The sequence below is a fragment of the Triturus cristatus genome, chromosome 10 (genome assembly GCF_964204655.1).
Source record: "Triturus cristatus chromosome 10, aTriCri1.1, whole genome shotgun sequence".
NCBI classification, from domain to species: Eukaryota; Metazoa; Chordata; class Amphibia; order Caudata; family Salamandridae; genus Triturus; species Triturus cristatus.
Window position 1 is genome coordinate 341,834,644 of NC_140593.1, and position 72,089 is coordinate 341,906,732.

At 43.0% G+C, this 72,089-nt stretch overlaps 1 protein-coding gene across 2 annotated transcripts; it reads right to left on the reverse strand.

Moving 5' to 3' along the window:
* Positions 1-26,244: 26,244 nt before the first annotated feature.
* Positions 26,245-45,487, reverse strand: SEC61G (SEC61 translocon subunit gamma). 2 transcript variants are annotated; one of them, XM_085631550.1, is made up of 4 exons: positions 45,331-45,487; positions 37,653-37,752; positions 35,238-35,340; positions 26,245-26,382 (listed from the first exon to the last, which is right to left on the reverse strand). In XM_085631550.1, exons 2-4 carry the CDS (start codon positions 37,744-37,746, stop codon positions 26,373-26,375), a joined length of 207 nt encoding a protein of 68 aa, XP_085487676.1. In that variant the 5' UTR covers positions 37,747-37,752; positions 45,331-45,487; the 3' UTR covers positions 26,245-26,372. The 2 variants fall into 2 exon arrangements, with proteins under 2 accessions (XP_085487676.1, XP_085487678.1); XM_085631552.1 differs by lacking the exon at positions 26,245-26,382 and having other exon boundaries at positions 35,234-35,340.
* Positions 45,488-72,089: the final 26,602 nt, after the last annotated feature.

A 72,089-nucleotide genomic window follows, 5' to 3' on the forward strand; every position in this document is an offset into this window, starting at 1 on the left:
ATCTGGCATACCTAGGGCAGGTGCTTCACACTAGCAATTTCGTAATCTCTGAAAAGATGCCATGCTCTCATCATCCCATTCTAGCTATTATTTTGCTCGTTTCTTTGTCATCTGTATCAAGAGTTTTGCCAGTAAGGAAAATCCAATAATCCACTGCCTACAATACCCGACTACACCAAGGAACATTCTTATTTCCTTCTGGGTTTGCGGTAATTTCATTTGTTTTATTATTTTTATTCTTTCTGTGGTCACTCTCCTTTCTCCTTGTTCTATCTGGTGTCCCAGATATTTTACTTCTTTCCTGCAAAACTGTAGTTTCTCAGGGGTCACTTTATGTCCACCTTTGCTAAATGGTTTAGTAAGGCTATGGAATCAGCCACACAGTCACTTTTTGTTTTGGAAGCGATTAAAAGATCAGCGATATACTGTACTAAGACAGACTCTTTAGGCAATACTAAGGTCTCAAGAAATTTTTTCAAAATCTGGTTAAAGATTGAAGGACTCTCTGTGTACCCTTGAGGAACACGATTCCAAACATAAACACGATCCTCAAATTTGAAAAAAAATAAAAACTGACTATCTGTATGCAATGGGATGGAGATAAAAGCATGGCATAAATCAATCACGGTAAACTACCTCGCATTCCATGGTATTTGGTACAGAATTACCGCAGGGTTGGGCACTACCGGACAACAGGGCACAACAATTTTATTAATCTATCTTAAATCTTTTTCCATTTGGTTTCTTAATGCCAATCATAGGTCTACTCAATTTCAAAAACTTTATTTCGACAATTAAGTCATAAAAGTATCATACATCAGCCATTTACATCACATATATTAAAACAAAACAAAGTATAGTTGCCAACATGGCTAGTTTGCTTAAACACCATAAGTAGCACTAATCTTCATTTATAATGAACAGTATTACTATCTGTACACTCAAGTGATTAAAAACATTTCATATATAAACAACAATGTTTAGTCCTCCACAGCACTGGTAACCAAGGCTACAAAATATCCTAGGCTGTGGATAAATGAATAAGAAAATAGTTAAGTACATGGCTACATTTAGGTGCCTACTTATTAGGTACATTCATAACGGACTGCCTGGACCGTATTATCCAGGCCCACTTAATATATTTAGCCATTGCAATAGCAATCGTCGGGCTCGAATCAGTGCACAGGATTCTTAGTGCCACCTCGTGCTTTCTGGTACCTATAAGCCGACAGACAGGTAATACCCATTTTTTACGTGGGAGCACATAAAGGGGACAGAAGAACACGAAATGGCTCAAGGACTCAGTCGTGTCCCTACAATTCGGACATTTGTCCGCAGGCCCTTTGGCCCATTTAGAAGTAAACGTACAGATAGGGAGGGTACCTTTCCTAAACTGAAAATAGAGTTTACGATCAGTTGGTGTTTCGATCAGACTCCAAAACAATTCATACCTGGGATAGGCCTTTATTTCTAGAAATCTGGCTGTTAATTGGGATGAGCTCCCCTTGGAGGCTGCTTCCCTGGCGATCAATTCCCAGTATTTAGCTTTCACAATTTCTCTTGAAGGGAATGTCGCATTTTGGGGGTCATCCCATAAGTTACACCACCCTAGTCTATAAAGTAATGATTTAATAGACCCCAGCCAATCAATTTTACAGGAGGTGTCTTTCTCCATTATTTCTTTCAGGCCCAAAGCATAGTGTTTAAGCTCCTCGGTAGACCAAACCCTACGCCAATACAGCAATGGCCGCAAATTAGCAGTGTCTAGTAGGGTTTTCAAGCCAAGGTCCCAGTAAAGAGGTAACAGAGGGGTACTCTAGGGCACACCAACAATTTTCCTTATGAACTCACTTTCCATAGTGTTTAAACGTTTTGGATTATTACCGTACCCCCATAACTCTGATCCATACAAAGATGAACTACGGATCTTCATTGAGTTAATTTCGAGGAGTGGGCCTATTGGTTGTGTTTGCGATGTTTTAAATCTTTTTAAAAGGGCACCTGTCTGTTGTTGAAACTTCAAAGTAGACACGTCTAACTGGCTTTTCCAATGCAAGTTCTTCTGCAGCGTGACTCCTAGATAAGTGAATGCATCGACCTGCTCCAAGGGCGATCCATTCATTGTAATTACACCATTAAAAGGTTTATAAGATCTGCAGGGGTTAGGGCCATTAAGAACCATAAACTTGGTCTTAGAAACATTTATTTCCAAACCACGCAGCAAGCAGAACTCTTCGAAGCGACGGAGGGTGAGCTGCAGGCCACTCGGAGTCTTAGAGATCAACATCGTGTTGTCCGCGAACATGAGAACTGGGATACGAGTGCCGGCCATAGCCGGGGCATCCGAGGGGGCCCGGGAGAGGAACTCGGCCACCCCGTTCACGAAGAGTGAGAACAGGGTCGGTGCCAAGACACAACCCTGCCGAACTTCCCGCTCTACAGGGAAGCACTCCGTTACCTCTCCCTGCCGACCCCACCGGACCCGGGCAAAGTTGTCCTCATGCAAGCGGACGACCAGCGTCGTCAACTCCGGCGCCATCCCCAATCCCTCCAAGACTTGCCAGAGCTTGCTGCGTGGGACCAGATCAAATGCTGCCCGCAGGTCAATGAACACAGCATACAGAACCCCCTTTTCTAGGACCACCGTCCTCCAATAGAGGACAATGAACCTAAAGACCTGATCTATTGTGCTGGTTTTTGGGCGAAACCCCGCCTGTAGGGGACTTAAGATGTTTCTAGCCTCTATCTATGTCTGAATCTTGCCCAAAACCAGCCGGCCCAGGATTTTTTGCATTGCATCGATCAAGCGAATAGGCCTGTAATTACTGGCCAGTGACTTGTCCCCTTTTTTATAGATTGGGACGATTTCAGCACCTTTCCAAGAATGGGGGATTACCATTCCCTGTGCTATGGCATTTGCTAGATGGGTAATATAAAGACGCCATCTTTGCCTATCATGCAGGAATACATCGGCCGGGATGCTATCCATACCCGGTGCGCGTCCCTGAGTAACCGTATCAAGCGCGCTGTCAACCTCCTCGACACTAAACACAGGGCTATTGTAATACATCCTCTCCTGATGGTGAGTGCTGACATCCTCGGCACCTTTTGAATATTGTGGTTTAAAAAAATCGACCCAGGCACTCTGAGGAACATGATTATGTGGACTATCTGTAATTTCACCCTTCTTCCACTTAAAAATATTCCAGAACTTTTTCTGGTTTTTGTCTGTGCATGCTGCTTTTAGGTCCTGCCACTCGCACTCATCCCATTCCTTTTTTGCTTTCCATTGGGCCTTTCTATATATATTGCGAGCTATTTTTATCTTGCTTGAGTCTTTTAGTTTGAGTGCAAGTTCCAAAGCTCTACGAGCTTGCTTACAGGAGGCGTTATACCAATCCTCCTGCTTGCTTCTAGGTGCTTGTTTTGCTGAAAAAGGCCTACTAAAACAGGATTTGAGTTTAGCAAATAGATTTCCATGTATTTCCTCACATTCAATTAGAGGTTGGCGTTTAGTGCCAGCTGCCAGTATTAAAATCAACGCCTCTTCGATGTAGGTCTCGATGCTATGTATAAGATCAGGGTGTTCTACTACTTTATGCCACTTAAGGTGGCGTTCGTCATTTGTTAGAGCGACAGCTGGGCCTACCAATTCAGAGGCTCGGTCCCCACTGTCGCCCGTCCCCCAATTAAAAATAGCCACAATTGGGTTGTGGTCGCTTTCAACCCGTTTCTTCACCTCCATATCCACAAGGGTATGCCACATCCTCAAGTGGACCAGGAGGTAGTCTATATTACTTGCCCTGATACCATTATCAAACGTTTTGTTACATGTCCTATCTGAAATGGTTCTGCCGTTGGCCACCATCAATTGGTTGCCCAGGCAGAACCCTTTTAGGTACAGGGCCGCCTCTGTCCACTTACTAATTGTCTTTATCTCGAGCTGTGGGACACCCCATCTTAGGTCCTCTTCCTCTGTTACAAACAAGTCTTGTGGCCCTAGTGGCTCAAAAGTCGTATTAAAGTCTCCAGCAATCAATGGAAGCACATCGTCAGGGCTGGACTCGACCAAGGTATTTAGTGCTGATACCACCTCAGATTTTTTTCCACCTGGTACGCCCCTAGCGTATACATTATATATGTTGGTTTTAAAGTTTGGGGAGCAAGTCAGCCTAATTCCCAAAATATCGTTACTCTTGATCGGAATGGGCTTGATATTACACTCCAAACTCTGTTTGATCCAAATGACCAAACCTCCAACTGACCGACCCTTAGGCCTTTTTTCCGCTGGAACAAAAAAATTCAAATAACCCAACATAAATACAGGCTCAGATGACCATGTCTCCTGAAAAAGACAGATGTCATACTTGCTAATGAAGTCTGCCCAAGCGGGTAAAAATAGTTTAGATCCTATGCCCGCCACATTCCATGATAAGAACGACACATGTCCTGAAAGGGTAGTTTCCCCTACAGTTCTCCCAAAATTGGGTAAGATAGAAAGAGCTACGTCCGGTGAATGACATAGGGAGCCCTCAGTGTTTAAAGTGTCATTCTGATACACAGCTTGTTGGTCTTGGTCCCTGGCCCCTATGATATTTGTTTGGGGAAGAGGTATATTAACGTCTCTTTCATCATTTGCGCTAAGCTGTCCTCCTTGCCTTGTGCCCTCGTCTATCACTAAGGCTGCATAAGACTTTTCATGGTTATCCACTACAACTGGGGCTACATATGGCATATCATGATTGGGATATCCTCTGCCATCAATCAGTCAGTCACAATCCGCTAACCCAGACAGCACATCAAATCTATTAATTGATCTGATGTCCTCAAAAATACTGTCATTTCTCAAGAGACCTCCATGTGTGATCCCACCTAAGGGCAAAAATACAGGTGCATAGAAGTAGGTCAGTGGCATTGTGCTTATTTGGGATGAAGGATCATTCTGGGGCCAAGAACAGATATATTCTACACATCGCCTGTCTCTGAAATTAATTACAACACAATCTCCCTTTGGCGTTTTGGGCCTCCTGCCCACCCAGTTTACTCTTCTGGCATACAAGATTTCAGCAGACATGTGGGCCGGGAGTGGTCGCTTAACATTTAGCCAATGTGTGCATTTGTTCTTTAGGTCCCAATAAGATTCCCTTGCACCATTCGCTAGAGACGGAACCCCTGTTAAAATCACCACATAAGGGACTGCTTCAGGGGGTAGATGTAGATCAATTAATCCTGGTGGAACCTGAGCTAAGGGTTGAACAGGTGGGCGCTGCTTATCAGTTCTAGCCCTGTCTGACCCAAGACCGTTTATTCCTGCACACGGGGGAAGATCTTCAGCTCTTACCCTATTATTATCAGCTGGGATGGATTGGGGTACCTGGGGAATGGGGAAATTATCTTCTTTCGCCACACCAGTTGTTAAGTTATTAGTAGTTGAGTTGGTCTTAGTACAGTGACCTAGTACATTAGGACGTTCTTTTTGCGGACCCAGTCCCTGTCTACCCCCCCGAGATTGGCCCGAGGCAAGTGATAATTCCATACATACAAGCCTACTTTCAATAGAGCCCAACCTTTCATAAATCGGGTCACATACATTTTTTACAATTCTTTCCAGTTTACTCCAGAATGATGGTATATCGGAGTCTTCTGTAAGTATTGGCCCTAAAGATGATGTTTGATTTGTCCTTGTTTCAGTAATTGTGGCTTTTGGGCATTGGGCTATGTTCTTCCTTGACGCAGGGGTAGGAGCAGGGCCAGACTTAGCTTTAGTAGCGGCAATCTTTTGATTTCCCCTGCGAGTTTTTTTCAAAGTAGGGGCTGGTTGTTGATGGACAGAAGCCGCTTTAACATTACTGGCTGAACGAGTCTTAATATTTGACAGAGACTTAGTCGTTAAGGCCACATTATCAATGCCCGTAATATCGACAATTTCATCCGGTGATCCAGTCAAAAGTGGGGAACATGTCATTGTTTCACCAAGTTGCTCCTCTACCAAAGAAGATATGATGCCCAGAGAATCTGACTTATCAGGCTGGCGACACGGTGGTGATCTTATATTGGCCATATTTCCCAGAGAGGACCTCTTGTCACATAGGATATCTAAAGATAGTCTCTTTTCAGTTAGTTCAATATCTTTAGCAAGCGCTGACTGTACTCGCACCAAAAAGTTATCTAAGGTACCCATTAGAGCGCCCCCAGTTGATTGTGTAATGGGTCCATCCCTTTTGGCCATATTATCCTTGGTTTAGTGCACACTAGCGGCCTCTACCGATATGTAACACACCAAATTACAGTCTAACGACTAGTAGCTATTGCTTACCCTCAACGACCAACAGACAATCTTGATCGGTGTAAGTTAGTGGAGGGTCCCGTTCCGTTCTCGGGCGATCTCGGACGGGCTCAGACGGGCCCGCCCTTGGCCCGGGCTTCGCCCCGGACTACGCCCCGCATGCGTACCGCTAGCGCGTACGCTGGTATCAATTATATAGCGGTGAGAGGTGTGGCCAGGAAGAGGATCAGGTGCATTAGAGGATTGAGTAACAGGGCACCCTGGGCCTCGCAGTCCCAGCACCACAGCAACCTCCCGAGGCGTCCACGCTATTCAAAGTTCCCCCACAATACCAGGGCAGCTCCTGAGGGTTGTTGGCAGGTAAAATGATTTTTAAAAATAAAGTCCGCGCCTACGAGCGGCTCCCGCGTAGCGGGGGCCGCAAGGCGTTTTATAGCAAGGCAGTGGGAGGTGTGGCCGGGAAGAGGATCAGGTGCGTTAGATGATTGAGTAACAGGGAACCCTGGGCCTCGCAGTCCCAGCACCACAGCAACCTCCCGAGGCGTCCACGCTGTTCAAAGTTCCCCCACAATACCAGGGCAGCTCCTGAGGGTTGTTGGCAGGTAAAATGATTTTTAAAAATAAAGTCCGCGCCTACGAGTAGGTCTACTCATGATTTCCTTTAAAATGCCCTGTTCGACCATTCGATTTATTTCTGCCGCAACACCAGCCTTAACTTCAGGACTCATCTTGTATTGTCCAGTGTTTGGGTAGACTGCACCTTCCTTCACTGTCACTTTGACAGGGTCTACATCGGTCATTAACCCTATTTCTTTTCCAGTAAAATCCCACACTTCCGGATTCACTGTCAATTTCACCACTTTGGGTAAATCATCTTGGGTTATCATTGAAAACAATTCATTTACTTCTGCTCCTTGTTTAGCTAGCATGATTTTATATATTCCGTCTTCATCCGGGGTTTGAATAGCAACACCGTCCGGTGTGCAGAAAATGGTGCAATTAATTTTGCACAACAAATCCCTCCCTAATAAATTCACGGGACTGGAGTCGCATATGACAAACTTGTGCATTTCTTTGAAGTTTCCAATGCATACCTCCATTGGTTTTGTAATAGGGGTCCTAATTTGCTTATTAGAAACGCCCACTACTTGGATCGCTTCTCCCAAGACGGGTAGGTTTGGAATGTCTGCTGTTCCCAAAGTAGAACAGGTAGCACCAGTGTCCAACAAGAAGGTAATGTCATTTCCCTCTACTTTTCTGCCAATATATGGACCTGACTGATCTACCGGTAAGGATGTGCCAAGTACGCAATCCTCATCCGCCCCTCTCAGGCACCGTCATTGATCTTGATCATCAAAGGATGGATCCTGCAAAAGAAACTGTGATGTTAGGTAATTTTTCTTACCACTTCCTTCTTGAAATCCGGTGTCCGTACTGTACTTGGCCTGAGTCACAAATTTTGGCAAAGGGGCAGGTGGTAATTGACTCTGGGGGTTTACAACCTGTTGTGGTTGACTCATTATTACCTCATTCTGCGTCTGTGGATTTAAATTTGGGCTATTATTATTTTGTATATTCTTACACTTGTTTTTACAATGCCCCAATTTTCCGCACCCATGACAAGAGAACTTTTTCTTTGCCTCTTCTCTGCTTAATCACCCTTTTGTTTTACCCCCATTATTTTCACCATTTCCTTGCCCTTTTCCTGACTTTCCTGCCATTTTAGTTAACTGGATTTCTTGTTGTTCTGCCAGTTTAACTTGAGCCCACATCACTTTCTCTTCTAAACTTTTTCGTCTATTGTCAATTTCATCTCCACAGTACTTTGCATATTTTAAAATCTCATCTATTGGCTTTGCTTGCCAACACAAATTATGCTGTTTAATCATCTCAGAAATTTTCTTTTTTAATCCGTTCACAAATCGATACACAAAATGAGTCATATCTTTATTCCCAATACTTTCAACCCCACTACACTGTTTGAACACCTGTAGAAGGCGTTAATAGTATGCATCCTTTTCCTGTGTTGTTCTGTCTATCTTTATCCAATCTGTCTTCTTTGGGGGAATTTTTCCTTTCAAGAAAGTAATAACCTGGTTATATTTTCTCATAACTTCTTCAGATGGGGCTCCCGTTTTCTTGTCTCTCGGGTACTCATCATTTGGCCAATCGACCATGATTTTACACTCAGCCCACAAATCAGCTGGTACCACTATGTCAAAAAGACCATCCAGATCTTTTAGCAAAACTTTCGAAACCTTCACAAACCTCTTGACTTCTCTATACTGCAGGCTTTTCTCTCAGCTTCAGGAAATCATTTGTAAATGACAAAATATCCTGTCTGGTCCATGGGACATGTACATAACCTCCTCCTGGAACTTCTCTCATTGGGTAAAACCCTTCTGCTTTTTCTATTTCTTTCATTAAATGCTCTGATGTTACTCGACTTGTCTGTCCTTTTTCTTTGTCCACCTTGCTTTCCATCTGTCTAAATCTCCCCATTTCTGCAATATCGTTATTAATTCTTTAACCTGCAATTTTCTCCTGGACATGTTCATATTTTCCAAATCTTTATCAGAAAATTCTGCTCTATAAGGCTTTTGCAGGACTTTGGATCGCCCTACATCTATTCCCATTTAGGAGGCCAGATTCATTAATTTTTCATGAAATGCTTTTGTATTTCGTGTTATGCTTCTGCGAATGAACAGTAATTCTTCCTCATTAAAGGTATTTATCCTATCCACCCCTACATTTCCCGCTATCATTTCTTACAATTCGACTCATAGTTTAAAAATATCTATTATTTGTGGTGGTGGATCAGGTTTCTCTAGGTCTCGAGTCCATCTCTCTAATTCTCCTGATGTTATTATGGTGGCATTCTTTGTTCCGGTGGATGTCTCAATTTGTACCTCTTTTGAACAACTTGGCGTGACTCTTCTGGGTGTGTCATTTATTTGCCCTCTTATCGGCAGGTCCATTAATGAAATGACGGACTCTCAATCATTGACTTGGTCATCAACTATTATCTTCTCTTTTCTAGGCTCAATGACGGGTGTGGTCATGACAGGTGGTTTAGGAAAATTTGATTTTCCTACACTGGGACAACAGGACCTATAGTTACTGGTATAGTCAAAGCTTCAGGATATGTGTTTAATTGGGAAATCTTCCGTATTAATTCACTTCCATTTTGTTTAATCGCTTCCCTTTTGCTTTCTTGAAATACCCTTTCCATTGTTTCCATGTATATCGTCTAAATAATCTTCGTCAGATTCTCCGGCACCTGTCATTATGTGGTTTTTCTTTTCTGTGCATGTGCTTCCTGCATGTTCATCAGCCATTAATACAGGATAAAATCCTTCAGTTAACATGGCTTGTCTCGTGTCTCACGTGGAAATTTTGGGTAAAAACTACTCAAATTCCTGTTACACCTTGGTCCATCTCGTTCAAATACCTCAGCCTCCCACGGAGTTAATCTTGGTCTGGGTTCTAACTCATTCATTCTTGTTCGTAAATTATGCAAAATTCTTCCATTAAATGTTCCATTTTCTGGGAAAGCCAAAATTCCATCATCTTTTGTATATTCGATCCAATTTTCTATCCATACACAGGTGTGATAACCTCTCTCTACCATCATATAGGATGCAGGAGTTTTTGGAGGTGGAATGAGAATTCCTTCTCTGGTTTTAATGGGCTTATCTTTTTAAAAATAATTCTTTATTTTCTGCAAAAACAAAAATTTTCTCCTTCCACCATAAATTTTGCGTGATCTTCCTCTCAGGTACTGCTGGTAAGCAAACACTAAATAATTTCTATCTGGGCGACTCCCTGTTAATGTTGGATCATACATACACAATCAGTTATCTATGGATTTCTATGTTTACAGTTATTCAACCCTTTTCTCCAATACTAGTGCGTTTCTTAGATTTGTAATCAATCAGAATCCTTTTTACTCTGTGCGTTTAGCCAATACTAGCGCGACTTCAGTATTACTCTGTTATTCCGACCCCTCCTTTACAAAATTCTGCGTTAGTCACACGCCCACTGTCCTTACCAATGCCAACGTCAGTGCAGCACTCGCAAGTGACCCCTCCTTTACAAGGTAATGCGAAACCTTTTTTTTAAATATATTTTCTTTCCCTAATTTACATGTATTTTATTTTAATTAACATAAAACATTCACTACTGTGTCAGATTCTCTCAATTTCAGAGAATAGTCAGTTTATTTTGCTGCGAGTAAAGCCTTTCCGCTTCCTCTTCACACTCTACGAGTAAAACCTTTCCGCTTACTCTTCAATTAGGCATCAGAGAACCTGCTACTTCTTCAGTATTACCCTTTCTAGGTGATACAAGACCAAAGTTTATCAAACAAACTCCTTTGCCACCAATTATTCTCACTTCCATACAGAAATGATCCCTAAAACAGTGCTTCTAGTCTTATCTAACTTTTCAGCACCTTTCTGAATCCTGACAAGTAACCTCACTGCAGTATGGCTTCTATTCACCAACCGCTATTCAATATTCCCGGGAATTTCAAACAACACAAATAACAACGAAGACAACAACAGGTGTAAATGCATATATATCAATAATTCAATCCACAATATTCGCTAACTAACTAGAACCTAACCATGCCTCTGCTACCAAGGAAAACTGATGGAGCGTATGTTACCAGCTCTGGTCACACACACCTACCTAATACTCACCTGGGCCCAAAACACATTCACACAATAAGCTAGTAAAACCCCCGCTGGAATCAATTTTGTGTATTGCCTGTAATTTTGATATTCAGCTTTACCAAGTCTTACCAACTTGATCACATAATGGTAATTTCCTCTCCTCAATGAATCAGGTTGCTGAGTTAGTTTAATGTAGAATGACATTAACCTCTTATTTTAATAAATACAGACTCAATTTACTTTCCCATAGCTTTATTCCCACCCGCATTTCACATTATGCTCAATACAAACGTGTATCAATTCTATTATTTGTTGCATTGCTGTTAGGTCCAAAAGTTCAGTTTCCCAGGCGTCCAAGCTCAAGGTGGCCTTGGCGAGGTTACAAGCGATGCTGTCACAGGCTTTCAGCAGGTTCTTGGGTGCCTGCGTGAAGATCATGTGAGTAAGGACTTCAGTCACCCTCCAGGTTCTTGGGCGCCTGCGTGAAGATCATGTGAGTAAGGACTTCAGTCACCCTCCGAGGCCCAAATGTGAACTAATAATAAAGTCAGAAAAAGACACGTTAGAACACGGAAACAAATGATTTCACTGTATACCACTTATTTCTACTCTATTCCCATTTACTTATTTAAATCTTTTGCATTAGTGTTTAATAGAACTTACGAGGTTTAGTTTAAGCAGTAGCATGTGTTAATGTGAGAGTTTAAAGCGGCCATATTTAGTGCCATTGCGCAGCTGCAAAAGTTTCCCACCAAAAGCGATAGTTATACTACATAGATGCAGTAGACTCATGCGCAATAGAAATCCCGCGTTTGTCGGCCATTTTAGGACATTCAGGTTAGTAAAGCACATAGAAAAGCTTCCCTTACATAAAATGTTTTACAGATGTAGTGCAGTATTAGTATTCACGAAACTGGTTAATTAAGTAGTTACATATTATTTGAGGGAATTGCATCTGAGCAAGTTTCTATCACGAATCCTTGCTCCATCAGTGCCTCTGCCCAGGTCTTGGTTCTGGGCCGAATTCCCTTGACGAAGGCATGAATGATATATGTGGTTCATGAACGAATACAGAAAGAGCCTTTTTCTGCAATAAGTTTGTGGTTGTTTCTTTATTTGCCTTTACAAATAAGCTCTCCCACTGCTTCTCCCTGAAACCGGATTCATGAGTGAAAGCACTAGATAGTTGGCAGAAGAGGGGCCGTGTGTAGTGTAGTTCATACCTGGAAGGAAAAAGTTAAGGATCTTCGGTAAGAGTGCTTTTGGTACCTCTGGATTGTTTCTTGGACTACCACATATGTCTCACAACGTTGTATTAGAACATGACAGGACCCTGGGACATATACAGGTTCACTGAAATTACGTGATTCTGCGGCAACAGCTGTTTTCCCATAACTATGGATTTGCTGCATTTGCCACATAATCTATCATCTGCTGCATAAGCTAAAGATTTTAACAAAAAAAATGAAAGGAATGAAAAAACTTTTATAGAGCGCATGGCTACCCGGAAGCATCCCAGCGCTAATAGCCGACAGCAGGAGAACCAGAGGGGCTAAGGAAAGAGCAAAGTCTTTATTTGTTTCCGGAAAGCCATGTGGTCAGGGATTAAGCGTAACCGGATGAAAAGTTCCTAAAACTGTGGTAACGTGTTTGCGTACACTGGAAGGCCATTCCCAAAGGTTAACTGGTCATCTTTCATCTATTTATTTCTGTATTTGGTTGTAAAACTGGCACTGAGGTGAAATCCTTGCCTAGACAGTATTACTATGTGTAAAAATGACAAAATAATGAAGTAATACTATAAAAACAATGTACTGTATTATGTTGCATAATTTGGCCTTTCTTACTGTAAAACATAGTCAACCCAGCTGCATATATTGATGCTCTCCTGCCATATAATTCCAATGACCCTGGTATATTAGCGCCCATGCCCCCCAAGACAGTCACATTTGCCCTCTATTTGTGAATGGTGTCATATGGCCTGCAGCCTAACAAGGAGTGTTCAAAGCTAGTTTATCCATTAAACAGCTTACATTTCTTCACTTTGCTTGACTTTTCACCCATGGCAACGTAAGAAAAATCACTTCCCAAAAGAGGTTTCAAATAAGATTTAACACTCCCCTTTATTTTTGGAAGCACTTTGCAGACAATTGCCAAATTGCATAGTAGTTACTCCCAATCTCCCCTGTTCCTATATAAGAATACATAGCATGCTGGGACTTGTAGGCCCATGCTTGCAATTGGAAATGGGTGAAACTACAGGTCTCAGAATGGTTTTAAAAAAAAAAAAAATTGGGACAAGTAAATAGGAGCCTTATTACTAAGGCCAATTGAAAGATGTACTGCTTCTCTGTGCTCGTTTTAATAGCATCATGGTGTTTGAGGCTGCGTGATATCCAAAATTTTTCAAAATCGCACTAAACCGGTTATGGCATCCATTGGCATTCTACAATATTGACTTTATACTCATTGTTTTCTTTGTCTGCATAGTTAAAAACATACAAGGTCCCAAAGGCAGGACCGATTGCATTGCAAATGCTTGTTCTGTATTCAAGTCCTCGTTATGATAAAAATAGTATAGCAACATTTAGTCAAACCAACGGAATAGAATTCTTAAGCTAGAAGACAATTCAGTTCCTTGAGGTCACCAGAAGCAAAATATACAGATAATGGAGAATTAAGAGTGGCCTAATCATGGGGTTTTAGTTATACCATTATAATCCTAATAAAATAGTAATACAATAAGTTTTCAAACTTATCTTTGAAAAGACAATTGATTCTCTCCCAAATTTCCAGCTAGTAAATTTTCACACATGATTACATTTGGAAGCTGGTAGAACTTTGTATGAGGTGTAGTTAACAGCTGCGTTTATTGAAGTGATGAGCCTAAAAGAGGCCCAAATAAAAAAAACATTGCATCTCCCGTATTAATATGCTGCTGGTAACAAGGTACAAATGGATCAAAGGTGCAGATTCAGATACAAAAGTAAGTTTCACCTAGAAGAATGAAGTAAACAGTCCTAGTTATTGTTCATATGGAGCTCTTCAAGTCAGCAGCCTTTGTAACTCTTTTATACAGAAAGTATTTGCAATTGATCAAAAACACAAAAGGGGTCTCCAGGAATGCTTGAGTTTTGTCTCACCACTGGCGGTCACTTAGATTAGCATTCCACACCATTGTTCTTTTGCTCATTATGCCACCTTAGTTTGGCTACAGCCATATGCAAATCAGTCTTGACCATGCTCCAATATGGGTATTCCAGCCTGAAATGCCAAGCCTGATCCTCCCTGAACCAGAACACAAGCAGCCCAAGATGGTTTTCATCCTAGTTGAGGTTTTTCAATTGGGTGTAGCTTGGTTCCTGTGGCACAGTGAGCACGGGATCCATGTCTGGGCATATCATTGGCACTTACAGTGGTACATGAAAAACACAAAAGGCGATTGGACAAATGCTTGCAATTTGCCTGCTTGTCAGATTTTACCTTCTCCACAATCCCAAACAGCACTTCCCCATCATTTGATCACTAAGCAGCTTTATATTTCAGCTTTTTAATACGACCCCAGGGTATAACCCAGTTTTGTTGGGTGATTAAGTTCTCTAGCTTCCTTCAGACTAAGGCCAACAAAATTGCAATCAAGGGAGACGTTTAACCTGTATGTTGACAGTTCACAGACCAAACCTGCCTCTGATCTCAAAAGATCTCTGGTTCAATCAGGTGGCCAGTGGCCAAATGTACTCGGCAAGGTACAAAAGACTTCAATTTCATATGCAGCCGAGAAACCTCCAACAGTAGTACTGAAACCACAGGTACTGTTGAACCTGCTTCCTCTTCCTAAACCTCACCAAGTAAATCTACGAATCAACACAGCAATTAGCCTCCCCAAACATACATGTCAGAAACATTGGCACCAAGTTAAGAGTCCCTTTACATGGCCAAAAATCAACTAACCTGCGTCAAGCAACCTTAATGCTCTATTGCTCAACTTCTACCTCAATGTTGCCTCTGAGCTAGACTCTCTAGCTTCCACCAAGCCAAAGACGAAAATCAATCCACCAACAAGTAGTTCACTAAGGAACTTGAAGAGATTAAATCCACCAACCATATCCGAAAAGGACAATGGCTCACATCTAAGTTTGAAGAAGACAAAAGCAGTTGCTAAAAACAGGAGAGTATCAACAGGTAATCATGAGAGCCAAAAACCATTCAACAAACCTAGGAATTATTAACATCTAACAGGAACTCAAAAACCATCAAGCCTTGAAATGAAAAAATAAGTACAAACTAGCAACAGGAATAAGACCTCCTGATTGGAAGCGGACAAGAAAGTTCCAGCTGTCCCTTGGAGTCACTCTGGGTTCAAGTGATGCAGGTCAAGCCCTTCTCACTCAGAAACAGAATGCAGCAGAACAGCAAGGCAGCAGAGTGGCAGTCCTTTCTAGCAGGGTCTTCAAAGGCCCAGAAGTATATTGATGTAATGGTGTCAGAGGCGGCTCCACCACTAGGGCGGAGGAGCATCGCCCCACTGCTTTCTCGCAGTGCAAGAAGCAGAATAACTACCATTTTATGTTTCTGCTTCTTGCACTGCGAGAAAGCAAAAGGGGTTGGTTAGGAGCAAGTGGGTGGGTGGGTCTACTCTAGGACAGGGGAAGAGTGGTGTGCCCATTGCTGAGGGCACTGACTGTTTGGTCAAACACAAGGACTGATTTGCATATGGCTGGATCTGAACCTGGGTGGCAAAGAAGAACGATGCTGGATTCAACCCAGATCCAGGACTGGGGGTGAGTGTCTGAAAAGTTTCAGGGCTCCGTCATTTATCTCCTTGTGTTTGCTTTGTTCGCCCCAAGTTGTCAGGGTATGCCCAGACGAGGGTCCCTTACTCACCTTGCCATTGGATTCAAGCTAGCTTGGCTGATGAGGGATGTTACCCCGAAACCGGTCCCAGGATACTGGTTTCCGGTCCAGGGAAGACCTGGCTTGGCAGTTCAGGCTGGACTGTTCCCATGAGGCACAGGGTCAAGACTGATTTGAATATGGCTGGGTCTGAACTGGGGTGGCAAAGTGAACTAACAAACGATGGATTCAACCCAGATCTGTGATGGGGGGGGGGTGAGTTTGAAAAGTTTCAGGGCTCTGTCCATCATCTCCTTGTTTGTGGAGTTTCTAAAAGTGGCATTTTTAGCATTGCAATATAAAACCAGACTTCACAATAAGTTGTGGTTTTAAATTGGGATTCCAGCGACACCAAACTTGAGAAGTAGCTCTTCACAATTGGGAATTACACTTGAGAAATGTGATAAGGTAATGCCAATGTTATCCTATGGAAGGGCTAGACCTTGCAGTAGTGAAAAAAAAATGAGGTTTTTACTACGAGGACATGTAAAACTTAAAAGTACATGTCCTGCCTTTTAAATACATTGCACCCTGCACTGCGAGTTGTCCAAGGCCTACTTTAGGGGTGACTCATATGTACACAAATGGAAGGTTTCGGCATGGGAAGGGGTTAATCTTGCCTAGTCAAAAAATGATTGGAAAGTACACACGCTATGCAATGCAGGCCTGAGCTATGGTTAGAGGGTCACTTAAGTAGGGTGGCACAATAAGAGGTGCAGGCCCACTGGTACCATTTAACTTTCAGGTCCTGGGCACAGATAGTGCACTATACTAGTATATAAAATATGCCAACTGGGGATAAGCCAAAATTTGTATGTTTAGGAGAGAGAGCACAAGCACTTGACCACTGGCTAGCAGTGGCAAAGTGCATAGAGTCCTTAAGACATCAAACAATGTCTGAAACATAAAGAAGGCAGGCATAAGGGGGGAGGGGGGCACCCCAGGGCTGTCAAGTATAAAACTCCTTTACTTGTAAACAGCATAGTATACCCTCAACAATACATTTGAAGAGGTTTGAACTTAGTGTATGGATCTCTGGACTGGAGCTATGCTGAGATTGATCATTACTCACCTGTTGCAGCCATAACATCAGATTTGGATAAATTCAATTGCCCAGTGACATGGTGTTCGAGGATATTCCCGCGCTAGCCTTATCGGCATCCAATCTGCCTCAGTAGAGCTACTGGAGTATCACCAAGGGAACTTACAAATATAACAATCTACGGGATGCTGCTACACATCATTTACTATAAAAAGGCATACCATTTGCCGTTAGGCAACACGCATCAGTTGGGTCTGTTGAGGGTACAATTATGGCAGTTCAGGGTTTGGCAGATTGCTGTGATTGTGCAGTACGTTTCAATTGAACAACATACAAGGCAGTCGTCTCTCTTCCCAAACCCAGAAACCCTTACCAGAAAAAGAATCCTGCTACCCATAAAAAAAAGAAATTAAAAAAAATTATTAATCACATATATAAGCATTCTTTGCTAGTAACTTGGAGTGGTATGCCCTGGAAGGGGTAGTCTATACCACTTGTCCATTCCAAGTTTCTTGTCAACAGTTATCAAATCTGCAAACTCTAGACCCAGTATCTCCAGGCTCAGCGACACAAGAACCTAGACTTGCATGCAGCTGCGGCATCCAGCTCCCACCTGCACTGAAAGTGCAACATTGGACAGAGTTGATGGAGGAGTGTACATTCTCCCCCCATTCCCCAGCTTTTCACTCAACTTATGCCCTCATACCAATATCACACCCTGTAGAACATGGTGCTAACATTAGTTCGTGCTTTTAGCAGGTAGTAAATGTGTGCATATTTGGGCCTGTTCTATCTCTCCCAAAGGGGAAAACAGACAGAAGCGGACCCTGGTATTTCTGGGTCTGCGTTATTCTGCATTCAGTGAGAAATAATCTAATTTAGGTGCAAGGATACACGCCAGATTCTGGGCTGCAAGAATTCAGAATCTCCACAACTATATTCAGGAACACATAATGAGGACTTAAAGGGAAAAGTTGTCTTTAGCCAAGCAGACAAAAAAAATCTTTTTCACATTACCTAGAAGAGCCAGGTGTGACATTTGAAGTCTTTCTGGTTGAGACTTAACAGACTACAAAATTGCCCAGAGAACGCTGGCCAAAAATAAATTTTGAAGTCAGGGACATCAATTCCGCCTTGATTGTTGTAAGGGAGTTTAAGCACCTCTATTGTCAGTCTGGCTCTTTTATGCCCCCAAATGAAACTACTAAATATACCTTCAAGTTTCTTAAAAAACTACATTAGGAACTCTCAAGGGAATTGATCCAAATAAGTAAAGGAATTTGGGTAATATTTTCATTAAATTACATCTCTCTAAAATTCCTATTGGGAGTGTATGCCAATTTTTTAACTGCATAGCAGTCTCCTTAAACAATAATTCATAATTTAAAGCAAAAATACGATCGATCTTAGCTGAGAGCCTGACCCCCAAATAAGTAACTACCGGGCAAATACCCATAATTGAACGTTCGGGTTTAAAATTAATAAGCACTTGTATTTTGTTTACATTCAATTTATATCCGGACAAAGGACCAAATTTAGTCGCTTCCTCCTCAACTGATCACGCCCTGGCAGGATTAATTGTAAAAACCGCGATATCATCTGCAGTTATCTTGAGTTTGATTGCCTCTGTGAATAGTGGATATATTTGTATATTAGATTGCAATGCACATATAAATGGCTCAATATTAAGAGCGAGTAGAGGGGGCAACCTTGCCTAGTGCCACATAAGATTCTTAATGGTGATGAATGTAGTCCTAAGTATGATAATTTTGCGTGGGGTTGATTGTATAGAGCTTGGACCCAGTACATGAACTGTCCCTTCAAGCCAAAAGCTGCCAATGTAGCCCATAAAAAAATCCCACCCTATCGAAGGCTTTTTAAGCATCTAAAAGAATCATGCCGAGGTCTATTTATAGCTTCTCCGCCATGTCGAAGGCCCCTACTGCCATATCAACATGAGCAGTGGTATCTCTGCCTATGATAAATCCGTGTTGGTAGTCGGACACTAGTCCTGACATCATTGGAGCCAAACGATTTCACGATTTTTGCAAAAATCTTGGCATCCACATTTATGAATGAAATCGGCCGATATGAGCCACTCAGCAGGTGGTTTATTCTTTTTTTTTTAGGAAAGAAAAAAAAAAACTATCTGCGTCATATTCCATGATTCTGGTATCTTCCCACTTAAACCAATATGTTGTATAACCATTGTAAATGGTACAAGTAAGACACTTAAAAACATTATAGAATTTTTAAGGTATAGAATCCTCCCCAGCAGCTTTCCCAGAAGGGAGAGCAGAGATCGCTATACTTATTTCTTCTGTCGTAATATTGCCATCTAATAAAGCCGCATTTTTCTCACTCACGGCTGAAAGACTACTATCCTGAAGACATTGTGCCATATCTCTTATCAGGTATAAATGTATGTGAATACAATTTCTGATAGTACATGTAAACCTGATCTAGTACAGCTTGGGGACGAGTATAAAATTCCATTTGTACCTTTTATAGCATTAATCTTTGTTTTAGCCCTTTTGTCTGCTACTCTAAAAGCCAGGACCTTACCAACTTGCTCGCCATATTCATATAGACTTCTTAACTGCTATTTTAGCGTCTATCAAAGAGAAGCAGCTGATCCTGATCCCTAGTATCCTGCATAACTGCCTCAGCATGTTGCTTTTCAATATTATATACTGATTGAATAAGCATACGAGTCTTTTTTCCACTCCTTGTTCTGCTGCCATTTAAATTGCTGAATGATGCCTCTAACAAATGCTTTCATAGTGTCCCAAACAGTAAGCGGGGATGCTGTACCAATATTCTCACTAAAAAATACCTCAAGCTGTTAAGCAATATTAGCCAGATATTCACTATCTGTAAGTAAATATCTAGGAAAAGGATCTGGCTGTTTTACATTCAGGTGTAGCCTGAAAAGATAGTATAATAGGGTTATGATCAGAAGTAACCCGAGGGCATATTTCCATGTCTGAAACGGACATTACATTATCCGAAACCTATGCCACATCAATTCTTGAGTAAAGCCTATGAGGAGCAGAGTAAAACGTATAGCCAGGGACAGCTGGGTAGAACTGCCTCCAAGCATCTTTTGACTGCAGCCACGCCATTATCCATATTGTAGAAAGGGTCCTTCGCATTCTGGGATTAGCCCTCTGTCTTGTTGAGTCAATTCTGTAGTCCATAACACAATGAAAATACCCCATCACCAGCCGCTCCCCATCCCAATCTAACATTTCCATATTAAGCAAATCAAAAACTGTAGAATCATCTATAATAGATCCATAGACTGAACAAAACACAGTGCAAGTGTCCATCGGCCCTCTGATCCGCCAGTGTCTAATTTATTGTACATGAAAACCTTTTATCCTTTAATATAGCAGCACCCCTTATTGAAACATTGTGTAGTACATACTATTATTTCATAACCCAGATGTTTAAAAAGATTCCGATCCTTGTATGCCAAAATGTGTCTGTTAATAAAACTATACATGGGCGGTACATTTTCAGCTCCTCATACACTAATTGTCACTTATTTGCACTGTTCAGTCCTGCAACATTCCATGCCAAACATTTAATCCGATCCATAGTAATGATCATTCTCATCGGCTAAATTGCTTCTAAGCCAAATTCCCTTCTTTATTCTTACACCTCTGCCCAAATCAAACTGTTTACTTAACATCCTCTTACCCAAACCGTGAAGTGCCCCCCTGATTACATTTTCCCACCCCTCATATTGACCACAAAACAGTCTCCCACCACCCCTAGAACCTCTGAGGTTCTCGCTCCACCCACCCGGTTCAAAAAAGGAGGAATCTTCCCCTTTTACCTGCTGCTGCTTGTTTGGGCAGCTCCTCGGAGACAGTACCACTACGGTCGCCCCCCCCCCCCCCCAATGCCTATCCCATAGAGCGAAGAGGAAAATAAGAAGAAAGGAAACAATAGCAAGAAAAATCAACAAAATAAGTTTTTTTTCTTCAGTCTTATTAGCTGCTTCCGTTTGCCACTTGCAGATCGCTTGCTTAGTCTCTTGTTCATCTGAGAAAAATACGAGTTCCCACCCTTCAAGATCTTTAGCCATGCAGGCTACTGTAAAAATACTTGTGCTCCTGCGGTCTTTAATGGATCTATTAACGGGCGTAACTTCCAGTGTCTGTCCATGGTCATCTTGCATAAAACGGATGAACAAAAAAAAATGTAATAGAGTCCGCTGTAACAGGAGAATTAGGGCAAGCTTTCAAAAACACAGCCTGTCTTAGCAGGAAATGTCCAAAGAAAAGCAAAAAAGGTCAGATATCGGGCTCCTTGCTTATGCTGGACCAACAGAAGTCTATGAACTCTTTGTAACTGAGAATCATTGTCCCAATCTGCTAGTTCAGGGAAGGCCTTCTGGAACAGCTGGACCACAAATTCCCTTGGGTCTGAGCCCTACTTTCCCTCTGGGACCCCCGAATAGCCTTAAATTATGCAGTCGTTGGCAATTCTCCAAGTCTTCTAGCATAGTTTGCATTGCTAGAATCCGAGCGTCGTGCTTCTGTATCAAATTGGCTGTTAAAGTGGAAGACTCTCCAGTATCAGCAACTCTGCTGTAGCTCCGAAATATCCTGCATAAGTGACCCTATTTTGGTCATCTCTTGTAATGACTGTCTTAAGCTTTGATTACCCACTCTAGCCCATGCATAATGTTCCTGAGCTTCGAGACCGATCTTTTAATGCCTGAAGGATCAGGAGGGATGGCTCCCCAAGATCTTGGACCTTCTCAGTTTGTTTCTCACTTGTCTGTGCATCCCCATTGCTAAAAGCAGAGGTTGAGGTCAAGGACTGCCTTGGGCTTGAACAAGCTCTAGCTCTGGATTGCCTCCCACTACGCCTCTACTTTCCAAGGCGGTTATCTGTAGGACTAGTACCCGATAATCCTTTTATCATAGACTTGACCCCCCCCCCCCCCTATTTAGCCTGAACCCATTTACAGAGAGGACTATCTTCAGAAGCAACTTGGCTCGTAAAAGCACTATATTTGGTCTCAGATTGTCGTGTACATGAGATATTTTCTTCCCAGATCTTGTTACTTTGGTCTTTTCTTTTGACATTTTGCATAAAATACATTAGGTGATTTAGACACAAATCCAGCCTTCTCTGTTGAGTCTTTTAAAACAGCCGGCACATCGCTCTCCTTTTCCAATATTTTGGGATTGTCCAATCTCTGGCCACCATCTTGCAATAGTAGTTCCTTGCAGCCACTATCACCATTCGATGTCAGTGTGTCTGGTGGCACATTTCCATCACCCACTAAGCCTCCATCGATGAGATACTTGCCATATCCTCCATGCAGTCTACAGGCGCGGAGTGTTCTTGCGCGACTTCTGTAGCATTCTTGTGTCTGCGATTTTCCCACTCTCCTCCAACATTTACATTCTCCAGGAAATCAAAAACCAATAAGCCGGTCATTTAATAAGGAGTCTTGGCACTCTCGGGATTTAAATCGCCATCCCTCTCCAATTGCCCTGGAGAATTATTCCTCTCAATCTCAGGGTCCTTTAAACAATTACTAGTGACTTCACAGGCTACATTATGGCAGAACGGAATCGCCTCCATCAAAACATTTTGTTTACATTTACGCACTCATTAGGCTCACCAGCAGAGAAGAGGTTTGCTGCTTTCCCTGATTGAAGCAATCTCAAGAGCGGCTTACCTACTTTGGAGGAGTTCTTAGAAGTACTCATTTTCGGTATCATGGATCACTCCTCCAAAGTGTCTGTTTATACCACCAGAGCTCCTGCGGCGTTTGCGAGGACTAGAGCAGCCCGCGTACTTTGAGCCGTTTTCAGTGACGCCAAATCGTTTTTCACGAACATTGGGGTTAGAAGCAGTCTAGAGCTGCTCCACATCCAACCTTCCAGCATACAAGCCGAGACGTGAAAAGTGAGCGCCCGGCGTCAAACACCGCAAACGCCCGAATTCAAAGACTCTTTGCAGTATCCAAGTTTCTCAGAGGGTATTTTATATTTTAGTATTTTGATGTTTTCCATGTCTTCACCTCATACTCTCCTCCTCTCAATAGTCTCCCTACATCAGGTTTCGCCAGATAATCGGATGTTTGGAGAGCCGCTCCGCAAGGCTGTACTCTGTGGCCGCTTCAGTCCGCCATCTTAGTCCTCCCCCAAAAAGCCACTTTTCATAATATATTTTTGTATTAAAAATCTAATTTCACTATTGTTCTTTCTAGCGGGTCCTTTCCGCAAGATAGTGTTCGAATTTAATTTGTTTTTTTGGTGTTTCTCTAGGGCCAGCAAACCTTCCTATAGATAGTTAAAATAGCTTTTGAGAGCTAGACTTTGTTAGGTCATGCAGAAATTTAAAGTTGGCATGTCCTATTGTTAAATATCAAGCACTCCGCCTTGAGTGATACAATGCCTAAATAGAGGCAACATTAATATTTAAAAGGAAGGCTTTTACCCATTGTAGGAAATTGGGTTACTGGTTGAGGGGGATAAAATCCTACTTGTGCAGCAACCACAATTGACAGGGTGTAACACAAGCAATACCCAAATTAACCTCTTGTAGCTTAGCACAAATCAGTCAGGCTCAACTTCGAGGCAATAAGTAAAGTATTTATGCAGCACACAAACAGAAATAATGTGAAATTTAATGTATATATGAAACCAAAGCAACACAAATCCAATCAGTAAAACCAGAGATATGCAATTATAAAGATGTAAGTGTAAACAGTCTATGTAATAAAGTTCTCATTGGGACCATCTTGTTGTGCCAGACCGAGACAAAGTCACAAACTCAGGCAGACTGCAGGCCAGATACCAAGTTAGGCCCATTCAATAAAGTAACTAAAATCCTGGCTGCAGAGCTTTGAGATCCCACTTGGAGGACGTGTCATGCAGCAGCAATTCAGATGGACTGCAATGCGAGGTTATGTGCAGTGGTGGTCCCAAGGAGTTGTGGGGCTTTGGTGCAAAGTCCTGCGTCCAGGAGCCGGTGTGCAGCAGCAGTTCCAAAGAGCTGCAAGGTCCGATGTTGCGCAGCAGGCTCTGGTGGCTAGCTGCGAGGTGATGCATCGGTACTGCTTGGACCACAGCTGACTTGGCAGAGCACCTTCAGGCCCACTTCAAACTGTCAAGGACTGGGGTGGGGACAAAACTCACAGCAGTCAGTCCAGGTTCTGTGTTCAAGGTGATAAAAGCAGTTGCTGTCCCAGAGGCTCTGATCAGGAGTCCAGTCAACTAGCCCTTCGTCGTGGGTCCAAGATGCTGGTCTATTCCCCTTCACTCAAGCAGCATGACAGAGTAGCAAAGCAACTCTTCTGAATCCTTCACAGGTCTAGATGTAAAAGAAAGGAGTTGGATCGGAGGATCCATTTTTTTATACCTAGTGCCCAGTTTGAAGTGGGAGAAGCTTCAAGAGCTCTTCCCCCTACAGAGGGGTCTGGAATTTTCTGCCTCACTGCCCTGGCCCCAGCTTGTCTGGGTGGCACAGAAAGACAACTGTAAACCCCTTTGAGTGTGTGGCAGCAGAGTCTTTGTGATGTTTAAGTGTGGTAGGTGACAACCCCCCCAATCAAGTCAGAGTTGGCTCATCCTGACATTACCTATTCCCATTTGTATCAGTGTCTGGAAACAACACACATAGACCAACTGACCGCAACACCTACCCAGGAAACATGCTGCAGGACCCAAATGGTCAGGATGAGACAATGCTAACTTTAATCCAACATTACCCCACGTGAGTGGTAGGCCTTGCAGTACTGAAAATCTAAGTTTCTCACTACCAGGATATGTAAAAGTTAAGAGTACATGTCCAACTTTTTTAATACACTGCACCCTGCGGGCTATTTAGAGCCTACCCTAGGGGTAACTTGATAAGAGGTTTATTTTGCATGTCCTTTACTGCACATTACAATTGTAGGCCTGAGGTGTTTAAAAGGGCTCCTTAAGTGAGAGCCACAGAGTGCTGTAGGCTCACTAGTACCTTTTAATATACAGGCACTGGGTACACGTGGTAGCAATTTACTAAGGACTTACAAGTAAATTAAACCATTCAATTGGATGCTTACAAATTCTACCTTATTTAAAGGAGAGCACTTTGCGTGCTTACCAGTGTTGGAGTCCTTAAAGCCAACAAAAGTGGGTTTAGAAAATGTGAGGGTGAAGACAAAATGTTGGGGGATGAAACTGCAGAAAGGTCAAAGTCGCACTACAGAATTTGCACTGTTCATCAGGTTACAATAATAGGCCAGAAGCCATGTTTGCATTGCCACTGTGGTGCACAGAACAATAGGTGCTGCAGTGTACTAGGTACATTAAGCATCCAGGCCCTGGCTACATTTTGTACTGTATACTAGCGCTTTTTGAATTTGCATACTCCACATCTGTATACTTGCCTATGGTAAAAGGAGGTTGTGTTTGGGGAGGGGGGGGGGGGGGGGGGGGGAGACGACACAAGGCAATTTATGACTAGTTACCCGAGGTAGAGTACTAGAGTTCTAAAGCCAACAAAACTATAGGATCCTGCAAAAGTCTATTTTGTGTTTAATATTTTTAATCCATGCACAACAATTCAAAATCAATAAATAAACTGCGATTGTGCTGGAAATCCTGACAGTCAAGGGAGCAGAAAAAATTACCATGTTCGTATATCTTAAAATGCCCCCATTATAATGTCCTCATTCTGCATGAAATGGTGCACGGTTTCAATGAATCAGTAACTCAGTTCCAGATGATGAAACTGGAGTCTGTTCCTCTATACAAAAAATGTTTTTAGTAGCGGTGGGTGGTTGCAAGAGGGTTTAAATCAATTATGAAAAATTGCATGGCATTTGGTACAACAAGATCTACCCCTTTCCTATGACATTCCAGTAGTTGATTCATCTATGAAATTCTTGTCAATAGACAAAAAAATAAAAAATGATAAAGGACTAGACAAGTACCACATAGCAGCCCAGTATGTGTGCTTACATCTGCAGTAACTCTTGCCACACAAAAGAATTGTTCATTATTCTGTGGTATAACATTTTACATTAAAAAAGCCTCTGCCTGTACTTTGTTTCAAAGTCAAACCAAACAGAGGTGACCATGCAAGGTATGTGAGCAGACTAGATGCGTCACACAATTTGGTCTAATCTTAACTTATGGATCCTCATAAGCGATAAATACTTTGGGGATAAAGAAACATGTTTAGAAATGTGAATTCGGTTCTCCATGGTTCAACGTTTCACGTGTAGGCTTAAGCAAGCTAGCACACAGTTACTTCAATTGTACAGCAACACAATTAGGTATATAAAATATTCGGAAGTATACAAGCAATCAAGTGAGGACACAAGCTGAGCAGAACATCCTTCAATTTTATTAAAAGAAAATGAAATTAAAAATGTACATTAATTGTCAAAGGTGCTGCTCTGGTCATCTGGATCTAGGGAAAGTCACAAGGCAGCCTCGAGATGGAAAAAGTTTCAACCTCCTCTGCAAAATAAAAATATATATAATTATTAACTGGCGATTTACCAATGCACAACTGTCTTACTTTTATGAGACATGATAATTTTAACCGGAATCCCAGTTTATACCTGGAATGTGAGCAGATACACAAATTACACAACCTGCATTTACAAAAAGGACACAGAAGTTCCCCTAAGGATTGCAATACTGCATGTGTCCACTGTAAATTCACAGTCTCAAATCCATCCCCAACCCATATTATTTTGGATAAAACAGAGTATCCTTTATATTCAAAATCAAAATAACAATACTTCATCCAAATCCACCAAAATAAGACACGGTTTTACAACCTTTAAAACGGATTCACTGCTTTTATGAGTCGAAAACAAATGGTTTCCGGAACCCATGTGGAATAGTGCAAATATAGAAATGGAAATCACACAACTATTTCTCAGTCCAAATTGCAGTCTAATGCCAAAACAGGATTGTTGAGAAATGGAATGGATGCCTTGTTCAGCATGGGAAACTAGACTGATGCATATTTATGCCCAACAACCCCCACTGCCCACCCACTCTCCGTTGCACCATCCACAATACTCACCCTTGCAATTTCAGTCTTTCAAGGCATACACACAGGCACACACACACTATGCGTCACCTCCCAGTCTTTGTCTATGCATACCTCTTTTGGCTCCCATTAATAGCAAACTTCTACTTTCGGCTTCTCCAACTACTGCTGTCATTGTGCAGGACCTCCTTCAAATCCCAGAACCAGCTGGAGAGACATACCTCTACTCCATGTCTTGCATTCCTCTTACTCCTCAACACCAATAGTCACTTAGCATTTACCATTCCCACCCAGCAGAGTAGTTTTCACATCACACAATCATGAAGCCAAAACCACATACTGTTATTCACCAAAACCTGTCGTTGACCACACTCCCCCAGCCTTCCATAAGGTCATCCCAACTTACTACACAATTCTCCTTCGAAACCAAATACCGAGGGGACCTATTTTGAAGAACACCTTACAAACCACAAGCTGCGAAGAATGACATCCAGATGCAAACTATTTGTGGTGGGTTGCCTCCCCTCATTTACAACCTGCTACTATTTCTACAGATATACACAACTAAACTGAACAAAGAAATCAGACTTCCTAATTGGTTCTAATGGACAACTTTCAATTTGCTGGGACTCACAGTAACATGAAATTGTAACTTAATCTCGAGTGACCACTAGCTTATCTGCTATGCTAGCCTACACACAAGAACTACTACTGCAGTAATGAAAACAAATACATGCGGTTGAACAAGCTCAACCGCCCAATGCTCATCTACCATCTCACTACCGCCCGTCGTGCCAAACAAATAAAAGATTAACTTAATTCTACATTCGGCTTGCCAAAGGCTACGACAAACTGATAAATACAGCCACACATCTTAATTGCACAGAGGATCATATGGGTAAATGAAAAGATGAAGAATGAAGTGCTTTATGAGAGCATTGCAGAAAATCAAAGTTGACAAAATGCACCTCCCACAAGTGATACAAATCAGATATTAAGAATGCAGAAAGATTTCAATACTCTTTTTGGATTTCCAAAGCAAATTGCTCATACAGGAACTACATTATACTCTCAGAAGATCTGGAGACCACAAAACATCACACAATTAGCTGCTTGGAAACAGTCTACCACCTACCCTACAACTGAAACTAGAAGAACTGTGCACCTAAGAATGCACCTTTAAGGCAGGTATAGTATCTCAATGCTCATTCATCTCACCACTCATGGTCAAATTCAGCCCTCTACAGGGCTTCCAATTCTTTAACTTACCCTGCTGCAACTACACTTAAGATTTTTCGGGCTTCCCAGTTTCTTGATGAGCTGTGTTCTACATTCCCAAGAACTTTAGCACAGCCTCATCACTACCAATGAATTGTTGACAAGTAGTCATTCTAATCTCACCTCCTCCAAAAAAGGAGATACTAACTTAAGAAGAATGGACCCACATTTATCTATCCATCTTAATCAGGGTTGATAAAGCACAACTACTCACCGGTGAGGGTCTCACGGTATATGGGGGTGGCTCCACTGAGTACTGGGGACATCTGAACAGCCGGGTCAGAAGGTCCTTCCTGAACTGGGACAGTGTAGGGGCTTGCCAGAGTTAGATGGGGAGGTCATTCCAGGCCTTGGCTGGGAGGTAAAAGGACTTTCCTTCCGTTTTGGTCCTGTAGATGTGTGGAACTGTGGCTAGAGAGGTCGGCTGATCAGAGGGGTCTTTTGGGTGCGCGGAAGGAGAGGAAGTTGTTCAGGTATGTGGGTCCGGTGTTGTGCAGGGCCTTGTAAGCGTGGGTGAAGAGCTCGAAGGTAATTCTTGTGAGTGGGAGCCAGTGGAGATTGTGAGGGTGTTGGGTGATGTGGCTGAAATGGTGGATGTCAAGGATCAGTCTGGCAGCGGTGTTCTGTATGGTCTGGAGTTTGTGGATTTCGGCAAAGAGCGTGTTGCCGTAGTCTAGTCTGCTACTGATGAGGGCGTGCGTGACGTTTTTCTGGATTTGGAAGTGATCCATCTAAACGTCTTTCGAAGCATGCGGAGACTGTTGAAGCAGGTCGAGGATATGGCGTTGATATGGCAGTTTGTGAGCGATGAGTCCAGTACGATGCAGAGGTTGCGCGTGTGTGGTCCGTTGGGGGTGTGGAGGTGGGATGGGCAGAGATTTCCAAGGGAGGGGCCGGGGGCCCACCAAGAATCGTCCCATGTGGAGGGAGTGTAACCCAGGATGAGGACTTCTGTTTTCTCAGAGTTGAGTTTCAGGCAGCCATTCTTCATCCAGATGGAGACTGCTTTCATCCCTTCTTGGAAGTTGTGTTCGGTGATGGGTTCGTTGGTGAGTGAAAAGGATAGGCTGGGTGTCATTGGCGTAAGTGACTATGTTGAAGCCAGTGCCTCCAGACGTTGGTTGCGAGGGGCCATGTAGAAGAGGGTGAGGCCGAGGAAGGAGCCCTAAGGCACTCCACAGTTGGTGTCCATCGGTTCCGAGAGGTAGGGCAGGAGCCTGACTCACTGGGTTCTGCTGGTGAGGATTGAGCATATCCAGTTGAGCGCCTTGTCGCGGATGCCAGCGTCATGGAGTCTTGTGGCTAGGGTGCGGTGTGAGATTGTGTCGATAGCAGCAAAAAGGAGGGCTTCCGCTTCACCCCGGTCGTGGGGGGGGGGGGGGGGGGGGTAAAACGGATGTAGTCACTGGCAGCATGGAAGAGTCAGTGCTGTGGAATCCGGGTTGGGAGATGTCCAGGACGTTGTTAGAATCTATAATGTTTGCTAGCTGGGTTATTGACGACCTTGATGACTTTGGCTGTGAATGGAAGCAGAGATGGGCCTGGAGTTTGAGGTCCCTCAGGTCGGCCGAGGGTTTCTTCAGGAAGGGGTTGGCCTAGACGTGTTTCCAGTCATTGGGGAAGGTGGCAATCTTGTTGAGCAGTTGTCAGATGTAATTTGGGTGCAATGGCACAGGCACCTGTGGAAGATGTGGGGTGGACATAGGTTGAGGGTGCCCCGGAGTGAATGCTTTTCGGGGGGGGGGGGGGGGGCCGAGCCGTGTGAAGGTTGCGTTTCTCAAAGTGGTCTTAGACATCTTGATCTTAAGGTGGAAGAAGGTGCTGAGTTTGTTGCAGAGTTCCTGGTGTGGCTGTAGGAGACGCCGTTTCCTTCGCCGAAGACTGGGTTGAGTGCGTCCCCACACTGTGTGCAGTGACTAGTTGTTTGAGACCTATGTTGGTGAGGTTCTCCAAGACGGAGGCGGTGTTTGGGTAGTCATGGTTGTCCGGGTAAAAGTTTAGGTCTCAGAGCAGGATGTAGTCTATGGAGGCAAGAGCGAGGGGTGTGAGGAGGCTGGTGATTGCATTGGTGAAGGAAGCGCAGGCCGGGCAGCCTGTATGAGGGTTCCAGGGAGACTCTGGAAGTGGGGGTGCTCCATGAGGGTTATCGTCTGGGGGGTGGTCATCACGTGGAGGGGTGCTTTTGTGGACGATGGAGATGCCTCCTCCTGGGCAGGCGAGTTGGTCCTTTTACAGGGTCTTGTATCTGTTAGGAACGGCAGTGGCGATGTGGGGTGCAGAGATGGCATTGGTCCAAGTTTGTGAGGAAGGAGACGTCTGGGGATTGGGTGTTGTGTGGGTAGTGTATGGTGAGGAGGATGCAGTGGAGTGGTTTGTGGGCAGTGAAGTCTGGGAAGCTAGGGGCTGCTGCTGGAGTACAGTGGTGGCTGAAGGTGCAGCGGCTATGTAGACAGGAGAGAGGGCCTTGGGTGTGGTTCAGCATTAAGAGCTGGCAGATGTTGCTTCATCCGGGGTGGAGCGCGTGGAGGGTGCTGGAGTCGTAGTGGAGATATAAATATACATGATAAAAAGGGAGGAGTGGGAGAGCAAGGCACTTTGACTAGTTAATCGAGGTAGTGTGTTAAAGAGTTCTAAAGCCAGCAAAAACCTATGAGCCAGCAAAAAGGAAACCTAAATAAATTAGGCCTGTCCCAAGGTGAATGGGTAGATTTCCTAAACACCTCTTACTACATCTACTATGAAGTTCATCTGAAAGTTCAGTCCTTTTTAAACGTGGTTGTCAGAATCTTTATTGGTAAGCTGTACAACAGATTCTTTCCTACATATCTTTTCCATACATTATGGTCTTTCAAATAATTTAAGGTTTCTAGAGCACTTGAAATACAATCAAGGTGGACACACCAGTTCCGATGGGGTAGACCTACTGCAAATTAGTATTTTTGGTTTCATATTTTTAATCCATGCACAATTCTAAATCCATAAATAAGTTATATATAGCTGCCATTGTGCTGCAAACCTCTGGCAATCAAGGGAGCCGGACCTCATGGCCTACCATCACCAAAATTGAGACAGCCGCTACTATTAAGTCTATCCACTAGAGGGCCCCATCAGACCTAGCACCCATCACAACTTCAAACATCTATCAGCGAAGCTCCTACTCCCATCCTCAAATCCTCCATCAACTCTACCACCTTCTGCCTGGAGATACGCTGTCGCTCCCCTGTTCAAGAAATCCTTCACAGACCGATCTCCCTCTCCCACCAGACCCTCAAAAACAAAAACCCACATACAAATAAATCATTTTTTAGACTAGTCATGGACCACCTCGGCAACCACCAGCTCCAAGACACCTCAGTCCACCTTCAAACTTAACCACAGGACAGAATCCATTCTCATCACCTCCACAGAAAACAGACAAGATCCTGGAAAGAAGATACTGCGGCTCTCATCCGCCTGGACCGTTGCAGTATTTAACATGCACCCAATTCTCAGACTCTTACATGAGATTGGCATCTAAGGACCCGCTCTCAGCTGGATTTGCTCATTCTTGACAGCCAGAACACAAGCGGTCAGCCTTGCATCACACTCCTCTGAACCCGTAAAAAACATATCTGCGGAGTGCTTCAATGTTCATCCCTCAGCAACACATACATGACCCCTCTGGCCAATGTTATCCACGCACATTACATAAACAGCCTCTTACAACACGCAACTCATACTCGCCCGCTCAGGCAAGACCACCAACATAAGGAACAAAATGTGTTGCGTGCATGACCAAAGTCACCAGCTGGATGACGTTCAACTGGCTATAGCTAAATACTGACAAGATGCAAGTAGTGCAGCACAACGGCAGACACATAAAACTGCACCTCCCACTGGGTTTCTCAGGTCAAAACTTCGTACACTTTCATCAATAACAGCTGTTGCAAGATACTGCTGCTGAGCAGAAACAGATGGAAACAATATGGAATGGTGCACCTAGTCATTAATGAGTCCACAGACCTATATCTTGAAACTTCCTTCAGTAACTTACGATGTGTCCCATAAAAAAACTAGTCTGAAAATAGCCAACCTGTTTTGTTCAAAAAGATGAATCTTCCTCAGGGCTCAATTTTGCAATAACATTTTCACCAGCCAGTGCTTTGTTTCTCATTGTTCCATTTCCATATTCATCATGACTATAGAAATCAGTCTTCGGACCCTCATGACAATCTTGATTCCATTGCAACATACATCATGGTAGCACACAATACATATCAGCGGGAGGAATCTATGGCGTCACCCAGTATGGACTACAGGAAATCCCTCTATGTCGGAGTCACTAAGCATCTTATCCAGATGACTACAAACCATCCATAGCTTGGCAGCCAGACTCCACCTCACCCTCTCAACACACATTACACCACACCTAAGGGACTTTCACTTGCTCCTGAAACACAGACTTGCTCAGTTCAAACTCCTCACTCACACAAGTTACTACACAACATAGGTTCAGCCTACCTGAACAGTCGCATCTCCTGTCAATGACCCAGACGCCTATGCTCTGCAGCACAACTACTCGCAGATACCACGCAAACACAGAATCAGGTTTGGAGGCCGGAGCGTTCCAATACATCACTCCTAAAGCCTGGAAGGCCTCCCACTACACATCAGTCTCCTCTCTTCTGGAGTTCAGCCAGACACTGTAGACCTGGCATTTGAAAAAATTCCCAAATAACCCCAGCCTCCGGTGAGGCTTGGTGCACATACACCTGCTCAGTGCCAGAATACTCATGTGGATGATAGAGAGCTCTACAAATACAAGCAACAACCTGTTTCGACACCCATCACCTGAGTCCCAACCCAGTACAGTAGACAAGACATGCCCATCTAGCTTTTCTTCATTCCAGGCATGCACAGCTACACAACGGCCATGAGACAAAGTAAATTACATTACTCTTCACATGGCACCAATACCATGCTAGTGGCATGCAAAACCCAGACCCCTTCCACCTAGAACAGATTGATAAAGCTCATGTGATCCATTATTCGCTAGTCCACTTCAGCACAGCAACTTAAGTTGCAATAACGGCACAACTATAATCACACATGACAGCACCACACTTCAGATAATGGCCACACTACATTTCAAAATTTGTCACAGAAAGCACTCCCAACAGTGCGGGTTGCTGCCCTTCTGCTAATGAAATTCAGAGCCTCATCAGCAGAATGAGGCACTATACAAATGCAACTGCAATATAATACAGAATAAAAAGTTACTTTACGTCAATCTGTATACACGCATCCTTGCTTATGCACAGCCCGGTTGGTGGACTCAACGATAAATGGCCTTAACTTTGAACCAGTATGCAACACTCGATTTAAAAACTAGGTGTACATGGGAACATATCCTATATTGCGCTCACCGCACAGCGTAGCGGGGGCTGAATCCTCCCTTAAGGTTCTCCTATTGGTATTATACACCTGCACGAATACATAGCTGGGATAACAGCAAGACAGATCGCTGCTGGCGGGGATGCGGAATGACTGGTACCCTCGTGCACTTACTCTGGCATTGCCCGAAACTACAAAGATATTGGGGGGGGGGTCTTAGATAACAGACGCAGCATTGAACATTTCACTGTCCTACACCCCGGAGTGTACACTCTTTGGCCTCTCACATCCTAAGGCCTTCCCACTAACATCCCTCAGGGGTAGACAAATAGCTCTAGCGTTATTGGCAGCCAGGCAGTCATCCTAGCACAGTGGGGCACAATGGCAGTCCCGGAGCTGTGGTCCTGGTTACACAGTTTATGGAACCTATTAGCTATGGAGCTTTTATCTCTGGGAGCGGAGGGAAGGGGAGAGACTTCGCAACTCTGTGGGGGTCGCTTTGTGAGTTTATGGTCACGAGATATGAGGGAAGTCAAATGCCCCAAGTATTTGCAGGTCCTATGCCTTTTATCAATGGAGCAATCATCTGCAGACGCTTCCCCCAGTGGAGTGACGAGGGGGCTCTTTCAACGCTTACAGTGGATGCTGAATATCATCTGGGGAGGCTTTAACAGGTGGGGTATTAGGGGAGGGGTCTGTTTTCTCCTTCACTCTTGATTGTTTCACCTGTCAATTTTTTTTTGTTTGTTTTACTAGTCAGAAAATGGAAGACACTCCTAGTAGCTGGTTAGCTATAGAGGTATGCAGCCGGCCTCTGGGTTGAGGCTTAAACGCTGTGTAAGTGCTCACAATGCTCGCCCTGCCAGCCTCTGGATGTAGACAGAAAGCTGTGTTTCACAAATGTTCCTGCCTTTCAATAAGCAGATTGATTCCTAAAAACTAGGTGTACAAGGTACTGTGCAGCAGCATCACAGCTATTAAACAGCTACTTTAGACAATGCCACTGTGAGGGGTAACGGGACAAGTGGTGGTATTAGGCTTGGTTTGGAAGCATCTCAGGAAAAATGTCCCAGTTACGGTTTGAACACTAGACCGGTCCCGTTTAGCTTAGGAGGCAATTCTAGTTAGATCTGGTATTAGGTCATCGCCTCAGTTACAGTTCATCATGAAGAGCAATAGCAGGCCACCCAGCAAAAGACTTTCCCACCAAATAGCACATATGTCTGAACAAGATCATAAGGACATCATTCTGCAACAAGTATCTCCCTCTGCTTCTGTGCAACAAAGTCAAATACAAAAGTCCAAGGAATCATTAAGGTTTAATCAGTAATACTGATCCTGCACTGAAAGGGAAAAACATTAGCGCAGGCAGTGTTGGGGGTTCGGGTGCAACTTAAGTGTTATGCAGGTGAAGAGATGGTTAAAACATCTTAAATGTACTTTTGGAAAAGGAAATAAAGTGCATTCTTCAATCAAATTTAGAAATGGATAGTGCTAAGACAACATACTATAAGACACTTCTACCTTCATTTCAGTAAAAAGGATCAGATTTATAGTAGAGAACATGAAAAAACTTCCTACACAAGGACGATACATGATATTTTAGTTTAGGATTTTTACACACATCAATGTTTACTGCTGGATTATTCACTCTACTTACACAATGATGTTGTTGATAGGAATATGGATCAGTTTCACAAAGAAGCCAATAAATCCCATAATTGCAAAACCTATTGCTGTTGCCATAGCAATCTTCTGGAATTCTGCAGAAGGTAAAAATAAATGGTTGTGAAAGCTGCTGTAGATTACATTCTCAAAAACGACAGGCTCTAGATTACATTTAACAGCCAGGCATGCAACGAAAGGCGTAACACTTTAGCTGCAATTATAAAGGCAATGACAGGCCTTATGCAAGTGTGATGCTAAGAAACATTGGACAAGAGTCTTGAAAACTGTTAGATACATTATAAAGGTATCAGCTTTCGCAATTTACACTATTATGTACGTGTCATTCAAAAGTAAGAAAAAAGCCTGTTCAATCTTCAATTGCATGCAATAAAGAAAAAAAATGACAGGTGTTGACGAGACACGATAAGCAATTATCCCTCTCCAAGCACCATGCAATAGATAGAGAACATGTGTGAAATAACTAGCATGGGTAGTGGACTTTGCAAAATCACATTCACAATATAAACATTAACCTTCACCATCAAAACACAGGATGTACTGCGGTCCAACAAACAATTATTGGAATTTATATTCTTCTCCAAAAAAGCACTTGACATCTAATAATTACAATTTTCTTATGGCAATAAGTACCATTTACAAAAAGACTATCAGCATGTCACTGTGAAACAGAACTTTAAAAAAAAGCCAATAATAAATATGCGATCCATAAACACTGAAAATATTCGAAGGGTTGGTAATATGCAAGCTAGGAAGTTCCGAATTTAGAAGTCAAGAGCGAGCCTAAAGGAATTAGACAAGACAATGATTGGATAGCGACAGAGGTCCAGTGAATAATGGGCTTTATATACAAATAATTTGTTTTACAGAGTTTTATATAACATGAACTTGACCCGAAGGTATCGGATATCCGAACACTTTACATAGCACCAGTTGCGTTACATGAGGACATTCATTTTGGTTAGGCACGGGGAGATGAAGTGATTTGCCCAGAATCACAGGATGTTAATCGTCATTGCAGAGACTCGAACCCGGTTCCACAGATTTGAGGTCGACCGCCCTAGCCGTTAGGCCAACTCCTCTCCCATAATGCATTTGATAGTGGTTGCAATTTGCCCACCAACATTTACTAAATGCATTGATATTTTGCGAACTGACTATGTAAAAATAGGTTGGTTTCCAAAATACTGAATCGTAGAGGGTCACAATTCAACCTACCTCATGAACATTAATGATGGGTCACAAATTGGGACCCACTACCATTTGAGGCCGTCACAAGGATGACAGCCTGCTGGGATCACCACACCACCATGTCAGACTGTTTTTAATGCAGCCCATTTTCGAAGCCCCTCTGTCTTTGGAAAGACAATATGCCGCTCTCCCTAAAAATTGAACATTCAGCAAAATCAGTAAGCAGATAAGAGAAGATGAGTGAGAATCAAGGTAAAGCAATAGACCACATATGCAAACAAAAAAATAGAACAGAGAAAAAAAAAAAAAAAAAAAAACGGAATAGTTGTGGCCAGCAACAGAACACTCGAAGTTTAGTGAAACCTTTGAATCAGTGCTGAAGGCAGAATGGTCATTATATTGTGTACAGGTGAATGTACAGTTAATAGCCGAGATTTGATGGTGGGGGTCAAATAAAAGACATGTTCGTGTTGATACATGAAGTTCATAAGCGAGTAAAGGAAAGAATCTAAAGGAACTTCAGTTTGCTCGAGATCAGAAAACTCGACCTCCAGATACAGGGAAAAAAAGACAAATGGATGAAAGTAAAGACACGAAAGCTGAAGAAGCAGAGTGCAAATCTGCAGTTTCTCCAGTATCAGTTCTCTGGGAAGTAGCATCTTCAAGCCGTAAATGAGCTTAACATTCTCAGGCGCCGAGGGAGAACAGAAACCCCAATGTGAATGGGAAATACTAGGACGCCCACAGGGGTCTGGCTCCCCTTGCCTCACTCCAATCATAAAATCCCCCGTAGCCCCCGCTAAAGGAAGTCTGCATATTGAAAATCATTTTACTGCAATGGATGCTTTCGGATACAAAGCATCAAAAGTTTCCTTCTAAGCCTTTCTAATATGGGCAAAGATTCCGGCATTACTACAGGGCTCATTAGTATGGCACAATCATTCTTACACGGGACTTTGTAGAGAAATGTGTACGCAACTAGACTGCGAAGTTCTGGGCATAAACCTGCAAGCACAGCTTTTTTCCTTACTACCTGCACTCTTAGCTGCATAACCCAACAAAAACAAATGCACATTTCGTCGCAATTTCCCGTTAGTATGTTTCACGGAAACGTTTATCTACCAGAGTGCTCTTCTGTGCGCTACATCTTTAAACATGCCACCCACCCTACACACCTTTATGCTGTTCTATACATTACCTTTTCTGTCAGGCTTTGTACACCTTTTAACAAGTCTGATGGAATCCTTCACGAACTGACGGCTTGGTTCAACAAATTGCATTACTTGATCCATAGTTGCCTGTCAAGTACAATGACATTGGTTAATGGAAGGAGCATACAACAATACATATTACACAACTGGGCGATTCATTACTACGGCACACTTCACAGCTATTTGATCTGCCCTATAATAAAACAAGCATTTACAATGCAATGGTCTCGGCATTGGTAAAGTTAGAGCTATTGGCATTGCTCCTGACATTATTTTTGTTTGTGTTTTTTGTTTTTAAAACATTTAAAGAAACGGCATTGTCATGAGCAATGCCAATAGCTCTAACTTTACCAATGCCGAGACCATTGCATTGTAAATGTTTGTTTCCAGACTGCAGTGACAGCAGGCACATCATGTGCGGTGCTGTCATGAGTCATGACGTCATGCCAGATGAGCGTTGTAGAGGAAGGGCAATCCTTTAAATAGAGTCATGTTCTCTCTGGATTCCCCTTCTCTGTTTGAAACACATGGAGCAGCAACATTGTCGTGGTGTCAGCAGGGCTTTAAGCGGAAGCTTTTGCAATATTATATACAAGCCATAGTTGGTGCTTATTGATCTTATGCAACTAACAACCACCGATAAAGCCAATAGTCCTGACTTGCTGTAGGTGTAATGTTACTTGTTGTATTATATATATATCTGGAAGCAATGAAAGAAACAGCAAAATACAAGTCGGGCGACACCCTAAGCTAAGCACAGATTTTTAGCATACGTGTTTTTAACCCACGTCCTTAATTACATTGGCCACGCCCCTTTGAGAGATCCTCCCCCCTCCCAGTTTTTTCATCCCAATTAAAGCCCTGCCCACCCTCGAAGGTTATGTTTCATCCCTCCCTTTATCACGGTTTAACAACTTCCTGTTCCTTCTTTGTCACTTTCCTGTCTCTCATTTGCCCCTGGTGAAAGTCTGATCATGAAAAATAAGTTCTGGTCCCAAGATATGAATGCCAGTGTGCCAGTGCCCACCATCTGCATCCAGGGACAAATTAAGCATTGCTTCCTTCCCCACACTTAAAAACACAAACTACATCCCATACGGCAATTATGCCAAATTAACATACACGGGCGTGTATGGCTTGGAAGGTCGTATAACCGTGGTAGGGCGGGTCCGGAGGGTTGCCACTGGCGGGTCCGGTGTATTACGGGGGTCCGGAGGGTGGTGCGACTGGCGGATTTGGAGGGTTGTGACTGGCAGGTCCGGGGTAGTGCGGCGGGTAGTATGACTGGCGGTTCAGGGGTAGGGCGGCGGGCACGGAGGGCCGGGGTAACGCGGGTCTGGGGGGGTTGACTGGCAGCTCCTTGGTATTACGGGGTCCGGAGGGTGGTGTGATCGGCGGCTCTGTGGTAGGGCGGGTCTGTAGGCGCGTGAGTGGTGGGTCCGTGGGGTTGTGACTGTCGGGATAGGGCGGAGGGCCGGGGTAGGGCGGGTCGGGAGAGTTGTGACCGGCGGCTCCGGGGTAAAGCGGCGGCTCCGGGGTAAAGCGGAGGGCCGGTCCGTCGGGTCGTGTGACTGGCGGGTCCGTAGGGTTGTGACTGGCGGCTTCGGGGTGGGGTAGGGCAGTTCCTGGTGATCATGTTCTAGCGGGCGGCGTTGTAAGATGGCGCCCGGTACACAAGGGAGTGGAGTGTAGGCGGGTGCTACAATCCGACTGCGGGCCTGACCTTCGCCGTGGACCAGCGGGGACAGCTGCTCGTAAACTGGACCTTGCCTCAAGGGCGCATTGTGAATCGTCGCTGATGCACTGGATCTCCCGCAGCCTTGGCCAATGTGACTGATGGAGACGAACATGTTTAGGGATGCCGCCCTCTGGGTATTGGGGCATGTGGGTCGTTTACCCTCTCATTTCCGCCATTTGACATTACCGGACCTTGCATGGCATTGAAGGGGGGAGGGTTGGGGATCGCTTTCGAGGAAGATATTCACTTAACATTTGCCGTTTGCAGGGCTCTCAGCGTCATCTGGCACTGTTGGGAAACTGACTGCATCATCGTAGTGCAAGGTTGCCGCTAAGGACAGTGGTGAATCCTCGCGGAGGGGATTCCTCTAGCTCTCAGCCAAACACCGGAAGACACCACCGCAACGCAGCGTCCTTTTCGGATTCGGGGGCGTGTTTAAGTGTTGTCTCCTCCTTGAGACTTCTTGCAAAAAACACGCCCCCCGATCCGAAAAGGACGGGGCCTGATTTGAATGACTGGCCTCTTCTCCAATGGCTGGCCAGCATTCAAGAGGCCAGCCAATGGAGAACAGGGGAGAAGAGGGGCGGGTTCAAGCCCCTCTTCTCCAAGTCATTAAATCTCCGACTTCCGGTTCTGCCTTTCGGCAGACCGGACGTCCTCGACCTAAAAAGGAGGCATTCAAGTTCAACAGACTGGCCGTAATACCAAAAAGCAACTCTGGCAACAATTTAAATGTGTCATTTTTTCCCCACCGCACCGAACCGAACCACGCCATTTGAAGGTGGCGGCCAACACTGACACCTATTGGACCAATGCCATCAAGAGAACTGGGCAAAAGCGCATTTTTCACCCATCAGTACTCTGCAGCAGTTTCTGTGAGGGGAACATCTGATGGATCATCATTAATAAAGCCTTGTAAATTACATTTAAACCATGGTATACTCTTTTCTGTAAATGACTTGCGAATACCACCTAAAACTGAATAGGTGTCTTCACAACATCCAAGGCTAAAGATATGCAGGCAACCCTCCATATTCTAGCCTACCAACGTTACTTATTGCCAGTTTATAAAATACCTCTTTTCTCCAAACTGTCAGTCCAGACTGACTAATACCTTGCTGTTTCATTAAGAACATTTATGGGTTCAAACTGACCAGAATATAGTTCTACATCTACAATGTTGATATGCAAATAGTGAGTCTATGTAAAATGCATTAGCTTATTGGTCCTTTATATGGACTGCACATGTACACGTTTTTATGTTTCTTACCAAATAAACGTGATGTCTAACTTTTCCTAATGCTTTTCACTGTGGTAAGCCTATTCTTTTATTGCATCAATTTGAGAAATATTGTAATTGCATTTATATAGCGCTTACTACCCCGGATGAGGCATCGAAGCACTTTTTCTGCAAGTAGCGCGCTACTCCGGAATCCATAAAGGATTAGTGTTGAATTAGTACAGTGAAATATCAAAGTCATTTAAGTGGTGGATGGGTTAGTCAAGTATTTGTAAGGATAGAAGAGGGGAAATAAGTTTTGTATTTATATAGCGCTTGTTACCCCTGATTGAGTGTAGAAGCGCTTTTTATGGCGAGTAGCACGCTATTCCGGAAACCCATAAAGGATTTGTGGGGAATTAGTATAGTGAAATATGAAAGTAATTTGAGTGGTGGATATTAGTCAGTTATTTGGAGCGAGAAGGATAGCGAAGGGATAGAAGAGGGAAATAGGTTTGCATTTATATAGCGCTTGTTACCCCTGATGGGGTGTTGAAATGCTTTTCCTGCGAGTGGCACACTACTTCGGAACCCATAAAGCATTAGTGTTGAGAATTAGTATAGTGAAATATGAAATTTGAGTAGACACATACGTCATTACCAACACTATAAAGTAACAAACTTCACAGACTGGTGTTCCCATTTCAAAACAACACCTAGAGTGTGGAGCTTAACCAAATATAAAGCAGCAACCCTTATGTCTCCAAGTCTCACCAAATTCCTGGAAGCATGCATGTGTCTATACCTTTTGCTAGTGACATCATATATAAAAGAAATATACAAGTAGTTGTATATCTGTCTTTTACCATAGACAGATACAAAGTAGCCTAACCACTAATCCTTCTACCAATATGTCATAAACCTCACTTTTGTGCTGCAGCTTCACCATTCTACTACTACTCAAGAGTGTTGAGCCTGGCCAAATACAAAGTAGCAACCCTTCACATGTCTCTGCTGTAACTCACTATATTCCTGAAAGTATGCATGCATGTCTGTATCTTTTGCTACAGACACTATTAAAAGAAGCATACAAATAGATGTATACCTGTGTTTTATACATCTGCCATCTTCAGATGCATAACAAGAGAACACAAGTGCAAGTATCGACATACCTTAGTCGCACCACCATGCATACCTTTAAACATAACAGACAGCACTTTACATTTCAAACAGACCCCTAGATTTATGCAGCATACTTCAAGCGAACCTTTCCACAGACTCACACGAAGTAGCATAATCACCAATCACTCAGCCAACATGTCTTAAACCTCACTTTTGTGCTGCAGCTTCACCATTCTACTACTCAATATGTGATGCATTATTGAATAGGACTGTTATTTCGTCACCTTTTTACTGTAGTTTAATTACAGATCAGGGTTTCAAACTACTTAGTCCCTACTGATGTCTGAGAATGACTGATATTTACCTCACTTCAACAACACACTACCTACTTTTATATTTTTGACTACTTTGGAACCAATGGGACCACAGAAGTCAGTCTCAGAAATTACTCCTGCTCAAGCCTTCTAGGTCTACACAAAGGCCCTACGATCTATGTCACCCTGCTCTGGAGACCATGCGAGACCGCTCAAACAACTCTTGTATCCTAGCCTTTTCTCCAGCAAGATGACCCCAAAATACTAAATCATTCTGCTCAGGACACTATTTCCAGAGATGTCCATTACAAAACAGTACACAGAATAAGCTCTTCAGGTCTCCGCCCCTGCATCCATCCAGGATCCTGGTCATTTGCTTGTATTCTCTCGTACCTACCCATTTATACTTTATCAACGGTTTCATTGAGATGGTCCCTTCCATCAACTCTCTACACCTATTCTATATGTTAGTTTCATATTTGATGGTTATATATCTTTTCATCTAACCGCTAGACAATTCGACCAGAACCAGTGGTATTGCGTTCTCCTACCTCGCGGTTAAGACCTGTGTCGCTGACCCAATTCAAGAAGGACCTCAGACCTGGCTCTTCGAATGATTCCACACCCAGAGGGACCAGCGACCAGCAGCCACTTCACCCCAGCACCTTGAGACCCTCATGAGTCAGTAGCCACACTTTACAAGCCACCGATTGATGGATGCATCCTTCAGTGTACAGAATGTAAGGTGTCAATTGATTTCCAATTGACAATTCTTAATCCCTGACACAGCTCTGTCAAGCATGAACAGTCTGCCATTCCTCTGCGTTTACTTTCCAATGTTACTCATGTTTTTCATACATAAACAGCGTCCAGAACTAAATGAGCCCATTTTAATTTTAGGGATTTAAAAACTTTCCTAACACTTCCTACACTCCAACAGTTTACAATTCCCAGTTGAAAATTGGTCCATCCATGGAACATAGTGATTAACACCTATAATCATGGATGTTCAGCACTCATTTTTTTTAACCAGTGAGGGTGGGGGAGGATAGGGGGGGGGGGGGGGGGAGTTTATGCAGCTACCAAACTAGAACCAAAGTAATTGCCTAAAAGGCCAAACAGCTGACATTCTTTTAAAATCACAAAAACTGAAAATGGCATGCAGTAAACCTTTTCTGTGGTCATTACACCTTCATGACCACACTGGTTAAATCCCAGCGCAGGAAGGAAGAAGTGCAATAAAGATGAAGTTCAGAATTTGACAAAAAGGTTGGAAGGGATGAGGGCGGTCACTGTAGGAGTCGCTACCTTTCTTCACCAGTATTTCATGTTCAGAGAACCCTTTAAGAGGGAACTATGGCAGGTACAGAGGCCAAACAGCCCAGCCCCCACCCTTAGGGTCCCTAACCACAAATTGGAACACTCCATGCACAATATTGCTTCAACACCACCTGTGGTGTCAATGGCAATTCATCAATGAAAGAGAAATCAACAAAAAAAAAAAAAAACGTACACCAGGTGGTTAAAACATCCTGTTTTCTATGTGTCTTGAGAAGGCACGTCAAACACAAGTGAGAGGGGTAAGAAAAAAAACTTGTTTGCCTTCCCAACCAATAATTACTACAACAAATTAGGAATTATTTTGCTTTCTCTTTTCCTACTGCCCCAAAGACCAGTTTCTCAATTGTTTCAAGACTGAAGTGCCTTGGAACCCACAGGGTGTTTTAAAAGAACCCCCCACTCACCAACCTAGTTGGTGACGTGCTTCATCATTGGGTTTCCACGCTGGTCACCAAATGCTTCCAGGGTGTGCTACGACGCCAGATTACATCAGAGCTGGTTCTTGGTCATCTGTGACTGTGCGCGTTAGTGAAGAGAGGTGTTAAAGTTGGCTCGGAATCTTCCATCACCAATTTTTGTATTTATTTTTTTAAATAGTGGAGGTCTTGGTCAATGTTAAAAGCAATGGTGGACAATTGTGGGATATTAGTTGATCCCACTGATCCTTAGTGTGGTCAATACGTTTCAGCATCTGATTTCATGCCGCCTCTATGGGCCAGTGTGCAGGTCAAACACTACAAAAAAAAAAAACGCTCTAGCCAAATGTAATAATCTGAATTCCTTTTCCGACAAACCTTTCTTGTATGAAAAGACATGTCAAATATACTTACATCACAACTAACAGAAGAGAACTTAGAATTGGACAAATGAAAATGTAAGTTCTGGAAATGAATGGCCATCTTTGAATGAAGGGTCTCCTAAGTTTCTGGTTTTACATACAGTTCAGTGACTCTTGACACAGACCTCCGAGGTCAGTAGTAGTCTTCTCTGCAGCTTGGTGTGCCCAGCAAGCTCCGCACTATTGTAGCTTCAGACAGTTGCAGTCACTCCCAACTTCTCCCTCACAGGGTGTTTAGAAGGCACTAATAATGCGTGACTAATGCATTTTATTGCAGAGATGCAGACTACCACATTGAAATACGTTAGTCTAAACCCGGATGCGTGGTACTCGGCAGGCCTGGTCCAGCAGTACAGCAGGAGTTAATGAGATGTGAATCTGGGCTACAGAGCCCGTAGGTCAAGGACGGGCCAACCAGCCGCTAGACCTCTTCACAGAACGAGAAGGGAATGTGAAAAATAAATGAAATATATACATACCTGTGACCCAATAGGGCATTTAAGCTTGTCCAGGTCTGTGCCTGTCCCGGTTTATCGTTCGGAAAATCTGGTAACACTGACTAACTCCTATACACACTGGGTAGTCAACGTTATTTCCTCATTCTTAGAGCGGCTATGGAATTTCATATGCTCGTTCTTACAGCAGGTATTACGGCACTGACAAGTCAGCAAACGTTTGTGTTGATGTTGGAAGCACGTATAGATAAGAGGCCAGGGTTTACTAAGAAGTTCGCCTTTTTAGGGTGTTTAAGGAAGAACACGCTACGGGAGGCAGGTATACTAGGGATAAAATGTGTTTCCAGGTTACATTTACAGCATTATAACGTTCACTTTTAGTTACTAAATGAACTCAGTGGGACACTATGATTTAGGCGAGATGTTGGGCCTCCAGCCAAAACTTTAATTTTGAACGTAAGTAGAAACCGTTATATTATCAAATCTGGTACACCAACATACATGGGCTGCTTGACAGAGTTCACTGAAACGAGCAAAGACGCCTGAACTCAGGCAGAAAATTCAGATAGTTTCATACCACTAAAGTAAACACAATCGTAAAGTTGAGTGTATGAACCCAAGCACCGAGACGCACTCACCTTAGATATCGAAGGCTCGTCCCCAGACAGCGACCTGTACTGCGCAGATTTCGGGCTCTACTTGGAATGGACACGTATATGTCGAGACACTTCCTTTTCTATCAGACGTAGTACGCTGACGCCTCACTAAAGAAAAGACCCCGCCCCACTTGTTCCGGTCTTGCTTGTGTGGACGCGAGTGCTTAACGCCACAAATACCAATGAAATTACTTCCTGCGGTTGGCGTGTACTTCAGGCAGAAGTCTTATAGGCGGACATGTCAGAGTCAGGCAAAACGTCATTGGAGACGGTGGTAGGTGTTTTATCCTTATTGAAAGACGTATTCGCTGACGACGTGAAGCTCCTATAGCGTTACAATAAACATGTACAGGGCTAACCTTACTGGAGTACTTCATTTAAATAAGGTTGGCATTTGGTTTGCCACACTGATTCAAATGCTTTGTTTAGAGGAAGTTTTGGTACATAATGGATAGCATGTTTATGCCAATATCACTTTGCGGTCTGGACTTTCATGCCCATACTAAGAAGCATTGGTAAATGCATTAGGTTTCGCCTATGTGATTAAAAATAATTTGTTTTTTTGTTGTAAGTTGTAGTTTGGTGAATAGTATTGCAATATAAGTTATTGAAAGTCTGTTGAAGTGTTATGACTTGTTTTATAAGAAAGGCAATACATTGTGTTGTTACTGGTTTTAATGTAAAGTGGGGACAATAGGTAAATGGGGTAGTACCAGTGTAGTATGCTGAAAGATGAGGAGTCCAAGTAATTTTCCATGTAGGTTTATTCAAGATAAGATGTTACAGAGTAGAGCCCCACCAGGAGCAGCTTCCCTGCTGCTCAGCCCATACACCAACTGACCAGGCACTCCAACATTCCACATTACATTCCACATCCCAACATTCTTACAGCTATCACTCTGGCTGAGCAGCAGGATACCACATATCCCCCTTCTTTACAATGGAAAAGAAGGAAGAACCAAAATACATCAGAAAATAAGCATGAAAAAATAGAGAAGAAAATACTCCAGAAAACATGAATTGAAAAGTGGAAAAGTAGGAAACGCAACCAAGAAAAGATGAAAAGAAAACAGTGACTAAAACACTAACACCCTTTCTCACAGAAAGACAAACCCACATCCTCCCTCACATAAATAACAAAAGAAACCCATGTACAAAGATATGAAAGCTGGCCAGGCAAATATAAAATATACTAGGGTATAAGCAACAAGGTGAAGGAGAGAAAACATAAAAATACATTGAAAGGGTGAAAGACAACTATAAGTAGAATAACCAAAAGGATAGATGCCTTTAACTCAAGTAAGAGTATGGAGAAAAGTCCCTAGAAAGACAACAAATCCTGGGTATGGCAGAAAATGCCACACGGAACATCGCAATAAATAAACAGAAATAGGTGTGGAAGAACCACACAATACAATGCCATACAGAATGTAAAACTAGTGTGACATAAAATATCACAATAGCACACAGTATGGTTCCACTTGTAATAATGTAAATTGAACAAACAGTGAAGATAGGTGTGGAGCACGCCACACGGCAAAACTATGCAAGGTGTGGGCAGGCACCACACAGAGGGTAAATTCCCTAGAAAAACAACAGCATATTGCCGTTTAACATCCTTGTAGCGCAGCAGGATGAATCCTTGTAGCGCAGCAGGTTGAAGTATTGTATTGCAGAAATTAAATAAAATTGAATAAACCTTGTAGCGCAGCAGGTTGAATCCTTGTAGCGCAGCAGGCAAAACATTGTAAAGCAGTAAATTGAATAATTAACAACAATCCTTGTAGCGCAGCAGGTTAATCCTTGTAGCGCAGCAGGTCAAAGTATTGTAAAGCAGAAAATTAGATATTTATGAATAATCCTTGTAGCGCAGCAGGTTAATCCTTGTAGCGCAGCAGGCAAAGTTAAAACTAGATGGCACATAAGCAAAACCAAATACATCGAGTGTGCCATTAATTAAACGGTTAAAATTGCTTCACATCCAGACACATTCCCAAAAGAGAAGGCTTGAATAAACTCAGCGCAGGAAAGACAGTCCAAAGTCATTCCCAGAAAAGAAGGCTTAAATTAACGCCCCCAAAAAAACCCCGCAGTCGAACTGACATTGTCATGACCGATATAAATTGTACTGACACTGTCATGGTTTCTTTACTAATTGAAGTGACACTGTCAAAGCTATCATACTCACTGCGCACAGGATGTTGACAGAAACCCAACAAAAATAGAAACTTCCGCCTCATTGTAGAAAGGTAGAAACACACAGGGCTTAAGTTGAAATCAAAACGATGTCATAGCAATCTGTCGAAGAATGACGCTGTAATAGGTGGACTTAGAACGGTTGGCAAAACAGACTCTATGGCTTACAGTTGGTGTATGGGCTCTATGGCTTGGATGTTGTGGCGAACTTAAAATGGTGGCACGCACGGTGACGCCACGCCGGATGCCTTCCGGCATCACCGTGCTCCAAAACGTTGCAGCTGGCAGGGCGACAAATGCTGGGGAAGACAACGTCATAGATAATGAAGACAGCTTGCACAGGTAAGACTGCGCGCTGCATGTGCTTGTGACAGATTTGAAAATGAAGGAGCAGTTAAACTGCCATGAGGAGAGTACACGCAGTAGTATTGCGTAAAACACAAAAATACTCACAAATTGCCCTCCGAATACAGCCACGAGTCCCTGCCAAACAAATAGATGAAATATCCTCCAATATAGGCTGCACAGTAGAACGGCAAGACAGACACGGTGATTACCGCGTAGTAAGGCAAGCAAAAACACCCCAAGCCAAACTTGATTATAGAAAGTATATTTGAGATGTATAAATCAGGACCTGACTTGCGCTTGCAAGTTGAAAAGCAGAGTCATTCTTTTTTTTGTTGAAAATACTGGTGAATGGAGAAACACTCTGAATGTGATATCCAGTAGGTGGCAGCAGATATCCACTAAATTCCGCCGATTTGTAGAAAAGTGATCAGCCTGTAGTGTCAAAACTTGTAAAACACTAACCGGATCTCTTCATCATTCTCCGGTTTTGTATCTCTTACTCTGGTTTTATTTCTACCTCGCTGGTTCTGAACTCTCGGAGACAGTTCAAAGATCACAGCCCAGGATCTGGTCCTCTTCACTTGCTCTAGGCTCCGTAGAAGACAGCAAAAAATGATAAAATAAAGTTGCTTCAACCCTGCCTCAGGAAATGGCAGAAAGCAGAAACTGGCACTTTTAGACTGGGTTGTGGTCCATCGATGTCGCAGGAATGGCTGACAGCAGTTCAATATCAGGCAGGAAGAACTGGTAGAATAAAGTTGAAACTGGCACTTTAATACTGGGTTGCAGGCGACCGATGGCAGCGTCACTGGTGGGGCTCGTTGGTGCCAGTTAAATTGAAATGCTCCTCTTTAGTTTCAAAGAAATCCTTGATCTTGATTGTGGGTTCTAGTTCTTCAGCCTCTTCTTATCAGACTGTGGAACCCCACTCCTGGTACCAAAATGTAGTATGCTGAAAGATGAGGAATCCAAGTAATTTTCCATGTAGGTTTATTCAAGATAAGATGTTACAGAGTAGAGCCCCACCAGGAGCAGCTTCCCTGCTGCTCAGCCCATACACCAACTGACCAGGCACTCCAACATTCCATATTACATTCCACATCCCAACATTCTTACAGCTATCACTCTGGCTGAGCAGCAGGATACCACAACCAGTGCTTTAATTTGTAAAATATGAAGTGCCAGGGCTCTGACCAGGAGGCCATTGCAGCTTGCACCACCCATCGCCCCTGCCATCTCTGGCAAAACAACTACTGACCATCTCTCTCTCATGTGAATGTGACAGTTCAAATTATTCCATGTCCTCTAAGCTAAAGGATTGGCTGGGGAGGCAGGTATTAGTAATTTGTGTATGTATAGTGTTTTCCTAAACAACTGTTATACTGCTCATCTCTAAGTTACATGAACAGTGTCACCTGGTGGCAGACTGCCCTAAGTGTGGTCTTGACCATTAGGTGCCGGTGCCAAGCACCGGAAACCAATTAAGTGGCGGTGCTCAGCACCGGAAAGCTCCGGCCCAAATTAAGCACTGGGTAGTACGATGATAAAAATACATGTACCTGATATTTAGGATTGAAATTGATGCAGCTATGGGGAGAAGGTAAAACGTGGATGAAAAACCAAGCATTCATTGCACCCATAAGTAGGATCATTACCAATATATATTTGGCAAGTTTAACAAAGGCTTCATACATTTCTAAAATAAATATGTCTCTGGATCCATAGAGATTTGGTTTAAGAGGCTAAACACTCAAAGAAAGGAAGAATTCAAGGAAAGGGACAGAAGGTGGAAGAGAGAAAGGGAAAGAGCTTGGGAAGAAAAAAGAAAGTGAGGGATAATGGGAGTTAGGTAGAAGAGAAGGGGCAGTAGAAATATTAAAAGCGAAGTAGAGGAGGTATAAAAAGATGGATGAAAGGGAGGGTGGAAGAAAGAAAGGGAGAAACAATAGAGAAAAGGGAGGCAAAGAATGATGGGGAGGGAGAGAGAAAGGGAGAAAGGCATGGTATTAGAGAAAGAGACAGGGAGGGAGAAAGAGAGAGAGACAGGTAAAAAGAAAGAAAAGTAGTGATAGAGAAAAAAAGAATGAGAAAGAAAAGTGGAGGAAGGAGAAAGGTTTAAAAGAAAGGGAGCTTTCTGTACAGGAGACCTAAGAATCAAAGATGTGAATTAAAAATAGCAAAACATTAATGTGTATGTAAATGAACTGTTAATGCTAGCATGTGTAAAGGAGGCTTGTGCTGTGCACAATGAGTGTTGACTTGTATTGAAGTTGCCTTTGTTGAATACTTTATGCTCCTACCAAGGCACCACAGTGCATTTACAGATGGGTAGCATGCCACTTCATGGGGCGCTATGGATGCTAGTGTGTGGGACCGTCATGTGACCTACATAGATAGTGATTACATTTTGTGCATGAGGTATAGAGGTGTGCTCTTGTGTTTTCTAGGCTGCTTAAGCATTAGCTGTGAGCATATGGATGATGGATTGTGAATGAGTCTGGCCAGTGAATGCTCAGGGTTGTTGCTGAAGCTGTGTTGCAGTACCCATGCAGTTCTGCATGCAAAGTGGTCCAGGAGAAAGATACAAGACTAGTCACGCATGCGTATACCTATTAACTTTGGAGTGGTAAGTATCGTCCCACATTGAATAAGGGCCTAAAGGGGGCCACCTTCTGGAAGGTACAATCCTGCATTAATTGTACTATGCCTCTTGAGCCCATGTAGAAGCAGCAGAGGAGAAACTCATAAGAATGCGCATTGTACAGGCAGCCGTAGCCTACCTACCCAAGAGTGGCAAACTAGTAGCCATTATGTGTGCTCAGAGTAGTCAATCAATCAATCCCCTTTATTCGATTATTTAAAATCATAAAAGTGCAGAAGACAAAATACAAAATACACATCCCATAAAAACATTTGAGCAATCTGTATAATACAATGATTTTGTGTCTATTAAAAAAAAGAGCCAAGTATCTCAGAGTTATAAAAACAATTCCATGGAACAATAGCAATAAAATGTATACACTGTTTAGACTAGGACATCTTTTTTTTCTTGATTCGAACAGCAGCAACAAGAAAACAAGCAACATTGAAAATGTCCCAGGGGTTACTCAGCATTTGAAGATAAAGTAACGCCGGTCTAACTTGTAAAAACCCCTTTCCAGTCAACAAAGGTTTTAAAAACTTCCTCCGGATATCGTTATAATAATCGCAGAAGATCATAAAATGTAAAGTGTCCTGTACAGAAAAATTATCACAATGACAAGGAGCCGCGTCCTCTGGTTTACACCACCCCGGAAGATCACCCAACGAGAAGTGAATCAAATTAAAACGGAACCTAGTCAGGAGCCAGCGATGAAAAGGCTTAGTTACAGTTATCAGATAGGGTTCAATTAAAAAGGTGGTTTTAGACAGAAAGTGGGCCCTAGCTGAAGGTTTCTGTAGCTCCATTTCTTCCCGTTCCATCATTAATGTATTCAAGAAATTCATTTTGACCCATTTCACAACTTCCTTACAGATCCTTTCGGGGATTTCAAATAGTTCTGGCCGTCCTATTTTAAAAAGCATATACTTGACATATGACAACCACTTGAAATTATTAGCTTTATCCAGTTTGACACTATCTCGCAAGATCAGATGGTTCAAAGTCAATTCTAGATTGAGCCAGGTTTTAAGCCAACACAATAGTGGAGCTAAACTCAAGGTATCCGAAACATAACTCTGCCCCAATTCCTGGTGAATGGCAAAGGTAGATATTGATTGAGGTACAGACAGAAGACTGCAGAGAAATCTATTTTCAGCTATCTGCACCCCCAACTGTTGTTTAAAACCCCATATGGAAGAACCATATGCCACAATGGCCAGACATTTTGATCTATATATCTTAAGAATGGCCTCTACAGGCCTAGCCCCCAAGCGCTGGGCGAACCCTAATAAAACTGTCGTAGATCTGGTGACAGCCATTTTTTTGACTTTATCTTGGGGGACCCATGAGCCTTTATCATCAAATAGTACCCCTAGGTATGTAAAGGAGGTCACCCTGGACACTTCCACCCGTTACAGTAGAATGATTTCGCTTTTCTATTTTGTTTTACCAGTTAACATAATATGTGACTTCCCAGTGTTCACGGCCAAATCCAAGGACTGCATGTAGTCTCCAAAAGCATCCAATAATTTCTGGAGACCTACCGCAGTACGAGCTAAGAGGACAGCATCGTCCGCGTATAGGAGGACCGGTATTAGGCACTCTCCTACACGCGGGATATCCGGGCTCGCCTCCATTAAGGATTTGTCCAGGACGTTAATATAAAGTGTAAAAAGTAAGGGCGCCAATATACACCCTTGGCGAACGCCCTGTTCTGATTTAAAGAACCTAGTACATTTACCATCCTGGGAAATCCTAACTGATGCGAAAAGGTCCCGATGGAGATCAGCCAAAAAATAAACTAAACACGGCTCGATACCCATTTCCAACAGGATACTCCACAGCTTAGACCTGTTTGCCAGATCAAACGCTGAGGACAAATCCATAAAAGCCATCTGCAGGGAGCCCTCTTTAGCCACAGTATATTTACTAATTAATAAGTACAGATTGAGGCACTGGTCCATGGTACTTCTGCCTTGCCTGAAACCATACTGTAGATCGGATAAAATCTTGTTATCAGTAGCCCAGTCTGTAACTTTAGCTAAGATCACCTTGCCCAATATTTTTACCACCGAATCAATCAGTAATATAGGTCTATAGCACCGCGAGTCCCCTCTCTGACCTTTTTTAAAAACTGGGATGATGATAGATTGGCTCCAGGATGCCGGGAGCCCTTGCATACCAGATGCATTAAAAACATTAGCTAATATTTTTGCCCAGAATTTAGGTTCACATTTGTATAAATCAGCAGGGACACCATCAGGTCCAGGAGCTTTATTACTAGAAGTCTCCTTTATTGCTCTCTCAATATCCACCTCACTAAACACAAATGGGACTATTACCTGCCGAGGTGGTGGACTGGAAATGGAGGACGGTAATACAGTAGAACCATAGATTGCCTCAAAGAGGGCTAACCATTGTACTGTAATGTTACACTCCTGGGTGTCATTCTCCAAAGTGGAGAAAAAAGGAGCATTAACAATAGCCCAGAATCTAGAACTGTCCTTTAAGATCTCTACAGATGAAAGAGCATTCCAGGCCTCTAACTTAATCTTTGATTTTCGCAGATGCACTGCTGACTTATACTGCTTCCGAAGCTCGCTACCAGTGCTCTATCTCGGGGTACACTTTTCAGAGCTAAAACTAGTGAACAATGGCCTCGTGAGCACTTATCATCAACCCACCTTATTCCACGATTCCCTTTAATTGTGGTATTAATGGTCTGATCCGCTGCAATCTGTCTACATATACCGTCAAAGGCTATAAGTACCAAGTCCTTTGGATTAGAGGAGTCAGCACATATTGCAAGATTCCCTTCAGCCTTCAAACAAAAGTCAGTAAAAAAGAAGTCGGTGCGTCACTTTAGACCACTTGAGCCTCCTCCCCTGATCGCACGTTACCATACAGTTGACTTCCTGGTTTCCCCCCCGCCCGAACCCAAAATGCCAGCACCATTGTGTAATGCTAAAATGACAGGGTTGTGGTCGCTGTAGGGCGACATCCGAGCATTATAAAATACTACTTTGTCTAACAAGATGGGGGACAAAAATATATAATCAATAATAGTGTCTTTACTCTAAGATTTGAATGTGAGACACCGCTCTGATTGACTTAAAAAAACAGGTTCAAAAAGATCAACTTCAGACAGAAGGTCCTCTAGGGCCTCCCCTGAGGTGAGTGTTCGAAATGAGGAGTCACTGAATGACTATGTCCTAAATGATCATCAATAAAACAGTTCAATTCACAAAGGTGTCCTTCCCCCCCTTGCTGCCTTTCCCGATACTAATGATCATCATCACCGTAATATGCCTACTATGTTAGTTCCCCGAGATTCCGAGATTCGGTAATCTGCACATGCGCGAAGAACTAACACAGCGTTTGCAGCTTCTGCGCATGTGCAGGCGTGAGCGGTTCTATCACCAAGCATACCGGCTCCCGCGAGTGCGCAGTAGGTTTGTTCTACGCTGACCAGCCCAGGTGCAAATGCTTAAACATAGAGTGGTGGACTATTTAAGGCGCATGTCCCGTCGTGTAGCTCACCTCCGGTGGTCGGCTCTAGACCGTTTGGAGTACCGACGGATAGGTGAGTGTTTACAGGAGCGCTATATACTGTATACAGATCTGGGGTTGTAATAGTCTTTGCTTTAAGGGAGATAGCGAGTGTTGTGGGAGGGTCCCAACTTCCTGACCGTGTCTGATGTTTTCAATAACAATCTTGATAGTCTTAGAAAGAGGGGCCCTACTTCCTAATCGTGTCTGATGTTTTCAGTAACAAGTCTGATGTTTTTAGTAACAACTTTGAGAGTCTGAGAAGGGGGCAATCACCATGAAGTATCCAAAATAAATCCTTGACCATTCTTGTGGTCTTGTTTAAGATACTTTTCATTTTCAGTCTGTATTGTGTCAGACTTTTCAGGTCTTTGAGACGGGCCTAGTTGGGGAAAGTTTGTATTTAGACATGCCTCCATGATTTTTTATAGGAGTAATATTTCACCCATAGACATAGGAAGGACTATGTTGTAAATTTGACTATGTACACCGTTCCTTTTTAGAGCGGTGCCCCTTTCCTGAGCGATTGCCAGGCTGAGGTTGGTTTAAATACCCAGCAGATGTGGGTAAGATTTTTTCAATCAGTATTTTGTCTAAGTTTGATTAAGTCATAGTTCACATCTTGGAGAAATATGTAGAATATTTGACTTATTCTTTTATATTGTTTCACATTTTAGGTAGAATTTCCTCTTCATTCCAATGATTGCCTGAAGAGCGTTTTGGATATACTGGAACATTATACTTTGTATCCTTTGTCCACACTGTTTTTCACGTTTGTTGCAGTGTCACTTGGTTTGGTCCTGATGAAAGCCTGCCCCACTGATGGGCTGTTTGGCTGAAACATGTCGACCGTCTTTTTATTATCACCAGAGCGGTTTTAAATCTATACCGTTGGTGCACTGTTTTTTAATCCTGGCAAAGGGTGTATTTGAATAAATATTGGTTGATACAACCCTTATCCAGTTTTACACCACATTTTTTGCACCTTCACACATTCAAACAACTTTGTTTGCGCTGCGCCTTCACTCACACTCATACTGCTCACCTGAGGATTTAGGATATCCTATTTATTAGGTTAAAACATCCCTGTGCTCCTCTCTCGAGTTGAGAGAGTTGTAGCCCTCCAAGGAACTAGGTTTCCTTGGAGAGGAGAATCCCCATGATGAAGCATGTCACCTCCGTGGTGAGTGAGGGATTTAGTCCTTATAAGGGATATGCCCTTTTGGCCTTTAAAAGTATTTTGTTTTGAATTGTGACTTTGTCCATCAAGCTTAGTCACTTATCTGTTTGTAGCCTTTACTGCACAAAAATTTTCTGAAACTTTCTCTTGAGACCCGTGGATTTCGTATTGTTATTTAGCATGTTGATTGGGGAATAAATCCACTGTGGTCGTTAAAATTCCCTTAGACCCTCCTGTTCTCAATCTGTTTTGGTTTAATTATTGTATATTAAAATCGCCCATTAGTATTATATAATAAGAAGTGGATTGCTTTAACCTATATTCTTCTAAAAGCAATTTAAGAAAACACAAGTGTTGGTTCCTGAAATCGGATTCCCCAGAGTTATAAAAGTTAACCAATAATAGCTTTGGATGATCGGGGGAAGATACTTCTACGACCAAGCAGTTTGAGTAATCTACCTCTACCCTTTTTAAAGAACCATTTAGTTTAAGGGAAAGGAGGAGCACTAAACCACCTATTGCTCTACCTGCTGAGGCAGGACGAGCAGGTTGAAAAAAAGGCCTAAACCCATCCAACCAGAAATTATCCCTTGTATCCCAAGTTTCCTGTAGCGCTATTATATCATGTGATTTGATAAATTCCAGCCAGATCGGGTCATCTCTTTTCGACCTAAGGCCCTCAATATTCCAGCTAATTATACTACAGTTCAGTGGGATTTCACCACCTGTATCAACTACGGCAGAACCCTTGGGGCATGGTGCAAGAATACAACCCTCTTTCCCATTCAGTCAATCATTCTTGTCCAATTGAGCTAGAGGCGAGAATCTATTTGATAGGGGTAAGCCTTCCTCAACAGGCCAAGGCAACCGGGGTGCCAAATTTAAAGGTGTTCCTACACCCCTATTTATATTGTCAGAACCTAATGCAGAACTTCTACTGTGGGGGTGCATATTTGGGGCTGAAAACAACCGGTTGAGTCTGCCGCCCTTACTCCTTCACAGAGGAGTCACTCATGAGTGGGGGAAGCGCATACCAAAGGAACTGGCACACTACAATTAAAATATGGGACATTGAGTCCTCTTTGAAGTTCCCCAGGTTGGCATTCTCCTTTGCACTGTCAGAAGAAGGTGATGAGAGAGTGCTTGGGAAGAAGCGGTGAGACTCCATCAGAGTGGACCTCGCTGTGATGTGTCACTGACTGTAAAACCCTTGATCGTTATGAGACCAGTTGTGTGGCATGTGGAAATGGAAAGGGGGGCATGATTGGGACTCCAGTCAGGTGTTCGAAGCCAGTGGGCCTTGGGGACTGAGAAAAAGTATCTCGTGCCATAGGACAGAGTAAATGAGAGGGGAGTTAGTGAGCCTCCATTGATGTGTGAGCATCCAGTGATGAGGGGAGTTTAATATTAGATGAAACTGCAGTGTAAGCAAGCCAGGGCCAGTAGTGTTTAAAGTGAGCTCAGTGGTTTGAGAACAAATGAGGCTTTTGAAGCGTGATACATTGATGAGAAGAGGATGTGAGATCTCCTATTGATTTGGAAGTGTGGAGGCCCTGTGTGGTATTGGAAAGTGATGGAGTGCGGGGAGTGAGACCTGATAGATGTGGCTGACATCAGCCTCAACACATGGGAAGCCTTCTGCACATTCATGTGAGGGATTTCACAAAGAGTGAGGCTCTCCTGTATGTCTAAGACGGTGGAAAGCTGGGCCTGATGTCACTTTGTTGTGAACCACAATTGCTCCGTGATAGGGGAAGGCTTCCAGAGAGTGAGAGACTCCCTGTCTGTATAAGTGAGTAAGGGATAGAGAACAGGGACCAAGGTGGCCCCAGCATGAGGAACCACTCCTGCCCATTGTTTGAGATTTCGGATGTCAGTGTAACCCATAGATGTCCACACTGCAGCGGATCTCTCTAGCCAGTAATGAAGATTTTCGGTTTGAGTTTCTGGCAATATAAGTGAGGGATGGAAAGCAGGGACTGAGGTCTCCTTGCAGTGGATCTAAGCAGCCCCAGCGTGAGTGAGCCCTCAGTGTAAACCAGAGATGGCCTCACTGCAGAGCATTTCAGCATCCCGAGCGTGCAGTCTGATAGCTCCTTATCCATATATGCCAATAGACCCGATTCAGGCGGGAGACTACCGATTTTTCAAGCCAAAAATGGCTTTATTTCAGCTGTCTCCTGCCTGAAATTGCATTTTCTACAATAGAAGTCAATGGGGAATTTTCATTCTCTCGATTTTTTTATTTTAAATCTCCCACCTCCCTGTCCTAAAATGTTGGCATGTATGCTTATCAGCGCTCCTCATCTGCTCCCCAGTGCTGCCTCTGACATTACATGAGCCCAGGGGATAGAATTACAGTCCTGGACCGAGCACAACCTTACCTGCTGTGACTTAGCAGGGACCCAGCTGGGGCCGTCCTGCGGCTTGGAAGTGCTTTGTGGCAGATCGCCAGGGGGAGTCCCCGAACCAGGGCTGAGCATCGGCCCGTCTCATTGGGCAACGACCAGGAAGGGGGGAAATCGTATAAGCGAATGCTCCTATCAGACCTCTGTTTATCTGGTGGCCAGCTAAGGGCTCAAATCAGACAGTCTAACCATACTCAAATGTGCAAAAATATATTACTTTTTATTCATGTTTTTCTTTTTTTTAAATTATTGATCATTATAACATATCTGCTGTTACAAATATCAGCAAAAACATATTTAGCAAATCATTCATTATCATATGTAAATAGCATCTACAAATAATAATATTTACAGATAAAATACATAAGTAGACACATGAATCTGTTCCTACTCATTCAATACACAGAAAATCAAAAAACCCTCATCAGATGTCCTCACACCAAACAACCTCACCTCTCAGACCACACTCTCACAAACAAAAACACTCTCACCCATCTCAAGATTCACACATATCGGAATAACACAGGGAAACCCACATATTATTTGGCATACACCAATAGACAGGGATAGCAGGCTGAATAAATCACAATTTACAACCGCTTTGATGTTGTCTTGTCGAGGTTCCCGGCAGACACTGATGGCACACCTATAGATGCCATAGCATCTATAGGTGCTCTTATTTTGAAAAAGTGTTCAGGCCTTCCACCTAGCTGAAACCTCCACCGAGATGGTAGATTAAGTGCTCCTAAACATGCATATCACCCGTCAAGTATTCCAAAAAAAGGAAGAAAGAACCCTTTAGAGTAGGCTAAAAATAGTAAAGCAGATGAGAAAAAAATTCATAAGAAGTGAGAGAGTTAAAAATTACACATGCGATTGTAGGGGGATGCACATGACCAGAGAAATTGAAAAATTGACCTCCCAAGGAACGTGACGTGGTATACTTAACTACCAAAAGGAGTGTTACCTGTTGTTCCTCAATAGAAAGAGAAGGTTGAGAGTGGATCATCAAGAAAACTGGATTAGACTCCAAGTGTGATATGTACGGAGTGGGTAATCGTTTTGTTGGATTTTAATGCCCTCACACACCCTTTTAGGTGTCATGCTTCATCATCTGGGCTGCTCCTCGTCGGGCCGGCGGTGCAATGCCCAACGGGCTCCCTTAAAAAGGGGCACTTTGTCGGAGTTCTTTTATCCAACAGCCGTTTGGTGAAGTGCGGGTATAGGGGCCTGATTGATGTAGATTAGCAAAAGTGATTTAAAACAGGGTCGAGAGTACCAATATCGGGAATCAATTTTATTCTAATGGTCTCCTTCCCTGATTAAAAAGGTGTGTTTAACACTCGGTAGAGTTTAATGTCTCTAATTAGAGTGTTTAAAATCAATGTAAGTGGTCAACATGTTTCTCGCTTAGAGCTCGTGCGCTCGCGATTCGTCAGGACCTATAAACAAAACTATCTACAAATGGGTGGGGACTATCTGAATAATTAGTCTCTCAATCACAACAAATAATGTGATAGAATCATTCATCTAAAATACCTGTCATGGTCTGGTGCTACCTGTAAAAAAGGGGAAGCGGTAGGTTAAACAGATCTAGGTTAAATCAAATTTGATCACAGGTAAAAGATAAATGAGGAACCAACAAAAAGGCCGTCGAGGTGATCCGTCTCGGTCAAATTTAAAAGGATCAATGGTGGTAACTGATGCATGAATGTCAGAAACGCTCTGATTAAGTGGTGTACCAACAAAGTGAACTAAAGTGACTATTCACCTGTGTGGAACATGTAAAAAACATAAAAACATAGCAGCAGAGAAGATCGAAGGACTCACCCTATTCAGTAGGACTGCGGACCACAACAGTGCTCGGTGGGCTCTGCATGAGCCGGGGAACCTCTAAAAGTAGGTCTGGACCAAAAAGTAGTGATGGACTTAATGGCGTGAAACAGGGGAGGGAGGGGGGATCACAAATCACAACATATAGATGGACGTGAAGACAAGAAGGGCCTCAGTAAACAAAATCAATGATAAACAGTAAATGACCACACTGGTGGGTGTGTGGACGATAAAAAATAAAAAATATTTGTTGAGCCCTTCTGTTAAATGGCTATCGTTCAGATTATGTATTATGATCTGTTGGAATGATAGTTACTGTGTTCTAGCGCTATTTCACATATTTATACATAACGTAGTGTTCATTTTACAGGAAGTCCAAAATGCTAAAAAGCTGTCAGTAAGCATGCAAAGTGAAATAATCTAGCCCACTGCCAGTCAAAGGGGAAAACCGGAGGTTAAGAGGAAAAGTTACCCTTTAGTGGCTATCAAATAGTTAATGTATCAAAGTCAGCTGGACTGAGCGCTAGTGTGTTGTAGCGCTATCTCGCATCTTAATACAAAACATGGTGTTCCTTTTGGGGAAGCCAAATCTGCTATGACGCTGTCAGTGAGCATGTGAAATTGAATAATATCGCCCACTGACAGTTGAGGGGGAGAGCAGGAAGGGAAGGGAAAGGCGTACGAGTGAACGGCGCTAACATGAGTGGTAACTAAACCATCGCGGGTCACGCAGAGTCTAAAGTGGTATCTAAATGAGAGAGAGGGGGGTTAGGATACTCACGTCTGCCCCGCTTACGCCGTGCTTGTAGACCTACCCGAGCCACCGAGTCTGGGAGGTAACGTCTAGGATGTAGTACAGGGAATTTAAACATCCGGTGACGTCACGTGATAATGTCACGTGATCGGAACTATATTGCGGATATGCAAAGGTTTTAAAACCAACTGAAATACGCTACAAATGTAGGGGTGGTGAGCTGGAGTGAAGAATGGACGTAACATGATCCCGCCCAAGGGAACATGAGAAAAAGAAGTTAATCACGCTCCGGTGATGCCGGGCAGTGAAACCGTGTCGGCCATCTTGGGTTGGGAGACCAGAATGAGAAATTGGTTATAATTAAGCATGACTGTCAGATGTAGTAATTGCTTAAAAACAAAACAAAACAAAAGGGGGTGGAAATAGATGCCTGTATGGAAGGTGGCATGGTGAGAGGTAGGTGAAATGGTGCCTGAGAGTTTAACATAGGGGGGCTGAAGGTCCCTGTAAATTATACAGGTGTTGTTGGACTTGGATAAAGCACAGTAAAAGGACATCTGATACAAAGGGCCTATTGAGAGATGTCAATTCAGCATTTGAGTGACCCCCATGGAATATCGTCATTCAGCCCAATCACATTTGAAGACAGACGGTGTATCCATCTCTGTTCTTTCTTAAACAGATTAGGTTGAGATGAATGGGGGTTGGCTTCTAGAATAAGCCATTCAACCGAATCTGGTGAGTGTTGTTTTTCTAAGAAATGGGCACTGATCTTAGTATTCTGTTTATGGCATCGAAAATTGCTGCGATGTTCTGAAATCCGCAATTTTATCGGTCTGGTTGTCACTCAGTCCAAAAAACGGGCCAGAAATAATAACAGAGAAGCCCTGTTGGAACCCAGAGCAAACACGACAACTATCTCTGACATCTTAACCTGCGTCACAACTTTCACACCTAACACCAACCAAGTGACCAAGGTTTTAAAGAAACACTGGAACATCCTTAATACAGGATCTATGAATCTTGAACCACCTCGGTTCGCGTACAAACGTTCCAAAAATATTAAGGATTTGATTATCAGCACTAGACCCAGACCAAAAACGAAACCTACTCAGAGCACACTATGGCAACTACCAGCAGTTAAGGGACATTATCCGTGCGGTATGTGTACTGCGTGCATGTTCACATCCGTACATAAAACTGTCACCCTCAACACTACTTTCGTCTGGGAACTGAGGTCACACACAAACTGCAATACCAGCAATTGCATATACCTTATTAAATGCCCCTGCAATTTATACTATGTGGGGATGACAACCAGACCGATAAAATTGCGGATTTCAGAACATCGCAGCAATTTTCGATGCCATAAACAGAATACTAAGATCAGTGCCCATTTCTTAGAAAAACAACACTCACCAGATTCGGTTGAATGGCTTATTCTAGAAGCCAACCCCCATTCATCTCAACCTAATCTGTTTAAGAAAGAACAGAGATGGATACACCGTCTGTCTTCAAATGTGATTGGGCTGAATGACGATATTCCATGGGGGTCACTCAAATGCTGAATTGACATCTCTCAATAGGCCCTTTGTATCAGATGTCCTTTTACTGTGCTTTATCCAAGTCCAACAACACCTGTATAATTTACAGGGACCTTCAGCCCCCCTATGTTAAACTCTCAGGCACCATTTCACCTACCTCTCACCATGCCACCTTCCATACAGGCATCTATTTCCACCCCCTTTTGTTTTGTTTTGTTTTTAAGCAATTACTACATCTGACAGTCATGCTTAATTATAACCAATTTCTCATTCTGGTCTCCCAACCCAAGATGGCCGACACGGTTTCACTGCCCGGCATCACCGGAGCGTGATTAACTTCTTTTTCTCATGTTCCCTTGGGCGGGATCATGTTACGTCCATTCTTCACTCCAGCTCACCACCCCTACATTTGTAGCGTATTTCAGTTGGTTTTAAAACCTTTGCATGCATATCCGCAATATAGTTCCGATCACGTGACATTATCACGTGACGTCACCGGATGTTTAAATTCCCTGTACTACATCCTAGACGCTACCTCCCAGACTCGGTGGCTCGGGTAGGTCTACAAGCACGGCGTAAGCGGGGCAGACGTGAGTATCCTAACCCCCCTCTCTCTCATTTAGATACCACTTTAGACTCTGCGTGACCCGCGATGGTTTAGTTACCACTCATGTTAGCGCCGTTCACTCGTACGCCTTTCCCTTCCCTTCCTGCTCTCCCCCTCAACTGTCAGTGGGCGATATTATTCAATTTCACATGCTCACTGACAGCGTCATAGCAGATTTGGCTTCCCCAAAAGGAACACCATGTTTTGTATTAAGATGCGAGATAGCGCTACAACACACTAGCGCTCAGTCCAGCTGACTTTGATACATTAACTATTTGATAGCCACTAAAGGGTAACTTTTCCCCTTAACCTCCGGTTTTCCCCTTTGACTGGCAGTGGGCTAGATTATTTCACTTTGCATGCTTACTGACAGCTTTTTAGCATTTTGGACTTCCTGTAAAATGAACACTACGTTATGTATAAATATGTGAAATAGCGCTAGAACACAGTAACTATCATTCCAACAGATCATAATACATAATCTGAACGATAGCCATTTAACAGAAGGGCTCAACAAATATTTTTTATTTTTTATCGTCCACACACCCACCAGTGTGGTCATTTACTGTTTATCATTGATTTTGTTTACTGAGGCCCTTCTTGTCTTCACGTCCATCTATATGTTGTGATTTGTGATCCCCCCTCCCTCCCCTGTTTCACGCCATTAAGTCCATCACTACTTTTTGGTCCAGACCTACTTTTAGAGGTTCCCCGGCTCATGCAGAGCCCACCGAGCACTGTTGTGGTCCGCAGTCCTACTGAATAGGGTGAGTCCTTCGATCTTCTCTGCTGCTATGTTTTTATGTTTTTTACATGTTCCACACAGGTGAATAGTCACTTTAGTTCACTTTGTTGGTACACCACTTAATCAAAGCGTTTCTGACGTTCATGCATCAGTTACCACCATTGATCCTTTTAAATTTGACCGAGACGGATCACCTCGACGGCCTTTTTGTTGGTTCCTCATTTATCTTTTACCTGTGATCAAATTTGATTTAACCTAGATCTGTTTAACCTACCGCTTCCCCTTTTTTACAGGTAGCACCAGACCATGACAGGTATTTTAGATGAATGATTCTATCACATTATTTGTTGTGATTGAGAGACTAATTATTCAGATAGTCCCCACCCATTTGTAGATAGTTTTGTTTATAGGTCCTGACGAATCGCGAGCGCACGAGCTCTAAGCGAGAAACATGTTGACCACTTACATTGATTTTAAACACTCTAATTAGAGACATTAAACTCTACCGAGTGTTAAACACACCTTTTTAATCAGGGAAGGAGACCATTAGAATAAAATTGATTCCCGATATTGGTACTCTCGACCCTGTTTTAAATCACTTTTGCTAATCTACATCAATCAGGCCCCCATACCCGCACTTCACCAAACGGCTCTTGGATAAAAGAACTCCGACAAAGTGCCCCTTTTTAAGGGAGCCCGTTGGGCATTGCACCGCCGGCCCGACGAGGAGCAGCCCAGATGATAAAGCATGACACCTGAAAGGGTGTGTGAGGGCATTAAAATCCAACAAAACGATTACCCACTCCGTACATATCACACTTGGAGTCTAATCCAGTTTTCTTGATGATCCACTCTCAACCTTCTCTTTCTATTGAGGAACAACAGGTAACACTCCTTTTGGTAGTCTAGCTGTTGGGGCACCCTACCTGTTTGGACCTCCTGCTCCATTGTAAGCAGAAAAAGCCCCCCCCTTCTCGATCCCCGTTGTTTGAAAACAGTGGTATACTTAACCCCTTCGCTGCGGGGGTAATTGCCCCAGGGCGTGGGGGGTATGGGGGGATGCTGCGGCACCGCGGTGTTCATGACAAGCCCAGCTCGTCATGAGTCACAGTGGAGCTGTCACGACTCCGCCCACTGATTAATTCACCCGCACAGGTGGGGAATCAGTCGCGCGTGGGCGGACTGCGGCCGTTATGACGAGCCCAACTCGTCATGAGCACAGCTCCACTGTGACTCATGACGAGCTGTGGACCTTCTCTGTAGGACAACAGAATACGATAAAAGATATGAGGGCTACATGGTGGTAAAGGATGTCTAAAATTCATGGGCAACCATACACAATCTTACCCAAATAATTTGGGCCTGGGCTTTTCCTCTACAGAATACCTGAGATCATGGCCTCCTCGTGGCACTTTGTGTCCTCCGTTCAAAGATTGGTGCAGACCTGGAGGGAAAATTAACAGGTGTGCTAAGTTAGACCATATTAGTGGGCCATCTAATTCGTCAACAGCCATTACGGTCTGACAGGTAACCCAATCCTAGATGGGTTCCATTTTATTGGGCTCTCACAGTACTTTCAAAGTAGTAGAGAGACTGTGCTCCATCCTTCTGATTAATGTCTGCCTGAAACAGCACAAGAATGTTGCTACTATGCACACACTTAGAAGGTCAGGCGGGTATGAGACGCCATTGCCTCCACCTGCATGAAGGGTGAACCGTGGCAATACATGGCGAGTGCTCAATTTTAGTCTTCCTACTGGGGAAATGCCTTCCCTAGAGCCAAAACCAAAGTCAATAACCATCACACGGGCAGAACAACACTATACCGATGCCTGTATACTGTAAAATAACTGTAACCCCGGTAACTGCTACTAGTACGTGGTTCCGTACTGATCTATTCAGGTCTCTGTACTCTACGCCAAATCACAGTGCCAAGAAAAACTGATAACTGCCAAGCATAGTTTAGTACAGATACCCACCCATGGGGGATCTATTGAATACATGCGCATGCAGCTCCAACATTACTTACTTGGTACGCCAATGTTGCGTCTTACATCTCGTACCAATCAGAATTGGCATCCATGTTTCCCCTTCTCATTCATTCCTTATATATTCATGTGGTGGGCGAAGAAACAACCGTCATGTGGACCGTCCCCGCCTGCACTGCCAAAGCCCTCAAACATTTTAGTGCTGCAGTGAGATCCATCTTAGATGGTGTATTGGACAAATTACCTTGCACTTGCAGGGTAGTCAAATTTAGCCCACTACGGGAGCATCTGTCTGTATTAATTAAACAAAGTAGAGTTTAGGTTGGAAATAACGCGTGTCAGGATTCAGCATGTTAGCCGGGTTTTACTAGGATCTAGGCACTTCTGCGGTCAAGAGGAGACACGCGCCATATTGGAATGGGCTAGTGCCTGCTACCGCGAGATAGAGGATGGAGTAAACCCACCTGACAGGTACAACATTATGTTGTAATGATTTTTTTTTTAATATGGAGCAAGAGTGTTTGTTTTGGGATGTATCTGTGTGACTCTATAGCCACCCCTCGATATGTAGTGCCACGGAAAATTAAGCATCCGTGATGATCGTCTGAGTTCTCTATGGGTTCCTGCAAGGCAGGGGGAACCATTCATCCCAGCTACCAATATGGATATGTAGCATGGTGTCTTAACGTTAAAGCCTCAAACGTGTGATGTATAAGGTACCCGTACCTTTTGTATTACATGTTCAGAATGTTCACCCATATGAAAATTTCTACCAGCATATCCATGGGGAGGCATACAAATATGTGGCCAATACATCTGTGTATATAGCGGCTATACTGAAAAGAGTAAATTACCTGCTAATATATGATAGGAGGAGATATCACCTGATGGCCTTGTATCATATTATCTGATATTCCATATAATCTCCTCATTCAAGCCTTATACTGTATTGAGGGTGAAAATCTAGAAAGTCTCTCTCTCTTTGCAAAGTTTTTCAGTTGGTCGCCCAAATCTGGACCGTACTTTTTCCAAAATTAGCCGTTTCAGTTTGTCTCTAGAATGTTTGGTTTCACAGCAATGTCGAACCAAAGGTGCTTGAAGTCTAGTTGTCTTAATGGTAGATTTGTGTTCAGAAAACCGCACACGAAATTCTCTCTCTGTTTCACCTTCATATCCTAGGCCACATGGGCAAAGGATAAGGTAGACTACGTTGGTACTTCTACAATTAGTCATGTCGCGTAGTTGTCCTGTTCTATTTCCATATTCCCACTTAGTGGTAGTTATGGCTGAATCACAGGCATGACAAGATCCACATCTGTGGTTTTCTTTGATCTGTGGGAGACCCTCTAGGGATTGCTGTTGTGCCCCCTTATTGTTTGCTATCCTGCTGTGGACTAGCTTAACTTTAAGGTTGGTATTCCTCCTATAGGCAAGAATGGGTTTCTGCAGTTTCCTCCATGTTGATATTCAGAATTTTCCAGTTCTTTTCGAGGACTTTTTTTATTTTAAAGTTGATGTTAGAGTGATTTACAATTCATACTAGCCTGCCTTGATTTTGTCTGGCATGTCCCTGAAGCAAGGCATCCCTGTTATAATATCTTGTCCTTTGGAAAGCTTGTCTCACCAAGCATTTGGGGTAGCCTCTCGCCAGGAGCCTATTACGCAGTTTGTCTCCATGTGTGATATATTCCTTAATGTTGGTGCAATAGCGCCTTATCCTGAGGAATTCACCAAAAAGGATACTGTCCTTCTCTCAGTAAGGTTGGAGACAATGATGTTCCAGGCTAGTATCTTTCGCAGTTGGCTTTCTAAAAAGGCTCACTTGCAGTACATCATCTTGGCCTATGATACATACGTCAAGAAATTCGACTCTCTCTTTGCTGTAGTTTGCTGTGAATTTTAAATTCACATCACTAAGATTCAACCATGAGATGAAGTTCTGGAGGTCACTTTCTTCACCAGTCCACACAAAGAATATGTTGTCAATAAATCTATTCCAACACTGCACGTTCTCAAAATAGGGTGCCACTTCATTAAAAATGTGTTTACATTCATATTCGCCCATGAAGATGTTTGCTATACTGGGGGCACAAGAAGCCCCCATGCTGGTCCCTTTAATCTGCTGACACATAGTATCATTGAATTAAAAAAAGTTGTTGTGTAGAACTATATCCAAACATTTTAAAATTAATTGATCAGGACGATCACCGGCTGTTCTGGCCAACAGAGCTGCCACCGACTCAATGGCCAGTCCTTCGTGAATGCTTGTATATAAAGCCTCAATTTCGAGGGTAACAAGGAACTGAAGATCTTTATGGTAGGATGTGTTCTCAGTTTTAGCGAACTTGTCCCCTGTATTTATTATGTAGGACTCATACTGTTTGGTCAGCGGGCATAAGAAAGCATCTACATATTTAGAGAGCGGTTCCATGCTGAAGTTAATGGACAAGATAATAGGTCTTAGTGGTGGATCATGAATATCTTTGTGTGTTTTGGGAACTCCATAAATGACAGGTGTCACCGGATCGTTCTTGTTGAAGAATTGCCATTCCTTATCGCATATGTTACCATCCAAGAGAGCTTTTTGTGTTATGTTCTCTATCTGTATTTTCAATGAATCCAAACAGAATTATTCACCCTTCTATAATGTTCTGGAACTTGTAGCATAGTTGTGATTTACTCCATATATTTTTGAGTGTCCATAACCACTATGCCACCAGCTTTGTCGCACGGTTAATAGTAACGTTGGTGTTATTTTGGAGTTTTCTAAGAGCCGGACGGGAACCTCGACAAGACAACACCAAAGGGGTTGCAAATTGTGATTTATTCAGCCCGCTACCCCTGTCTATTTGTGTATGCCAGAAGAATATTTGGGTTTCCCTTTGTTATTCCGATATGTGTGAATCTTGAGATGGGTGAGAGTGTTTTCGTTTGTGAGAGCGTGGTGTGAGAGGTGAGGTTGTTTGATGTGAGGACATCTGATGTTTTATTTGTGTTTTTCTGTGTGATTGAATGAGTAGAAGCAGATTCATGTGTATACTTATGTATTTTATCTGTAAATACTATTATTTGTAGATGCTATTTACATATGATAATGAATGATTTGCTCAATATGTTTTTGGTGATATTTGTAATAGCAGATATGCTAAAAAGATCATTAATAAAAAAAAAACATAAATAAAAAGTAATATATTTTTGCACATTTGAGTATGGTTAGACTGATTTATGGGGACTGCCCGATTTGAGCCCTTAGCTGGCCATCAGATAAACAGATATAGGTCTGATAGGAGCATTCGCTTATATGATTTTTTCTAGTTCTTTTTTTCCCTCTGGCTCCTGGACCGCAAAGTATGTTGAGGGGGTAACCTTTTTTGGAAAATTCAGGAAGGGGGAAAATGCTGTGAGGACTAAAAAGTCACTGCGGTGAACAAAACATCTTAAAAAATGTGCAAAATGCATTAGAAGACTGCAGAAGTTAAGTGGTGTGGAGAAAGAGCAAGAATAGAAAACGAGAGATTGGGCTAACAAAGAGGGACGAGAACATAATGAGAACAAATTAAATTGAAGTGTGAGAAAGGAAAACCAGTGCAAGAGTGATAGAGGAAGGGGAATGATGGCTCAATGGCAAAACCTGGGGACAGGGCTCAGCGCTGAAAGCAAGGCTCAGAGAACAATGCATTCCAAGCCTCGTGTAAGAAAATAAATTTGCAGCGTGAGTGAAATGGAAACCAGATAACCTAATGAAAGACACCGGAATGAATGGTAAAAAATGTTGACAAACTAATTTAGCCTGTGAACAGAAATGGCAGCACTTCAAAAACAAGCATTGGCATAGCCAATAGGTCTCGCTTTTGGGACCTTATAAGTATTTAGTTATGCAGCACAATATCCTTGGTGCAACAACATCAGCTGTTGAACGGCTAAACACTTTTAAGGTCCCAGAGGCGAGACCTATTGGCTATGCCAATGCTTGTTTTGTTTTTTTACCTCGACTGAAGGTGTTGGAGTTAGGATAAGACCTTGCAGAGGGGTTAAAAAAAGTTTGATCATTTAAAAAAATCGTATGTGGGCAGAAGCAGTGGTTGAGTTGGGGTGGGGGAGGAGCGGGCAACATTTAACACACAGGGGAAGGTATTCATAGGTGGAAGCAGCTCATGAGGGAGAGCAAGAAACTGAGCGCTTTCATGGAGTACTGAAGCAAAAGAAAGTATTTCCCTGAATATAAACAGTGGAAGAATAAAAGTCATTCAAGGAATAGAATAGCAAAAAAGATTGCCCCAGGAGAGGGGCAAATAAAAGAAGAGGAGAGATAGGCATTGAATAAGAAGTAAATGTTTGATTTAAAAAAAAATAAAGCCAGCCGATCGCAATTAGTGGGCTGGCTGTAAGCCCTGTTTAAATTTTGGTTTGATTCACAATAGGTCTTCGATAAGACCGCTACAAGCTGTTTGCAAGACCTAAGATCAGGCGGAGCTGTATGTCACCATATCAGTATGTTCCAGCACCCTGTATGGTATGCTTCAATTAGGACTAAGTAATCAGTCAAAGCCAGCAGGAGCATTGGGGTGGGGGGGTCGAGAAAGTTTAGACATTTGAAAACTTGAACTTTGCAAAAGTGTAGAAAACACTTTCAGCAATTCTGAAGTATAACCAAGGCACAGTGCCCTAGGTTAGGTGTGGGCTAAAGGCGTTTTAGTAAGTCATGTATAGATACCTTAGGTGTCCAAAACTTCAGTTTCGTGTTTCATTGTATTAAATATTGTTATATAAACTCAGTTGCAAATCTAAAATGGGAAAACGTTATTTACACAAATTCATGGTCAAGTACAGAACTAGAGATGAAGCAATAGGTGGGCTTTCACAACTTTGACAATATAATACACAGAAGAATGCACTTGGCCAAAAACAGTTATTGTGAAAGATGTTACACGCAAAAACCAGGGCTGTATTTATAATTTAAAGTGTTATGTTTACAATAACAGCTTTGTGGGTGCTTGGAAACTAGTACACCAGCAAAGCCTAATCGATCACAAATGGGAGGGGAATCGGCTTGCCCGGCAGCATCGTGCTGATCAGTGTTATGTATTTGCTATAAAAAACAAGCATTGGCCGCGCAACGCAGGAAGCTTGTAGTAATGTAAAAAAAAAAAAACATGCTAGTGATGCGCGAGCGCAGCAGCACGAAAAAGTGAAAGTGATCTGGCTGGAAGGGAGGCAGATGGCGGCTGCGTGCGTGCCGGCTCACGTGAACGCAAGCGCTAGGCCACCAAAAGCCCTTTGAAAGCAGCACTTTGAAAACCCTGATACTAAATGTCTGCGCTGGCTCAGCGAGACCTAATAATAACAAGCACAGTGCAAGCACTGTGCAGGTAACAACCTTAAAAAATTGTTCCAGAAAGGGGATGGAAACAGTACTTTGGCCATGGGACACTGATAAGAAAAGTACACGAGGAACAACACAAGGAACAACAGGAAACAGTATGCTACAGCCAATAGATGCAAAGGAAAAGTAAGTGGCAAGCACAGGAACCAATGAAAAGCAAGGAACGCAAGGGGGCAGGATGTAAGACCCTTTTAAGATTCATATTAAATACAATAGATTTCACAGCAGGCGATACCAAAAAATGGGATAGGCGAAACTACGAGCTAGTGAATATATCACGTTCTATTGAACTCTGTCAGGACTAGGGGCTTCAATTCCATGGCAAATTATGCATCCTATACATGCCAATATTTTAGAGCAGGCAACTGGGAGATGTAAAAAAACAATTGGGAGAATGTATTTTCTTTATTGACATATTGAAATAGAAGGCAATCAGTCTGAAAGGGGTCTATTGGTATTTTATTCAGGTCCGGTTCTAGCAGGGGGGTCAGGTGGGACAGGCCCTCCTAACATGGCTTCCAGGCCCTCCCAAGGCCCATTTACAGTTAGAAAAACATATTTTGCTTTTTACCTAATGATTCATGTGGGCCTCGCTTTCTGAGCCTGATTGTTGAACTCACAAGAGGCCCCCAAGATCCCATTACACAGTACTTAAGAGATGACATATGGCCAGAGCCACTGGGATTTTGTGATTCTGCGGATGTGATGATTTCCGCATAATTATGGTTGGTCACATTTACCTGATAGTTCATCATCTTCTGCATATTGTACAGATTAACCCAAAAATAGTTTCTAGCCTAAATGTATCAAAAGTTACTAAAAACTCTACCACATTTGTTGGCGTGGCCAGTGGCAGGCCTTTTGTCACGAAGAGGCAGACCACCAGAATCTTAAATGTTATCTTCCAGTCAGGAGTCTGCGTTCAATGGATAAAGAGCTACTTACCATTCCCACTTCTCTTGATCAAGGTGTGGAGGCAGATCTTTTTCTTATCTGGCCCCTACTCACTGTAATAATTTGCCATTTCAGATCCGTGCATGTACTAATTACACCAAATTCAAGAAAGTACTAAAGACCTACTTATTTTAATTTTACGCTGTGTTCCTGCCGCTGTGCCTGTCCTCAGCGCCAAGATGCCCCATTGAGATAATTTGTGTGCGATATCAAATTAAAATTACATAACATAACAAGAGGCAAATCACCTCTTTGTTGCTGATTGCTGTATTTAGGTGTAAAACTGATATTATGGTGACATCTTTGTTTTGTGACAGTATTAACATGCATAAAAATGAGGAACTGGTGAGTACTGCTTCAACATATGCCACATTAGGCCCCATAATATGTCTTTTCTTGTCACATAATTTAATACACGCTGCCTCATAATGTGATCCTTCTTTGGGAGATAATTGCAGTGGCCATGCATATGGCAGAAATAATCTGGTGGGATTTTGCCATCCCAAGAAAAGTAATTGAAAAAATGCAGACAATCCTCTTATATCTTAGTGGTTTGTTTTATTTTCTTCCTACTCTTACCCTATTCTTAACTTGTGGCGCTATATGAAAAA

What these genes read in the sequence shown, in the direction of transcription:
- SEC61G (XM_085631550.1), bottom strand. Translation starts at nt 37,746, where the DNA reads ATGGATCAAGTAATGCAATTTGTTGAACCAAGCCGTCAGTTCGTGAAG. An exon ending in TACAAAGCCTGACAGAAAAG is followed by an intron (nt 35,341 to 37,652) that starts GTAATGTATAGA and finishes TACCTTCTGCAG; the next exon opens with AATTCCAGAAGATTGCTATG.